This window comes from Calliopsis andreniformis, chromosome 6 (genome assembly GCF_051401765.1).
Source record: "Calliopsis andreniformis isolate RMS-2024a chromosome 6, iyCalAndr_principal, whole genome shotgun sequence".
NCBI lineage: Eukaryota > Metazoa > Arthropoda > Insecta > Hymenoptera > Andrenidae > Calliopsis > Calliopsis andreniformis.
The window spans coordinates 644,019-716,107 of record NC_135067.1 but is presented as its reverse complement, the minus strand read 5'-3'; the positions used below and the strand labels follow the sequence as shown (position 1 = coordinate 716,107).

The 72,089-nt window shown below is 34.3% G+C and overlaps 4 protein-coding genes and 1 long non-coding RNA gene across 7 annotated transcripts in view; 2 read left to right on the top strand and 3 right to left on the bottom strand.

The window, feature by feature from the left end:
* The window catches only part of Kermit (PDZ domain-containing protein GIPC-like protein kermit), a 24,075-nt gene extending 2,696 nt beyond the window's left edge, over nucleotides 1-21,379 (bottom strand). Inside the window, exons 1-2 of one of the 2 annotated variants that reach the window (XM_076380231.1) lie at nucleotides 21,084-21,379; nucleotides 19,610-19,959 (exon numbers count right to left, since the gene is read on the bottom strand). In XM_076380231.1, the coding sequence (XP_076236346.1) occupies nucleotides 19,610-19,936 (327 nt within the window). In that variant the 5' untranslated portion in view covers nucleotides 19,937-19,959; nucleotides 21,084-21,379. The remainder of the gene's footprint in view (nucleotides 1-19,609; nucleotides 19,960-21,083) is intronic. The other variant, XM_076380230.1, reaches the window with a different exon arrangement.
* Nucleotides 21,380-27,459: 6,080 nt separating this feature from the next.
* On the top strand, nucleotides 27,460-30,593 carry Plap (phospholipase A2 activator protein). 2 transcript variants are annotated; one of them, XM_076379906.1, is made up of 6 exons: nucleotides 27,460-27,832; nucleotides 27,975-28,841; nucleotides 28,913-29,243; nucleotides 29,318-29,549; nucleotides 29,619-30,037; nucleotides 30,112-30,593. In XM_076379906.1, the coding sequence occupies exons 1-6, from the start codon at nucleotides 27,792-27,794 to the stop codon at nucleotides 30,436-30,438; spliced, it is 2,217 nt and encodes a 738-aa protein (XP_076236021.1). In that variant the 5' UTR covers nucleotides 27,460-27,791; the 3' UTR covers nucleotides 30,439-30,593. The 2 variants fall into 2 exon arrangements, with proteins under 2 accessions (XP_076236021.1, XP_076236020.1); XM_076379905.1 differs by having other exon boundaries at nucleotides 27,460-27,849.
* Nucleotides 29,617-36,939, bottom strand: Mkp3 (Mitogen-activated protein kinase phosphatase 3). The gene is made up of 4 exons (XM_076379907.1): nucleotides 35,080-36,939; nucleotides 34,474-34,659; nucleotides 34,141-34,383; nucleotides 29,617-33,976 (listed from the first exon to the last, which is right to left on the bottom strand). Exons 1-4 carry the CDS (start codon nucleotides 35,471-35,473, stop codon nucleotides 33,600-33,602), a joined length of 1,200 nt encoding a protein of 399 aa, XP_076236022.1. The 5' UTR covers nucleotides 35,474-36,939; the 3' UTR covers nucleotides 29,617-33,599.
* Nucleotides 36,940-40,009: 3,070 nt separating this feature from the next.
* On the top strand, nucleotides 40,010-40,593 carry LOC143180418 (uncharacterized). The gene is made up of 2 exons (XR_013002124.1): nucleotides 40,010-40,146; nucleotides 40,233-40,593. It is a non-coding gene; the product is annotated as an uncharacterized LOC143180418 (long non-coding RNA).
* A 7,026-nt stretch (nucleotides 40,594-47,619) lies between these two features.
* Nucleotides 47,620-51,119, bottom strand: LOC143180465 (ATP-binding cassette sub-family G member 8). Its single transcript, XM_076380207.1, has 6 exons — nucleotides 51,007-51,119; nucleotides 50,112-50,620; nucleotides 49,745-50,027; nucleotides 49,117-49,622; nucleotides 48,565-49,031; nucleotides 47,620-48,496 (listed from the first exon to the last, which is right to left on the bottom strand). The coding sequence occupies exons 1-6, from the start codon at nucleotides 51,117-51,119 to the stop codon at nucleotides 47,900-47,902; spliced, it is 2,475 nt and encodes an 824-aa protein (XP_076236322.1). The 3' UTR covers nucleotides 47,620-47,899.
* Nucleotides 51,120-72,089: the final 20,970 nt, after the last annotated feature.

The window sequence follows — 72,089 nt, the reverse complement described above, 5'->3', positions numbered from 1 at the left end:
ATTTCCATAATAATCACGTATGGACGGAACAGAATCCTCATGCATTTATTCAAACAAATCACCAACACCGTTTCTCGTTAAATGTTTGGATGGGCATTGTGGGAGATCGCCTTATTGGCCCTGTAATACTCCCAAATCGACTTTCAGGTGCTGCTTACTTCAATTTCTTGGTGAATACATTACCCCAGTACTTGGATGATATGCCTTTGGCAGAAAGATTAATTATCGATGTGGTACATGCATGATGGGGCACCACCTCATTTTGTGCGTAATGTGAGAGACCACTTAAACATGGTGTTCAGTCAAAGGTGGATTGGACGTGGTGGACCAGTTGCATGGCCTCCTCGATTCCCCGATTTACACCCTTCGGACTTCTTTTTATGGGGATATTTAAAAAGCCTAGTGTATTCCTCGCCGATAAACGATTTAGAAGAATTATGTAACCGAATCCACCATGCTTGTCAAACAATTCGACAGAAATGTGGAATTTTCGAGAGTCAGTCAATTATGATAATAACAAACAAAAATGTTTATATCTCAGAAACGGTTGACCGATGTTTACTAAAGCTTTTTTACTCAGTACAATGTATCCTATATACCATATAAATATTGAATGGTTTTTTTTTAACACCCTGTATGTGAAAATGGGGGGGGATTATGTTACGTTACACTTTTTAACTTTCATTCCTTAAACTTTGTCAGTTTAGTTAATTATCACAACAAACAAAAACAAGACATAGTCAAATTGTAAAAAATCAGATTTATAGATCTGTTTCTTTTATTTTGCATTTGTATTAGAATGCTGTCTATTTTACTGGTTATCGAAGTGTAATATAAAATTTCTTATTTCTTACTAAAGAGAAAGTATATATAATTTGAAAACTTTTTCCATTTCTTTCATTTGCTTCTAAATTGATGTTCTCGTTGGATTTGAATGTATTACGTAATGTTACAAATATGTAACGGTTTAAGTCTTTTTAATAATGCTGCACAGCGTTCCAAAACGGATGTTCATTAACAATTACAGAATGTTTGATAACAGATACAACAAATTTTAAGGAATTCTACATGCTTAAATAAGATTGAAATTAAAATATTTCTATACAACTATGAATTACTAAGAGAGTGCTTAATCTATGTTTCTACGAAATTCTACTGATTTTGCTGTGTTTGACATAGCTAAAGCATGCTTGCAGTAGAGTAAGTTCCAAACCAAATACAATTTACGTGAATTTTATACATTTCTGCGTTAATTGATAACTTTTAAACGAAGCCGAAAACATAATTTTGTCATTTTTTATTTTCTTTCTATTTGACACATAGAATCAATCCTTACAATTTCTGACACCTGTTGTCTACACGCTGTATACAAATAAAATACAATGTACTTTCTTGTTCAAAACCCATGGAAGTAAAATTGTTCGATATTATCATTTATTTGCTTTACTGAATCATTATGTAACATCATTAAAGTCATTAAAGATTAGACACTGTGAAAAAGTGTTCGTATTTAAACAACTTTCGTAGACAAACAATATTTTAAAGGAGGATTCTCAAGAATTTGGGAACTTAGAAAACCAAGCATTAAATGATTTGAAATTTTGCTTTTCTTTGTGATCAGAAAACTATTTGAAGATTGTGCGCCACCAACTTTAATTGCAACTTTTGAGTAGCGCTTGTTCTGTTTCCGATTTCAATAATAGTTAACGTGGTGATTGATAACTGTGTCTGTGACGATATTTACAACCTTTTCATAGACGGCCAGTACGCGCGCAAGTACTCGAGTAAACGTATACGTCAGGTGGACATGAGGCCACGGTCCGTAACCGATGTTTCCTGTATCCGGAATATGCCTTTCTCATAGTGGGAACACACGCGTTAACGTGCCTACTGTTTCTCATAAACAATAATTCTTTACTCAAGAATATTGTAGCGCCAGTGGTGTCTGTCGGTCGTAATTTGTTTTCTGTCTGTTAGATTCGATTGCGTAGTTCTGAACGATACAGCGTGTATTAACATACGATGTAAAGTCGAAGTGAATAAATATATTTTGTTTATTGATCCACAAAATCACCATCAAGGTTATGGGCCCAGGCAATGATTCCACTGCGCAAAAATCAGGGCAAGTGAGTACGAAGACAAGAAAGATTACCCACGTGAAAAGGGCTATATAAGTAAGGTTATGTTCGTACAACCACGTGCTTGATAGACGAACGAGTGAAAGTAAAAACGCAATGGCTAATTCGAGTCAGATCGTGGATCGAATTGATAAATTAAACGGAAACAATTATCGTTCGTGGAAATACAACACAAAAATGGCTTTAGTTCAACGCGAATTGTGGCAACACGTAACCGGCGAAGCTGGTCAGCCGCCGGCAGACAATGCAGAGGCGAGAGAAAGATTTAACCGAAAAGAAGAGAAAGCTTTGGCCACGATAGCACTTAGCATCGAACCAGAACACCAGATTCATATTATGGACTGCGAAAAGCCATCTGAGGCTTGGCAAACTTTGGCGAAAGTCTTTGAGCCAAAATCCCGGCCAAGAATACTACAGCTTAAGAAACAAATGGTCTCAATAAAACTTGAGACAGATGAAACCATGACGTCATATCTATCAAGAATGAAAATATGCAGCGACAGCCTGAAGGAGGCTGGTTACGACATAAGTGATGACGATTTGGCATATTCGATGCTGTGCGGTTTGCCAGACAGTTATGAGGGAATTGTGATGGCATTGGCAAACCTTGATGACGAGAAATTCAAGTCATCAGAAGTAAAAGGAATGCTACTTAGCGAGTACGAGAGGAGGACAGCGAAGGAGTCTACGTATACAGAAAAACGGAAGGAAGCATACCACCAGGTTAAGGGAACGTCGCATAAGCAGATTGAACAGAAGAAGGACGAAAGGAAGTGCTTCGCCTGCGGAAAACAAGGACACATTGCTACCAACTGTAGGTTAAAAGATAAAAATAAAAGGGCGAATTGGAAAAGTGGTACGTCGAGTCAATGTAAGTACAAAGATGCGTTCTTGCTAGAATTAAATAATGTACAGCTTGATAATTCATGGTTAGTAGACAGTGGTGCGACACATCACATATGCAAAAACAAAAGCTGGTTTAGTAATTATAAACCTATAGTAGATGAAACCATTTACTCAGCGGATAGCAGTGCGCAAAATAGTTTAAAGGCAGTAGGTATTGGCGACATTGACATAGAAACCTACGTAGGCAATAAGACGTTCAGTATTACATTGTATAATGTGTATTATGTTCCTAATGTGAGAAGAAATTTGTTATCTGCGTCACAAATAGAGAGTAGGCAGAAAAGACTGATTATAGATAATCATAAGTTACAAATATTAAATAAAAGGACTAATATGATAGTGGGGGAGGCCATTTGCAAGAATGGGTTATACATAGTTAGAGCTAAGGTCATTAGAAATAGTTCAAATCCAGCTGAGACACATATTACTTGCAATAATAAATTGAATGATAGTGATAAATGGCATAGAAGGTTCTGTCATGTGAACGTGGGAAATATTAATGAGCTATCTAGTAAGGATTTAGTTAGAGGACTAGAAAAGGTAAAAATCAAGGATGTCCATTGTGATGGTTGTAGTGTAGGAAAATCTACAAAAGCACCTTGTAGAAACATAGGGATTAGACAGACGAAGAATGTATTAGAACTAATCCACTCAGACTTATGTGGACCTTTACCTGTAAAGTCAATAGGGGGCTCGAGGTACTTTCTCACAATCACGGATGATTACTCAAGAAAAATAACAGTCTATTGTTTAAAAACTAAAGATGAAGTAATGAGCTACATACAAAGATATATTGTTAGAGTAGAGAGAGAGACAGATAGAAAGGTAAAAAGAATAAGAACAGATAATGGTCTAGAATTCTGTAATAAAGATATGACTACATTTCTTGACAGTTTGGGAATAAAGCATGAGCGCTCGAACGCGTATACTCCACAGATGAATGGGGTAGCAGAACGAGTCAATAGGACGTTGCTTGATCTTGTGCGTGCAATGCTGAAAACAGCAAAATTACCTGATAAGTTCTGGGCGGAAGCTTTATTAACCGCATGCTATATTAAAAATAGAACAATACATGCAGCAATTGGCAATAATGTTCCAGAAGGCATATGGACTGGAAATAAACCAAGCGTAAAGCACATAAGGATTTTTGGATGTTTAGCGTATGTGCACCTTCCAAAGCATGGCAAACTCAACTCGAGGGCAAAAGAGTGCATATTTGTAGGCTATTCGAATCAGACTAGAGGATATAGATTATGGGATTCATCAAAAGATGATATTATACATTCAAAACATGTAGAGTTTGTGGAGGAGATATGTGGATTCGATTATATTTACAGGAAGAACACATATGAGGCAGTAATTGACGGGGAAACTATAGTTGATACAAGGAATGAAGCAGAGTTAGAAAAGGTAGAAGAAGATACAGAACCAGGTGAAGACAAAAATATGAGTAACTCGTTAACGAACGAAACTCAGGAAGTGGAATATAACAATGAAAAGACTGATGTTGATTACGATGCTAGTTTCCAAGAAGTACCCTATAAGGAAACACCTATTCGCACTGGGCGACGGGGAAAGGTAGTGAGAAATCCTTGGGGCTGTAAAGGTAAGCCTAAGAACGTAGAGATCAACCTAGCTGAGGTAACAGAACCATTAACGTTTGAACATGCGATGTCTTTACCTCAATGCGAGGAGTGGAAAGTAGCCATGGATGAGGAACTTCAAAGTTTAGAGAATAGGGATACTTGGGAAATTGTTGATAAAGTTGAACACATGCAATGTATTGGAAGCAAATGGGTTTATAAAGTTAAGACAGACCCGGCAGGAAACATCATTAGATATAAAGCGAGGTTAGTAGCACAGGGCTTCGGTCAGAAAAAGAACGTAGACTATTTTGAATCTTATGCCCCAGTCGCAAGTATTTCAACAATTAGATTGTTACTAGCAATGTCCATGTGTCAAGGTTGGAAAGTACACCATTTAGATGTTAAGTGCGCATACCTATACGGAGAGTTAACCGAAGAGATTTACATGAGATTGCCGCCAGGATATAATGGTTTAGATACCAAAGTGGCGAAATTGAAGAAACCAATTTATGGATTGAAACAATCGGGTCGGAATTGGAACAATGCAATCGATATGTTTCTAGTCGAAAATGGTTTCCAAAGATTAGTAAGTAATAATTGCGTATACACGTATTGTGATCTTATACTAACTATTTACGTAGATGACATTGTATTGTTTAGTAAAAATGCGAGTACGTTAGAAAAGGTGAAAGTACTATTAATGTCAAAGTATGAAATAAGAGATTTAGGTTTAGCATCTTATTTACTAGGAATAAGTATAAGTTACACTACTAACCAAACCATGAAATTATCGCAAGAGCTGTACATACAAAAACTGTTAGACGAGTATAATGTGATAGAATGTAAAACCACTAACACGCCAATTGAACTGGGTTTAAAATTATCAAAGTTTCATGGTCCTTCAAGCGAAGCAGAAAAGGACGAGATGAAAAATGTCCCGTATAGACAACTAGTCGGATCGTTGATGTATATAGCGTTAGCGACTCGGCCGGATATAATGTATGCGGCGTCGAAATTAGCGCAATTTGTGTCGAATCCCGGTAAGATACATTGGGTGCAAGCGAAAAGAGTGTTAAAATACTTGTATACTACTAAAACGAAAGCTTTAACGTATAGTCAGGGAAGTAATGATATAGAAATATACAGCGATGCAGATTGGGCAACTGATGTTGACGATAGGCATTCATATAGTGGCATGGTAGTATTTTTGGGAGGTAACCCAATTTCTTGGAAATCCAGTAAACAGAAATCCATATCCACTTCAACTATGGAAGCGGAATACGTTGCGTTAGAAAATGCTGTAAAAGAGGCAATATGGATGAACATGATGTTCAAAGAATTACGGTCATTGAAAAAATTAGATATTCCTCGTGAACCATACATTGTTAGGTGCGATAATAGATCAGCTATAGATTTTACCCATAATAGAGTAGAAAGATCAAGATCAAAACATATAGATATAGCGTATCACATAACCAGGGAAAAGTATGAGGAAGGGTTAATAAAACTAAAATATGTCGCGAGCAGTGATAATGTTGCGGATATACTTACAAAGGCATTGCCTCATAACATAGTATGTATTCATTCAAATAGATTAAGATTGTATGAGAGTTGTGCTTACGAGAGTTAAATGTGTGACAAAAGTGGGGGAATGATAGAGATTTGTCCCACATTTGAAATACGCGCGGTACTGGAGACGCACGAGGCGTGTGCAAGTGTAGCGCCAGTGGTGTCTGTCGGTCGTAATTTGTTTTCTGTCTGTTAGATTCGATTGCGTAGTTCTGAACGATACAGCGTGTATTAACATACGATGTAAAGTCGAAGTGAATAAATATATTTTGTTTATTGATCCACAAAATCACCATCAAATATGATGTGATATAAAAATTGTAAACAATTGAATAGATCTTAAAGAAGGACGTCTGTTACAAATTTTTTGACATGAGTTTTTCAATGAAACAAGGGTCAATGATATATACAGGGTGTTTCAGAAATACATATTAATACTTCAGAAGCTGAATCTATACACTAAAATAAGCAAAAAATATGTCCTATATACTTTACTATTCTAGTCATGAATGATTAAAGAAACTATTCGAAATGTCTGTACGCTCTGTACGCCTTACGATTAGCATAGTTTCTCAGTGGTTCGAAAATATCAGGCATTCCTCGAGTAGTTTCAAATCCATTTAGTATCTTTTGTTGCAGTTCGTGCACATTAATCACTTGAATTGAATATTTAATACATTTTAAATGGCATAAAAGGTAAAAACCTAGTGGGTGACGGATATTTTTGAACAGTTCCTTTAATCGTCCATAACTCGAAAAGCAAGGTATGTAGGACATGTAGATTCATGTAACATTTTTTATTTACTTTAGTTTGTAGATTTAGCACCTAAATTTACAATTACATCTATTGACATATATATTTGAAACATGCTGTATAGAAAATACTCTGGCAAAGTTTTTGATTTTATATAGTACAATTTATGACTTCTAAAGAACGCAAAAAATTTCATATGTATTATGTTACCTTCAATTTGATATTTTTCTCATTTTTATATCTAATTTTGTGTTTGTGGTAGTTTGTAGTTAATAAATCACAGAATAATAACATAAGGGCGTATGTTACATCAGCTTTTCCCTTAATTGCTAAAGTAAGCAATGAAATGTTTTCCTGCTTTCCTCTAAATTTTATGAAATGTAACATGCACCCATCTTTCAGAGATCTATTTAAACTGCGGTCACATGAGCGATTTTTTATTTTGAAAATAACAAAGACAGACATACAGTCGACTGTCCAAAAATAGCTCGTGTGATCCTAGCTTTAATTATACAACGAGTCCCATCAACTATCTATCCAAAATATCATGCTTATTTCAAATTATAAGTGAAAATATTTCTTGAAGAAAGATATAATATGATAACAATGGTTTCTTTACAGGTCAAACAGATCTGAAAGTTAATCTTAAGGGAAAAAAGAAATTAATCTCTCTAAAAAAACAAAATTGACTTTTGAATCTTTTCTATACCTCCATCTACGTATAAAGAAACTGTTGCTGTCATATTATACTTTTTCTTCTCCACCCTGCAAATTTTAGAAGTTACATCTTTAGGGTAATCTTTAGCTTAATGGCAAAGGTATTGTCTCCGACAAAGAACACTTTCGGAACTGATCATAATTTTCACTACAGACTTAGCGACAGGGGCATGCGACAATTACAAACCATGACGGACAGTGTTAAGTTTCTAAACTGCGTATTAACTTAGAAAGATCTTCGCAAAAAGAATAAATTTATCTACATATACTACTTCCCATACACAGTAGTTAATGAATAACTGCACTCAGTACGTGACCCATTGCATGTAAATATGTGTTACATGAACACTAATTTCGTAATTTCGGTCCCTTGGTCTGTCCAGGGTAAGAGAGAGAGGAAGTGCTCTAAAACACAGATAGCACGAGACCTTAGCAAACCAGAGTATATAAAATTCTACATTCTTTATCATATCTTGATACAAGATATTACAATACCTGTTGCAATACTATTATCAATTGATTTTTTATATTCTTCCGATAAAAATAAAACCAAACACACCACAGTTTGGATGATTTATACAGAAACTATGTGCAGAAAATGATTTGTACAATTTTAACCTAACTTCGTTAAAAATGATTCGATTTACGTAGAATTTGGTATCATTTTAATCGACAGAACTTGAGAAATTCATCAATTTCATAATGATAGCACGCATTGATATTTTGCTGCAAAATCATAAACCTTTAATTGCCGAATCGCAAACCTACGTGCGCTTGCTACCAACAGGCGAACGATCTCAAAGAGATTTCCTTGACACTGTTATTATTAGCGAAAATATTCATTACTACTTATTGAAAATTTCTAATTTTGGTCATATTTTTTTAAAGTAGTACATTTTTTAAGATAATATGAATGACACCCTAACATTCTTCCGATAAAAATAAAACCAAACACGACACAACTTGGATCACTCCCAATTATTTATATTATACCATCAAATGTTCGAGTGCAGTTAGACGTTACAGGTCACAGATTTCTATATTATACACTAGACTGTTAGCTTCTGTTTATAAGGCGTCGCAGCTTTTATATACGAATTTGGTATACAGACTAAAGCGTATGCGCGGTGAAAGGGTGCAAAAGAAGCGCTATAATTTGAACGTCCAATCAGGTATGTATTTATGCTAAAAATCAATTTTTTTATAACCTGGTCAAATATTGGATGAACATAACACTTATTATAAATAATATCATTTTTTATGGTAAAAGAAATAAATTGGTTTTTATTGGAATGCAAATGACAGTATATGTATACCCGGCGACAAAATCGGCTTCTCTCAGAAAATGACAACGTCGGAAGCCGGGCTTTCTAATGTCTGAGAATCACTGGCGGGATCCGTAGCTTACGCGAGGTAGGTGCACAAACTTTTATTTATTTGGCTGAAATAGAATTTTGCTGAACTAAACATTATACGTAAAAGCGATTTCGTTCACTGGGTAGCGATATAAAAATATGATGGACTCGATTCTTAATTTGGTTGTGATTTGCCCTTAAACATTTGGGCAAAAGAGTTATTAACTAAAATACATGAATTGTATTCGAATTCCTTTAACTATTTCGATATCTGCGTCCTGCGTCCGAGCATTGCTTTTTATCACGCTGCACATGTAGTGACCGTACATTTATTCTTGTATTATTACTAGATAAACCCTCCAATTTATTATTTCTGTTTGCCTTGCTACCTTTCCAAATATTTTTATGAAACAAAATCGAACAAATAAACAGATATTCGTTGAAATATTCTGAAGGAAAAAAAAATATGGATCAATTTTCTTATGGGAAACATAGGAAAATGATACGGAAAAATAACTTATTTTATATTTCGTATTAAAACGGCAAAACCAGATAAACGGTTTGCCATCGTATTGAATTTAATTTCCAAGTGGGTTATAAAGGAAATCCTGATTTTACATGTACCTAAATGCATTTATGGGCACGTAAAAGATCCGTCAAATCTTTAATACATAGGTAAGCTTCTCCTATAGGTCGAAAAGGTTTACGAAAATTGGGGAAGAGAGAAACAAACATCGCATGATCACTGTGTGTGTGCCGTAATAAAATGCATGCCGGTCGCAGGACTCTGATATTGAAATAACTAAAGAATGAGAATACAATTGCCGTATTTTCTCCTTATCGACGAGGTTGTGTGTCTGTGCGAGACATCCGTTGACCAAATGTTTAACGTTCAGAAGCTTTCCCCAACTGGCGTTTTTAACAACGACCAATTCCATATTTCATCGAAAGGACTTCAACGGTAAGTGCGACGCGACCCTCGCGGCCTTCGGTCTCGGGTACGGATGGCTCCTTCGAACTTGGACGGCAATACCTGTGATCATAAACGGCCACATCTGCAAGACACTCGTTACGGTCTCCTACACTAATTCAATATGCCTTTGCCTTTCCCCATGAATTTGCTTGCGACGTTTTCGATCCGAAAAAGAGACTACCACCTCCACTAAAAAAAGTAACCGAGGAAGATCCAACCTCGTTGGTGTCAACTAACAAATCAAATTCGAGTATTTCGACGAAGCTACACCCCGAGAAGTCACGCTGGAGGGATGCGAGGGCACGAGGAAAAAATCGTCAGTATCGATCGTAATTTCGCCGCCGAACTGTGTAACATCTTGTTTTTATTTACGGAATGCCACAGAACGTTTCAAAATATGTACATGTATACCTAACTGGAGTGCGGACCCCTGTAAGAAAAAGAAGGAGGGAGGGAGGTCAAAGCGAGAGATCCGAACGGGGGTGAATCTGTCCTTGTTCTTTCTATTATCCCTCTCTTGCCAATTGTTGTACTGGAGCGGGGGTACTGAAACGGCGACAACATACGTGTCTGCATGGTTAAACTGCGACAGCATCACCTCAGTTCTTGCCTGCCCTGGACGGCCGCCCCTCCGCAGTACGCACTCCAGTTAGGTATATAGCTCGATGCCCTGTATAGCTAATATGCATCATGGGTAGGTGAACGCACGAATTCGCCATGTCGGCTTCCCAGCAAGGGAAGGCGAGGGAAGGCGTTCTGCACGCGCCGACCCCTTCATAGGCCGCCGCCGCATAAGAGCCTCTCACTCGCGTATAAAGACCTGTCCTTATTTAGCGCCATCTCTGTCTACCGCATCACTGTGGCCGTATACTCTCTATTCCGCGCACAGAAATGACAGAGAGCATGCAATCACTGCCATGCGGCAGACAGGGATGGTGCTAATCACGGCACGCTCTCTGTCTTTCCTCTACCGGTAACTGGCGCGAAACTAGCGCAGAAACGAATGCGATACTCCTTTCTTCGCCTTTCTTCATGGCGAATTCGTGCGTTCACCTACCCACGATCCATATTAGCCATATCATAACCAAATTAAGAATCGAGTCCATCATATTTTTATATCGCTGCCCAGTGAACGAAATCGCTTTTACGTATAATGTTTAGTCTAGCAAAATTCGATTACAGCCAAATAAATAAAAGCTTGTGCACCTATCTCGCGTAAGCTACGGATCCCGCCAGTGATTCTCAGATATTAGGGAGCCCGGCTTCCGACGTTGCCGACAAGGCGAGTCACCTGACAGTTACACCTCAAATATCTTTGTTGTTTTTTAAAATACGTTAAATGTCTCAAGGAGAAAGTTCAATAGTTCAATGAAGCTCATATAATACCAAAAAAATTTTGTTTTTTTTTGTTATTTTTTTTAGAGATATCAAAATTAGCTCCATTTTTTAAAATGGAACTACTCCTTTTTAAACACCTACAGTGATAGTCCCTTTCATTAGGAATTCAATGACTATAATTATTCAAAGTCATAATAGTGTGTGAGATCGTCAATGAACTAATTACATCGACTGAATGCACTTCAGGTCTAAACTGATCGAGCAGACAGGTTTGATATTTTTTGACTGAAGCAGTTGCTGACTGATACCCAATTGAGCATGTGCATGGTTGCCAGCTGGACCCTATGCGTACAGATGAGTGAGTGACGTTACGCACTTTTACGCACGCGTAGGGCCCAGCTAGCAACCAAGATCGTGTGTACTAGCGTTCATCAGTAGTGGGCACTTGTTATTCCATGCATGCGGCTGTACCATTCGCAACTGGTGTCGTCCATGTGTGATCTCGTACGTGCAGTATAGACATTATACATATATATTACAATATCCCAGTACACATTCACTATTTATTTTTGTCAAAAAACAAGTAATGCTTCGGGCCCACTGCCACTGTTTCCTTTTCTAAAGATAACGTTGATGTAGTGAATTCGAACGAGTTTTAGTTGAGGTGATCGCGTCCCAAAAAATAGCGGATAACTCGATTTTATTTAACTTCAGTCAAAGCAAATTAAACGGTGTCTTAGACTACTTCGTAACTTCTTCAAGGCCCGTATAATATTGAATCGGTATCAGAATCCCTTAAATTGGTAAACGAATACGCAAGAAGTAATTAATTTAGTAAGAGGTGTTTTTCAGATGAAAAAATCTGCTTTTTATCGAGTCACTGAGAAAGACGTACTTGCTCCTACGGATAGAAGGAGAGATTGATCGGCACACAATTTGACAAAGTTGCTTGAAATACGCTGGGCCATGTACCGGCTGCTTAGCACGTTCAAAGTTCAACTTTGGAAAATTGCACTGTAGATGAGAAGTATACCAAGGAAATGAAGGATATCATTTGTGATCTTCTTGAAAGCAACAAAAATGAGGCGATAAAGCAGAACTTGTTAAACAACAGTTAGAGTCAGATACAACGCGTGTCCGAAAGTTACTAGAGGCTGAAGATATTGGCGATAGGACACCAACTTAATTTTGGAGACGTCTTCGGGAGTTGACAAGATTGATGGTCAGCGACAAATTTATAATGGAAATATGGAAGAATTGCCTGTTTGTTAAAACCCAACTTATCTTGGCAGCAACTTCCGACAAGGAAGAAGTAAAATTGATGTACGAAATTTCTATGGAGAAAGAAAGAATCACGTCTACTTTCCGAATGTAGACTCAAGACTCCGATTAGGACTGGACCGTCTTTTGTGAGAGGAAAAAACGGTCAAGTGAGGAGTTTTCTGTCAACCAACCAAAATCATAGTTTTTATCAGTTATCACTACATCAAAAAATTATTTGTTGATTTAATTATCTAATAAATGTATATTTTTAAACAAATGTTCACAATAGCATTATTATTTTTATATATTATAAAGGAACATCCCGAGGTGTGAATCTCTAATTTTTACGAAACTTGGCAATTACATATTTTTGAACAATAAATATAACTACGTAAAAAGTTTTTTTAAAATATCTATTTATTTAAATAATATATTGAAAATAGCATATTTTCGTTGTTTTTTCCAAATAAACGTTGATCGATTTTTTGTATAAACCGAAATATTAAATACGGATAAAATAGAACTTTGGATTTTTCCATTGTAACAAAATAAAAACAATATGTTCAGATTTTATGCGAAATTGAACAATGCAACGAGTAGCTTTGGAAAAATACATATAAATCTAAATAAAATAAAAGCTCAGGCTATTATGGTCAGAATTATGATCATCTCTCATTACGGTTACTGGTCGCTAAGAGGTTATAACCGGCCAAGAATTCCGGTCACAACTCCGGTCTCGACTCCCTGCTTCTACCCTCGTTTCATACCTAATGCCGCAAACTCGATGAAACACTTGAACGACCTTTTGGAGGGTTGAGAAAAGACGCAATATACCTGTACCTTGAACAACAGCGGCGGAAGAGACTTTTGTTAAAGTCTTAGGTGCACCCCTGAGTATCACTGTAAATGCATCCGATTATGCAATTGGTGCTGTTTTACAACAGTTAGATAATAACATTTGCCAACCATTGTCATTGCCAAAGCCCTTTCAGCTGCACAGCGCAAGTATAGCGCTTATGATCGCGAGTTATTAGTCATTTATATAGCTGTTAAAAGATTTCAGCATTCTGTAGAAGGACGAGATTTCGCGATTTATACTGACCATAAGTCGCTGACACTTGCATTCAAGCAACAGTTGGAGGAATGCTCTTCGCGTCAGTTTCGGTATTTAGATTATATCGGTCAATTTTCCATAAATATCCGATATATTAAGGATATTGAAAATAATACAACCGATGTTTTATCGCGAATCGAGTCTATTTTATTACCCCAAAGTACAAATATCAAACAGGTACAAAAAGATGGTGTAGAAGGAGATTTTGACCTCTAATTCAAGTATACTTTGGTTGAAAAGGATTAATTTTCCTAGTTTGAAGTATCATTTTCAGTCTGAAGTATCATGTGTCAATTGAAATAGACCTTTTGTACGTGGATCACTACGACGTGCAGTTTCTAAGTATTTACCATGGACTTTGTCATTCAGGAGTTCGTACAACACAAAGATTGATAACCAGCCGATTTGTTTGGCCGTCCATAAATACAGATTGTCGTGAATGGACGCGGTATTGTATTTTTTGCCAACGGATGTAGGTCACAAGGCACGTTACAACCCTAATTGCAAATTTTCAGAATCCCGGCAAATTTAAACATGTCCGTATTGATATTGTGAACCGCTGTCGATCTCTCAGGCTTGTAAATTTTGTTTCACGTGCATAGATCGTTATCATTTGTTGGCCAGAAGTTTCAATTGCAGAGATAGATGCAGAAACAGTAGCGAAAGCCTTTGTTAGTGTCTGGGTATCCTGTTTTGGGGTTTCATTAAGAATCACCATCAATCAGGGACGGCAACTTAAATCCCACTTATTTAGGGTGTTGCAACTTATAAACGCAACGCATTTAAAAATTACTACGTATCATCCACAGGCTAACAGAATGGTAAAACGATTTTATCATTAACTGAAAGCAGCAATAAAATGTCATGAGACCGAAGACTAAGTACAGATATTAACTGTTGTCTTGCTTGGTATCAGTCAGCCCTTAAAGATGATTTGAAAACGACAGCTGTAGAAATAGTTTATGGCTCGGGTATCTTTTATGTGAGGAGTTTTTCATGTCGAGGGTGTAAAGGGATTTTCCGATTTTGTGAAACAAATACGAAAGCACATTAAACATTTGAAGTTTTCAAAATATCGCGATCTCGTCATACGTATTTCTGCAATATGATGGGAGAGGTCCCTTGCAGCCAACCTATGATGGATCTTTCGAAGTGACAGAACGTGATGGTATAAATGGTAAAGCAGTCAAAGTTTCAATAGACAGGTTAAAACCTGCTTTTCTTTTGTCTGACGATAGTAACCATCATCCTATTAATGATACTGTAATAGTTATAAATAATAATAAGATGATGTTACAGAGTGATACGCAAACTCCTGAACACGATAAAGACGATTCAGAAACAGTGAGAAATCGTTTCAAAACTCACTCGGAAAGACATGTTTATTTCCATGATCGATTGCATGCAGGATTTTGATGCAATTATACATATATGCATATTATATCGTTTATTCGTTATTACTTGTCTTATAGGAACATAAATACTTGCATTATCTGTTTTAATAAATACTGTTTTTTGTATGAGAACCTTATTAATCATTAGATGTTATTATCCCTTTTGTTATGTATATATAAATATATAAATATATATATAATAAATCATTTTTCTTTCTAGTTGAGTTATCACTGGTAAAGAGGTAATGTAATGGCTTCGAACAAGTTTTAATCGAATGTCGTTTGCACCAACAATTCTGATAATGTAAACCAGATGTAAACGTAGACTGCAAGGTCCTGTGTAGCAACACGTCATTGTTGTCTTAAATGTTACAAAGGGAACTTTCTCGTTTTCCTTATAACGTTCAGGGAAAAACACGTGTTATTCTGTGAGAGAACCCTTTGTCGAGACGCACGAAGGAACTTCAGAAGTGTCCTGACCTTACTAGAGAACAGTTCTCTAGCTACGCGTCCGTTTTATATTCCATATACGATTCTAGGTCTTAGGTGTTATCTTTTCGAATGAAGTCTAACTGTGTTACACCAAATTGTATTTAATCGCGTATACTCACGTTTATCCTAAACTAGTGTAAGTAATTATGTAATATTCAACAAAAACTACTTTAATATCCAATAAGAAATAAATAAAAATTCTGGGAACTTTTTGATTAAACCTCGTAGATCTTACTACACGCCCTTTGAATTAGTTTACATCTCGAAGACTTAACATTGTCTTTTGTATATTCTTAAAAGGGTACCTAATTAATTTACGTAGGCATCTAATAATATTACCCATACTTCATAAGACAAAAGATTACGAACGTTCCATTTGTGTATGTAACTTTTGGTCTAACCAAATCATACATATGAGTAAAATTTTGTTATTATAGCAAGGACATAAAATATATCAAAATATTTAACAGAAAATTTTGTAAATGTTTTATAACTAATTCCGAATCAGTAACTAAAGTGTTTTGAAAATTCGACTGGTTAAAATAAACTGTATATTTAATTAAAAAACAGATATCAGAAGTTGATACAATTACATAATTTGTTGAAATCTCAAAAACTAAAAAAGACATTAACAAGACGAAATAAAAAGATACACTTGTTCAGTCGAACATGACGCTCTAAAATTGAGCGTTTGTATGTAAAATACCTCATCAATTAATATCATTTAAAAATTTAGATCATAAATTCTCAAAGATCGCGTTAATGTATCAGATTTATAAACTTATACTAATTAAATGTATTTAATACAAAATTGCAAAGTATTGGAACGATCATTTTTATTCAATATCCCTTTCTTGTAAAATATGCATTACAAGCAAGTGAGTTGCGAAAAATGATTATTTTCGAAAAGTTTGGAAAACTGATTTAGATTATACGAACAATATAAAACAAACAAGACACTTAAATATTTCTAAGAAGAATGAGAAGACCCACCTTAGATTTCGTTACAAATTTCTAATAAATTGTGCAAATTCTTTTAAGTAATTTTCATAATAATTAGGCCTGAATTCATTTAATGATTTTTTTAAAGATAATATCACTTTTTCTGAGTTTTTAAGCTACTTTTCAATAGACTATAAGAAACAATATTAAATGTGACTAGTGATGTTGAACATTAAGAATAAAAATTTAATATTATTTATAAATCGCATATTAAAAGTATATTACTTATACGATCACATAAATAAGAAAAGTATCTATAGTATTTTAAGAATATCCAAACTTGAACAGGGTGAATCTGTATCTCTAGATCAGTGAACATTTGCAAAAATACACGTACGCAAAATTGTTTATAACATTGAAAATTAATGTTAATTCTTTTTATTACGTAATCGTATTCAGATCGTTTAGTAGAGGAAATGTTTGAAAGGAACCATATGCCGCAAACGAACCGTTTAGTTAAAAAAAATTGTTAAAGATTTGGCATCGGTTTGACTGTGTAAAGTCACACATAGGAGCATGGGCCTACCGCTTCTCTGGTCGTGTCAATGTTTACCCTGATCGTAAGGCCCAGCATAGTGGTATGCGTACTTCAATACAGGAAGCCTAGCAAGGTGCATTGACCTATTAGGCCCATTTCGAATAACTTTTATTTCTTTTCAATACTTTCAATATAATATGGTAAAATGAACAATTGTGAACTATAAGATTATACATAGTGATAACATATTTACTTACCAATTTGATCTTTAAACCTATCTCCTTGTTGTTTCATCTTATTTTTTTAATTTAGTCTTAATTATTACAAATTCACTAATAATGAAACTACTTTTAATAACACTGATAGTTGACTTAATGATAGTTAACACTGATAGTTAACACTGACTAATAAGAAATATCACTGCTCCATTGTAATAGACTAAAAAATAGAAACTTCAAATAAGACACGAAGGAAATCAACGGTCGTTTAGCATGCTTTCGATGTCAGTGTTAAAACGATTCTAACCTGACCTGAGTTCTGTAAGACACATCCCACATCTAAATCTTTGTAAACGCAAATGTCTAGTTAAAGTCTAGTTAATATTTGACTATTAGTGTTATTTAAAGGGTTTTCATTATTAGCGAATTTGTAACAATTAAGACTAAATTTGTGCTGAATGGAACGTGTTCTAAGAAATAGGATAAAACAACAGGAGACAGAAGGTTTAAACATCGAATAGGTAAGTGAATATGGTGTCACTTACTATATTGAACTACTATATTGTAGTTCACGATTGTTAGTTTTGCCATATGATATTGAAAATATTGGAAAGAAAGAAAAGCTACTTGAATTGTACTTATTAGGTCAATGCACCTTGCTAGGCCTTCATTGTTGGGGTACGCACACCACTATGTTGGACCTCACGTTCAGAGTAAACGTTGTCGCGTAGCAGAACAATGGTAAGCCCATGTTCTTACACTCTTACGTGTGACTCTACAATACTTTACATCAATGCTGTCCAAGCGAGAGCTCGCAAGCTCTGTGTGATCTGAGATCTCTCACTCCCATTTCTCTCACTCCCTGTGAAGGCCGGCATGATATGTTAGTGTCCTTGTTTATAAGAAAGCTCAAATTACGAACAACATATGTGGTGGTGATGCAATAAAACGGTTGAAAAAAGAAGCAACTGAGTGAGGGGCCCCTACACTAGACAGCGCTGCTCTACACAGTCAAACCGATGCCGAATCTTTAACAGTTTTTCCTGACTAAACAGTTCGATTGCGGCATACGGTTCCTTTCAAATATTTTCTCTGCTAAACGATCTGAATACGATTATGTTAGAAAAGTCGAAGTTAACGTATACTCGAATGGGGCATGTGCTTTTCGTCAACGTGCTTTCTCTTTCGACGGTCAAGTGGGTACCTCTAGGGTTACCATAAACACCGGATAGGGCGATACTGACGAAGGCGTCCTCATGACTAAAAAGACGGTCGAAGGACCATTCTTGTACGAACAGTCGTCGTGACTGGTGAAACGCAGGAATAAACCTCGCACAGTTTTGCTATTAGCGTCAACGCCTACAAGGTGTCTTTATTTTGACCGCTCATTACGCCGATCCTGATTTTCCGTCTTACAATTATGTAATAAAAAAAATTAACGTTAATTTTCAATGTTATAAATAATTTTGCGGACGTGTTTTTTTTTCAAATGTCCACCCATCTAGTGGTATAGATTCACCTCCTTCAGTCGTGACCATTAATATTTGTACATCCTGTACTTACTTTGCTATCACTTTTCTAGAAAAATGGTAGATTTATCTGGGTTAATTTAAATACGGCTTTTGTGCTGTATCAATAAAATGTCCACAATATTTTACACTACAGTTTATAATGTAATTATACGCAAGAAAATATTCCGATTAATTTAAATAAATTGAAATGTTTTAAATTTCCAAAATAACCACAACAAATTGTGAAAATCACTACACTTCTTTACAACTATCACGCTTTACTATTGTTCTTGTTCTTCTTATTTTGTTCTTTTATCGTTGTTCTATTATATTACTCGAAAATTAGATTTATTGAATATATGTATTCATAATCGAGACTAGAAAGTAGATATGCTTCATTTAAAAACGCTTATATCGAATTTGTAAAACTTATTTCTAATAACATACACTATCAACCCAAAGTTTTGAATTATGTACTTGCTAATTTCTATCCAAATTACACTATACGTATGAATAGCAAAGTACATTTTGCTGAAAGTCATTATTTACAACAATAACTACAATATCCTTTGCATCAGAAGAATGTAATAAATTAATACAACTCACTTCTATTACAGGAATTGTGTATTAAAGACACTAATCTTTTTTTTCTCTAATTCAGAAAACAATTTCAAGCTTTTGGTCAGTAGTAGTATATCTAAACAGGTGTTTCTAGTTCGGGAACTCTGATTTTCGATTAGATCCGTTAAGAAAGACTTTGTAATAGAGAATGTTTATCTGTTATACAGAAATACAACTTACTTCTTCCGCTGATAGATCGTAGCATTCCGCTATTTTCTGGTAAAGCTCGCGAACGTTGCTGAACCCAGATATCAGGCCTGTAGGGCTTCCGTGCGCCAGTTGACAATGAAACACTAATGGTGGTTTCGAAATTCTTGACAATTGTCGTTCTTCCGTCTGAGTGGCGGTACCGTTTTTCTGACCGCGAGTACCATTGCTGTTATCCAAGACTTCCTGATTGCTATCGTTGCCATTTTGGTGATAGTTGCTGCTGCAGTGTACACCTCCATTTGAAACCTTTTCCGGCGTAGGCGATTTTTGTACAGCACGCGCTTTGAACAGCGGCATGCTTGATACTAAAGAAGACGAATCTAATATTTTTCTACTATTTATATTTTGAAATGATTTCACGAAAAAATAGAAGGAGAGAAAAACGAACGCGAAAAGTTAGTTACAAAATTCATATAATTTCTTTTAGTTTTTAATTTAAAAAACACTGATTAAAAGATATTTATGGTTTCAAGTGTAATCGTAGTAGAAATTTAATGCAAGTGTGAAACAAAGAAATATCGTAACTTTCGTAACGGTGAATTAGGCAATCACTGTGTTCACAATTTCGTAATTTGCACAGTGACGTGTTATTCCCAGTATTAAATCTTCGTTCTAGAGAATATACATGTATTTATGATTGTAAGGCGAAACAGTATACGTCACATGTTTTGTTATCGACAAATTGACGTGTATAGTTTTAAATGTGAACTCTGCATGTGTGAAATTATGTTCTATTCTATCCATAAATGATTCTATCAAATTCTCATTTTTTAACAGAAGAATTCCGTAAATTTAATCTTCTTTTCTTAAATTTTATCTTGTAAATTTCAACTAACAATAAGGCATAAACTGAAAATTCTTGAAAATGGATTTTACGTTGTTTTGCCTTATGTTTTATATGGTATGTGGCAAATGGAACATTGCGATAGTTCTAAAAGAGCGCGAAAACCACTGCAAGATGGTATTAGTATAACGAATTGTTCGTTTCTCGTTACAGTTCTCACAGTTATTAATTTCAAAACTCGCTCGATTGGCTGTTCATCTGCTGAGAATCAACAGGCGATGTCCCATGACATTTAAGCTTTGAGCATTTATTTTATTACGTATAAAAGCTATTGAATGACACGTCACCAGGGCACCCTCGATTGGGATGGTACACGCAAGGAAATTATTAATTTTCTCACCTTTTTTTGTAAATGACAAAGTAAAGAACAAAGTTACCACACGGATACCGAGGCAAAACAATGAATCTAATGATGCAGGCGAACAGTAACACAGGCAAAACCACAATGATATCTCATATCTGACCTGCTGCTTGCAATAATTTTTTCACTGCTCGACAATCTTTCCTAATCGTTCACTTATCACCGTCTGGCACAATTGTTATCGCAATGCTAATCCATTGCCCCTGTAAACGTACCTGATCTTCGATCCTGAATCTTACCTTTTCTCGCTTATGGTTGCATACGGATCGGAGATCGGTGAAAGAGTAATCGTTTCTATATTTTCGCTTAGACCGAAGTAGGTTAAACGTTCATTCAATTGCGGATAAGTAATCAAAGGACTATAAACTTATATCTCGTTAATTCATTTAACACAAAAGGCACTTCCCTTGATGTATTTTTGTCACAATGAATTTGCTTCGGAACACAATTTCACAAGTATGTGTGTACACTTCGATCATGATCGTAACCTGCAAGAGCGTATCTCCGCACTGCTCCGCACTACTTTACTGTTCCCTTACCGTGAGCCGTGAACTCTTCGAACGTTCGAACATAATATGCCCCTCTCTATGCTTCTCTCGACATTGGCCTATGTAAACTCTTACCTGTATGTATACAAAGTATGTTTTATCTGAACCCGGTGGAATATTTCAGAAAGGATTATACATATTAAAAAAATGCTATTAAATAAATTGTTTGATATGAAGGACATAATATAGTATAAATATTTTTTTATCGGTGAAGGAATGTTTGCGATTTCAAGATCAACTCTTTTTTTTAAATAGTGACTTTTATTTTTATTTTGGAATCCTATGCCCCACACAGTACAGAATATTTTCTACAAGATTGAGATTACAGGAAATGTTCTGGAGATGTAACTATTATGATTCTATATTCGCTTTTCCAAATATTCCAGGTTGTAGCAATACTTTTACAATATTTCGGGCAATTATGCTGAGATATCATGGAGACATTCAAGCACGATTTGAAACATACCTATACTGGATATATTTCAATGGAATGTAGTGGAAATTAATTTCACTATAAAAATAACAATTTAATATTTATAAATTTATCATTTATTACTTCATTGTAGATTATTTCTAGACATTGTAGACATTTCTATCTAAAAGAATAAACAAATAAGAATGAAATTGTATCACTTTAATAATATATTTTTTATTACTGAGCGTGTCAATACACTTAAAACTTCAAATAATTCAATTACTCTTTTATTGCTGTAAAATTAAGAAACTAATGTTTATAGTTTTTACATTTCTATCTAAAACAATAAACCATAAGAATAGAATTATATCACTTTTAAAAAGTATTTTTTACTCTGTATTAGTAAACTATTTTCCATTGCATGTTTGCGTTACATATTTTGTAAGTGAAATTTATTAAGGACAAAATATTTATATATACTTGTACCAAATAAGTAAGGAAAATTACATTTATTCATAAAAAATTAGTTAATAACATTAGAACTGTGTGTATCGTTTGGAAGTTTGAACTCCAGAGTCTATACTTTGGACCCGAACAATGCTGTTTGTGGGATCATATTACTAATATTAAGCTGTTTCTAAGTGAAAACAATTATTTATTACATGAATATAGAATATATAACGAAGATTTAGTTGCTTTAGATAATTTATTGCGATCAGACAAAATATTGATACTAACAGGAGCCCCAACGTTTCCTATCTGCCCACAATGAGGTAAACTTTCATTATTCGTAACTTACGTTAGAGAGTTAATAGATGCCATTATTTTATTTGTTTTTGGGAATACCTCATACCATATATATTATCTTTCCAAATAACCTTATTTATGTAATACAACATTAAAAATGCAAAATAATACACATAATTTTTCTGTTAGTCAACGTTACCTTCCTCAATCAGTTTAAATTATTGTACATTAAATAATTAATAAAAAAACATAGAGTAAGTACACAATTGTGCATATTGTGTAAAATTCTCGAAAATACCAGACGCATCATCGACCGACTTCATTTAGTCATAAACGTGCGATGTATTTTTAGCAATTCCCCGCAAAAATACGGCTGAACAATTAAAAGTAATTACAGGGCAGTAAGAAGCAATTAAAGAGCAATTGTTTAAGTCATTGCGTAATATGATAGAGTAAGTTTTTGAGTTTTCATGTAGACTGATGTACATGTAAACCAAAGAGGATTAGATAGAGGCGAAAGTGCTGTGGTTCACTCTTGCACCGCCATCTACTGTTTGAGAAACCGAAGTAAGTGTTCGAGTTTTATGAGTTGATTTCCCTTCTTGTATTTTTCTTGTGCATGCCAACGGAAACCCTCGCGTTCTCACGCCACTCGTAGTGCATGCCATTTGTGATCAAACTACTGTGAGCGGCTGATCATCGTGATATTTTTGTTCTTTTATACTTAAAAGTATACAAAAATGCCAAATATATGTATGTATGTATCTATACTGCGTTCACTGGGAGAACGCAGATGCCGGTTGACGAGTTTTCGTACCCTTTGCGCAGTTCACGCCTACGCTCATTAGTTATTGGCTCTGTCACTCCCGAACACATCCCTACCCATGAACCCCTTGTTGGGCCCTTGGAGGTCCTACCATTTCTAAAGAAAGTCACTTCTTCAAGTGTTAGCGCATAAACGGTGTGAAAGAAATTTTGAGCAAGCAAACGATATTCTTTTAGATTTTAGTTTTCTCCGAAAGTATTAATGCGGCTCTGTTAGCAAATAAAAATCTTCTTGAATATCGTCTCTGTCGACCGAAAACGTACTGGTACTAGTCAGAATTCTTACTGCGTTGCAATACCATAAACGACCCTAGATTTCCCGTGTCATAAACTACCTGGTCGCATCGAACATTTTGTAGGAAATCCAGGAAACAGTTCTACCGTTGCTGTTTCTTTATAATCAAATAAGCTGTGGATTCTTATACATTGATATCTCAATAAATATTGTTTCTTAATAGATAGAAACATTTGTTTCATTTGGACACTAGGTATACAGAGTAGAAAGAAGCAAGGCGTGTCCTTTCAGGCTCTTGAATCCTTCACCAATCTCAGTGGAAAAGTCAGTCAGGGCAATGGAAGCCATCTGCGTGAAACAACTGCGTTCTCTCAGTGAACGCAGTATAGAACTTTACAGTCAGATGAGGTACTGAGGATAGGACTGTTTTAGATGAATAGTTCGGTTTCCGAAATGTTAGGAGTTCTGCGAAATGAACCACACAGCCACACTTTTTAACATAGGGCTCTTATGGAACCTTTCGCTAATCCTCTTTGATGTAAAATTGTAAACGTATGATTTAATTTACTGGGGATCTGCGCATGCGCGCTTGGAAGTTACTAAATTTCTGTTTCATACTTTTATTTATTAAATCTGTTGTTTATTGACCTCATTGTTGCGCATTAAGGGTTGAGCAATTAATTTTAAGCAAAAAACAATTTTTGGTAGCCTCAGTAGATCGTTTTGTGCATTATTTTAGAAGTTTTGTGATATTGAATGTCCGTTGCTAACCTATAAAAGTCCCTAGATTCCCAAAAAAAGTTTTTTGGAAATTTCTCGAAAACTAAAAGTCAGCAATTAAAAGTAATTGATGAGCAATTATGGGCAATTAAAGAGTAATTTTTTGACCTATATTTTATTAAAATTGGTTACTATTGTGAGCTTATTTCACGTGGGTCCTAATCAGGAGACCCCTGATACCCAAATTTGGCATGTGAGTTTTAAGAATTCGCACTTGCACTTGGTAGTGTAAACATACGGATGTATGTTTACATCCGTATGAGCTGCATGTATCGTTAATAATCCCACAAGAAGCTCCGTGAAAAGTCATTTCGAGAGGTACTGTTGTGGTACCAACAGTAGGTAAGCTCGACGCTTCGGGCCGTTTCGAACAACTACGGAAAGAAACTTAAAATGTTTAGGCCCACATGCAGTTTTTTTAATATTCACGTTTTGATATTTTCACTTTCCGACTCGGAAGGAGATTCTTCAGTGAGATCTCTAAAACTTTTTATGGAATTTTGAGGGATGCGTCTAAGGATTAAACAATGACATTCTGTGGAATATGTCGTGCCACTGCATATTTTTTATGAAGAATTAAATTAAAATAAATTTACGTACAAGATGATACAACCGAGAAAAGACGATTCTACATGTAATAATAAACCGAAAATAAGGAATACAAACTTTTTATCAGATACTTAGTTCCTGAGAAAATTGAATTTAAAGATTTGTCTGGTATGTGTACGAAAAAATAAGCAGTGTCAATGTCATGATAAATACTGATAATACATTTATTAATAATTGTACTGCTTTACATTTACCATTTATGTTATAAAATGAATGATTGAAAGTGCCATCATTGTGGATATGTACAAATCCTTCTTCTTCGAATCAGAGAATCGTGTACTGATATTACGGTGCTCTGATGTTTTAATTTCGATAAAGCCTGTATTATTTCTTTTAACTGCAGAAGATTTAGAGTGCTTTCTCCATACACTAATTCTTTCGTATGACTCGATAGATAGCTTAGCATTCGAGAAAGTAAAGCATCATAATACGATAACATCATTCTATGACTCTATAATTCGAAGAACATGGATTTCTATACACCAACAAAGACGGCACTTTCAACAATTCATTCTGTAATGTAAATTTAAAACAATACAATTATTAATAAAAAGATAGTCAAATACACGCATACTAAACGAATCTTTAAATTTTCCCTAAAACCAAGCGTCTTATAAAAAAATGTTATTCTTTATTTTCGATTTACATATTTCTACAAGGTAGTAGAATTACCTCCTTCCCGATTGTATGTACCAAATGTACCACGCGTCTTCTCAAATTTCTATTCGTATTTTCAAATGGGAATTACGAATAAAACGAAATTATTCGAAAATAACGGATAATTTTTTATTCGAATAAAAGATTATTCAAATAGAAAATTTTCAAATTACTTTTCAAATAATTAATTAAAAATTTTGTAATGATATTTACATGTGCCAATACTGCTTCGTCCGGAAATTTATTCACCGCAAAGTTATAAACAATTAAAGTTCAAAAATTTATTCACGAATTACAAATAGTAGTTTTCGATAAAAACTTATTCGTTAGTTACGTAAAAATCTGAATAAATTTTATAAATTATTTCATCATTTTTTATCCTTTATTCTACATAAAATATACCTTGTAATAGTTAGAAGTTCATGATATTCTCAAGGAAGGTTGAATATCTGCGGATGATAATTATTTTCTAATAATGATAGATTCTAGGTTCGATACACAGTATTGACAAAATTCTTTTTATAATTTGAATTGCGTATAACATAATTTCACAAATACTATAATTTTTTATGTAAATTTTTATTTATAAACCCATATGTAACTGAGTATTTGAATTTTTACAAGCAACTTCAACTCGTTGTTACTTGTACTACTTGTTACACAGCTAAATTATTTTTTGTTGTTAATTTCAAACACCTATAAGTAACTTTAATTCTCCGCAAAACCTACATACACATGCATGTGTACAATAAATATAGTTCGGGCTGGAGTAGCGAAAAGGGGGTAGAACTAAAGGTGTGTTATGACATCTCCTTTTCGGAGGAATGAAGCCTGGGGGCCGGACCGCCGGTGCCTCCTCTCTGCCTACCCGTGAAATTATTAATCATTATTCTGAGCACGTGTATCGGTGAAATAATATTAATGCAAGGTAAAATTTGTTATATATATGTATATATATTTTTTTTGATTAAATATATTTTTTTAAACGAAACCTTTATTAGTGTATTTGTAAGGTTTTTCTGATTAGAATGATTAGAATGAAATTATTTCGTATTTGGTCTCATTTTCATCAGAAGAACCTCAAAAATATAATTGTAAAAGTTTTATTAAAAAATTATCGAAATTAAAGAAGTTTTATCATTGCATTAATATTATGTTAATGATATTTCCTTACGTCACTTTCACTATTTACCCTTTTTCTCTTTCACTCATTTCCCTTTTCCTTCTTGTTGTACTTCAGTAGGAAACTCGGGCCCTTGGCTCGAGTTCAATCAGGGGAAAGAATCTTTACCTCCTCTCGATAACTGTCTGCTACCGCTCCCTAATTTCAAACAGTTATCCAACTTTTATTATATCATGAACAGCACAAACGGGCATACGTAACCCATTCGTGGTACTTGTGGTTTTTGAGCCTATGTGGGAAGACAAGTGCTCAAAAACGTGCTCATGTAAGCTTGCGAACGGCTCCGCTCGTGAGCAGACGAATAATGCAGATGCACCATAAGAATACTCTATCCATACTTCTATAGTCACAGGGGACTATACCTGAACCTTCAGTTAACTTTAGTTGTGTTCCATTTTGACTGCGAATACTGCGAACACGACGTCATTACAGTAACTTGCCAATAGCTTCCTATTTTAACGAAACGCTATTGGCAAGTTACTTTAATGACGTCATATTCGCAGTATTCTCGCTCAAAATGAAACACGGCCTTTAACTGGAAGGTAACTGGTGGAGGTGAAAAAATCGACCGATAAACAATTGTCAGATGTAAAACAAAAATATAATATATTTAATAAGTTATCTTATTATCTCTAATCGATTGATGTTGTGCTATCTTTAGATCTTATATTCGGAAATGCGTGTAGTATTAAACAAACGCGAAAATAAGAAACGTAGTTACGCATGCTCGAACACATTTTAAATGTCAAAAACCAATTGCATTTGTCCTGCGTTTACGTGCATATTCCGGTTGGAAAGATTCGCATAGTAGTACATGAGTCGCACAATTTGTATTCTTTTCGCGTGCTTTGTCAAAGTAGAAGCGTATCATGGCTAAGCCGTGTTATAAACTTAGCACCTCTCTCTTTGGGCATACATCAGATGTAAGAGCTGTGGCAACATTTACAAATGGGACTATTGTGTCTACTTCTCGAGACAAAACTGCTTGTGTATGGAAACCATCTGGGTATTTAACCTATTAACCTGTTATTAGTACTACGATTTTGATGTGCATCAATTTAGTATTTAGTACAAATAATTCTATTACATTGCTTTTAAATGAAATGCGATGATTGTGGAAATATTTTACAGAAACGGTAAGGATTATGTACATGCTGCTACACTGAAGGGTCATTCTAACTTTGTCTGTTCTGTGTGCATTATAAATCCATCTGACGCCCATCCTACGGGTTTCATTATAACTGGTAGCAATGACAAAACTATATGCATTTATGTGCCAGAGCAAGTAGAACCTTTTAAAACTTTAAAAGCTCATCAAGATACAATATGTAAATTGAAAACTGGTACAATGGAAGGAACGTTTCTTTCGAGTTCATGGGACTTGAGTGCTAAACTATGGAACGTTGATGACTTAACTAAACCACAGTTGAATTTGATAGGTCACACAGCTGCTGTGTGGTGTGTAGCTGATTTAATGTGTGGAGTTATTATAACCGGATCTGCAGATAAATTAGTCATAGTATGGAAAAAGGATGGTTCCACATTACATAAATTAGATGGACATACTGATTGTGTTCGTGATATTTCTTCGTTAGATGGTACTGAATTTTTAACATGTGCCAACGATGCAACTGTGCGTCATTGGAATGCACTCCACGGAGTATGTTTAGGAACGTATTGTGCACATAACAATTATATTTATAGTGTTATAGCTAAAGAAAATGGAAGTTTATTTACTTCAGGCGAAGATCGAACTATTAGAGTTTGGCATAACAAACAAATAGATCAAACTATTACATTGCCAACTCAGTCTGTATGGTGTATTGCTGAATTTTGTAATGGTGACATAGTTGCTGGAAGTTCTGATGGTGTAGTTAGGATATTTTCATGTGATCCAGAAAAATATGCAGATGCAGAAACATTACAAAAGTTCGAGGAAGACGTAGCTAATACTAAGCTCAATGCTCAACAAGAGCTAGGTGGGATCAAAATTAAGGAGTAAGTAATGGATTAAAAGGAAAAAGTAAATTGAAAATAGGAGATTAGCATCTTAATCGATGCATTAACAGTTTACCAGATGCAAAAGCATTACAGCAGCCTGGTCAAAAAGATGGACAAACGAAGATTGTGAATGAAGGAGATGCAGTAAGAGCATATAGTTGGTCACAAAATGAGCAAAGGTGGATAAGGATTGGAGACGTGATGGGTGCAACTGGTGGAAGTGCAGCAACATCTGGAAAACAGCTTTATAATGGAATAGAATATGATTATGTGTTTTCAGTTGATATTCAAGATGGTGTTCCTCCTTTAAAACTACCATATAATAATGGTCAAGATCCTTGGCATGTTGCACAAAAGTTTCTTCAAGATAATGATCTTAGTCAATTATTCTTAGACCAGGTATATGAAACTTTAAATGTGTTTGCTACTTATTCTTAATAATACAATTTTATGATCATTCATTTTATGTACAGGTTGCAAATTTTATAGTAAAAAATTCTCAACCTGCACCAGTTTTGAACACTGATCCTCAGTACTGTGACCCTTTCACAGGCAGCAGTAGATATATTCCTCACTCTACAGATACACATGAACAGGATGTAAGATCAGCAGAGCACAATTCCTCTGACATTTCTCTAGCACCTTCTTATATTCCTCATACCCAGTATTTAAAATTAGAACAAGCTAATCTGTCTGCTATTTTAGGTATTGTACTTTGTTTACTTCTGTTCGTATTAATATAAAAACTGAATACTAATTTCATACTTTTTACAGACAAATTACATGAACTAAATTCTAAACAACCCGAAACATTTAAGGTACCAAACGATAAATTGAATACTTTAGTAAAACTTATGAAAGGTCAAATTTCTGAACAATTAAAGTGCGAAGCTTTAAATACCTTAAAGATACTTTTAAATTGGCCAGACAATGTATTATTTCCTGTACTCGATGTTACAAGACTCATTATACTTTTCAAAGACTTCAATGATATGCTTTGTACAGATGAATTATTACGAATTGTAAAAAGACATATCAAAACTGATGCGATTGCTTCTAATCAATTACTCACATTTCGTTTATTAGCAAACATGTTTTCCCATGAAACAGGAGAGAAGCTTTGTCTTAATTGTAAGGACGAAATATTACAGCTGTTATCAAATTTAGAATCTCTTGGAAGTAAAAATAATCAGGTACAACTAATTGTAGAAAGTAAGAACTCTATAAATAATTAGATTTTTTGAAACTAATTTAATCTATTTTGCAGGTCGCAATATCAACTTATATATTGAATTTAACAGTAGCTTTGAACAAGTACAATGATGCAATTGGTAGAACGCACTGTTTGAATGTAATGTTTTCCGTTTTACCTCGCCTAGACGAACCTGAAGCAGTGTTCAGAACTCTTGTAGGACTAGGAACACTTTTGTGTACAACACCAGATTCAAATGATCGCAGTGATTTGATCAAAGCAGTAAAACAATCTGAAGTTGCATTAAATATATTAAGAACTATGTCAGAAACGGAGATTTCAATGAATCATTCAAATAAGTTGGTAAACTGTTCAAAACAAATTATTAGTTTAATTATTTAAATATTATCAGAATATTTATAAAAATAGAACAGCGAATTCGAAACTCAAGTAAACCTACTTATTAAAATTGCGTTAAAAAAGCTTCCTGTATTTTTTGCAATTTGATGATTGAAATAATTATAATTCCTTACTAATAAAGGTACATTTTGCTATAATTGGAATGATTTTCATTAGTACCAAAGATCAACATTAGAATTTCAGAGAACATATGCTTTCTTGTTTCTTCCTAAAGAACAGTTACTTGTTCAGTTCAGGTAAGATGAATTGTATTTCTAATTGAAAATGAATTAAAATATATGTACAACGATGAATATAAAATAATAATTTATGTAATATACATAATATTTGATTAAATTTTTCGAGCATCATGCTCGATAAACATACAACAGACAACAGTGTAATAGTAGAATATTGTTATTACATTAACGTCAAATATATATATATATATTTATACGTATATACATGTACATATATATATATGTATATATATTTCCTTAGTCCTATATCAGTTTATTCTTGCACAATAATCAAGAATTCATTGCCCACAACTTTGTAGTTAATTACATGGAAAATAACATTCACTGTGTACACTCATATTAACTTCAATTATGCTCAATGAATAGTAGATATAGTACACGAGAAATAGTTACAGTATATCAGGTCATTGTGGCTCTTCATGGGAATGTGAATGTGATTCATTCTTCATTTTTACAAAAATAATTTTAAATATATATCTGAGATCTGTAAGACAATAGAAACAGTGCTGAATTTGTACAATTAAAAAATTTAGCGTTTTAAATTGCTGTACAGCATATAGTTACGATTTCATTCTTGTACCGACGCACAAGATCAAGACCGTCGAATGTAAAAAAATGTTATAAAAAATTTTGAAGAACAATCTTACATACCTACTAACATTTCTTGAATTTTGAATATTATCAGATTCAATATTAAAATTATCTGCTCCAAGAATTTTTAATTTGTTTGATTTAACCACAGATATTCTAAACTCTTCCATATCTACGACGACCCTGATTTTGTTTATTCCGGAAGCAGAAGACATTCGGAATGCTCCATATAAATGCAGTGCTAATTTACTTAATTGAGATATTCATTTGGGGAAACGTGCATACAACTTTGCATTTTGAAAATCAGAATGCATCGAGAATATCGTTTTTAAGATAAGTCACTTTTGTGTATTGAAAAACTATGTCAAAAATTACGCTTGACTTTCGAATTTTACTTTATACGTTACAATCTAATCTGCTGTGTACAAGACATTTGTTACAATTTTGTACCTTCAGAAATTTAATGTGTAAAGCAGTGATTTTTTATTTCAACTACTTGTGATTGCCTGATTGATGACTTACTCTCTTAAATTTTATTTTATTTTGAGTAAACATCTCCAATGAAAAAAAACACAGCCTCCTTAATTGAAGGGTTCAGGGAATAAGTATTAAAAATATAGTTTTTTTATCTTTTGAGATACAGTGTATGTACAAAATTGTATCCTAGAAATATATGAAGACAATATAGTACTGAATAACAAATCCAACTTATTTCAGACCCTATAATTTTATGCAAGAAATTCTGAATTTGGAAGCATAATTTTAAAATTTACAATTATAATTGTACTGTAAGAAAGTACAGATCCTATTTATAAAATACTTTCAATGTTTAACCCTCCTGCAACAACTTAGAGGGAGAAAAAAAAAATCATAGAACATTAGTAGTTTTACCTAATTTCATTTTCTAAATTGCAACCAGACTTCTACATTACAGTAATTTAACTTAGTACGGGAAGTTTAAAATTTAAAGTCACTGAATATTTGTCACCTTTTTGTCACTTTCCCTTTAAAATCAAATATTTTTTATTTCTCAAATGTTTCAACGTTCTAAGTAAGTCTTCGTAATTTAGTAATTGTTCAATCTATTTTATTTTTCAAGCTATAATAGAATTATATATGTAATAGCTATAATTCTATTATAGCTTGCGAATATACCTCATGAAAGAATTTATATAGAAAAATACTAGAAAGGCTCAAAGCCGACTGATAACTATTTCATCAGTTAATTTTTGACGCGATTTAATATTAGATTGTTCCATATGAAATGACCGATTTCAGAAACGTGAAAAACTTTTTAGGAATGATGCTTATAATGCATCAATTTAAAGCTTAAAGTTAGCTCCAAACAATGTCATATATGTTTTATTAACTATTTTATTATAACATAGCAGATTGTGAATAAAAACAAACCATGGACGGGTAGAAATAATATTATTTCTTTGCATGAATTCAAACTTAATTAACACTTGAGAGAGATGCCATAAGAGATAGAGGCAACGTAGGTGACATGAGAAAATATGTAGTTGATTTGAAAAATTTAGATCGGGAAACAGAAATCTCAAGAATTTTCAGAAGGAAACGATAACAACAGCAAGATAATTAGGGCTTTAATTGAGTCTGACATATGTTAAGAGTGCACAAGAAGTCGTTCAGGAATTGGCTGTGCATTATGCAATAGTTTTTTGGCATTTATGAAGTATAGGAAAAACGAAACAAGTTAAACGAATGAGTTTCGCGCGATTTAAGAGAAATGGAAGCCCAGGAACAATAATGAATAGAGGCATATAGTATCACAGTATCACAAATTATGTTTTGGATACTGCATCAACTATAGTATGAAGTTCTTTGTAAACTTCCTTATTCTTCTAACTTATCGTCTACAGACTATCACTTTTTTCAACCACATAGTTTTTTTAACTGAGAAAGTACTTTGAGCAGTTAATGTAAAAAATACATTCGATGAGTTTATTGGATTTTGTCCTTTCAGTTTTTTTTCTAGAAGACAATGAGCGCGTTAATATTACGATGAAAAAAGTGTATTGAAGTTGAAAGCTGTTTCGATTGATGAAGAACGTGTTAACTATACTAAATAAAACTTCAAAATAAAAATTCTAAAGCGACCATTTCATTTGTAATAACCTAATGCATAAACATATTTGATCATCTACTTACACATTGCATTTCGATCTTCAATAATTTTCTTAGCAGAATGTGAACTTCGTTTCCCATACCCTTCAATTAGGGTTTTTTTACTATGGCGTGTAACATACTAGGAGGGACCTAAAATTTATATTGGGTCCCTCCTTGCCCGTCTCATTCAGCTGGCGTGCTCGCCGCCCACCTATCAAATTCTATTCCTGAATCTGGACTTAGACCTAAATCAATAGGGCTAAGAAAACTGGGTGCTGGACAATTGCAAGGACCACCAGGTCGACACGCTCCAATACATCTCTGATCGTTCCCTCTATTTCGGTCACCCCGATCTCTTAATTCTTTTTCAAAACTATGCAATTGCTCCATAAAATGAAAATTTGGAGCAACATTAGATTTTCGACTACGTACTAAGTTAAAAGCATCATTTAAACTGAGGCTACACTTGTGCATAAGATAAGCTACAGTAATTGTGACGGACCGTGATACTCCAGCTAAACAGTGAACCAGCACTCCTTTGTCCGAGTTCCGAGCTTCCTCTGAAAATTAAAGAATAGTTTTTAATGTACTTATAATTCTTTAACCTCGATAAGTTCTTTCTCCGAATTGATAATCTTCACTTTAATAATTTTTTAATAGATAAAATATCAGATTCACATTTGAAAAATCTTTAATTGCATATTTAGTACACATTTGTACTCACCAATAAATTGAATTGCTTGTGGGAAAAAACTAGCTAAGTTCTGGCTCCAGTGATCACTTATGGGTATTTGCATGTATTTTATCGAACCAGCGTTTTCAAATACATTTGGCAAATCTGGAGTTACATTGAGAATATATTGTATCCTATGACGTGCCAAAGCTTCTCTATCTTCACTATTGGCTGCATTTCCAAGATATAAATGAGGCAAAATTTCTACTGGAAAATCTTTATCTTCCTCAGGTCCTGCAAAATATCAAAATAAGTTTATTATTCTCAATACACTGTAGAAAAAGAATACACTTTATGTGTTAATATGCATGTAAACATACTAACCAACAGAATCACAAGTACTATCACTGTCAGAATCTGAATAAGACCTTGTTGGCGGAGTAGATATTCGAAGGGATCGAAGACCCATTAATTCACCTTCATTAGAATCTTGACCAGGAGGACCTTCACCACTAGCTTGACTACCTTCACACCATTCAGGATATCTACTTCTGAATGCTCCAAAACCACCTAGAATAAGATATAAAGTACATGGAGTTTGTATATTAGAAAAGTCAATACAAACCACTATACTAGAATATGTGAATATAATATAAATAATTAAACATAAATATATCTCTCATTTAATGTGTATTAAGTTTATGAATATATTTATCAGGTTCAGTTTATTGCTAAAAATATTAATAAATAGGAACATGCTTTATACTGATCAATATTTCATTCATGGCTACTTTTTATGTTTGGATCAATGAAATGTTTTTAGATTTTTACTATAGTTGCTACAATAAGTTTTTTAATTAATTTTTTAAACCTTGAACTATCTCAAATAAAATATAAACATTTAAGATTTGAAACAAAATTTTAATATATATCTTTATATGGCCATCATATTCTTATTAATATATAAAAGTGATATATTGTTGCTCTTACCCATTAAAATAGCTACACTTCCTCCACTGCTTCTAAGTCTTCGACTTAAAACTTGAATTGTTTCACCCTGATGTCCTGCAGGGTCTGTAGAGTCACCAATCAATACGAATGTCCCTCTATTATTTTCATTGCCACATAAAAACACTTCGACTCTATTTCTTAAGTCTAAGCACCTTATTGTTGACAATAGATCAACTTTGCCTGCTGCCAACCGTCTTAGCATAATACTAGGTATAGCCAAAGGAACTGAACCTCTAATGTGAGCTTCAGAAAAATCAGAATGCATCCTACAATCTAAGATGAGAAGTTTACTTGGACCGTTTGGAGATCTAAGTTTTCTGAAAAGCCACTCTGGGCCAATGAGATCCTCCTCCATAACATTTCCACCTGGCATATTGTGAGCTTTGATTCCTGATACTTCTTTGGTCTTTAATTCTCTCGTGATACACTAGTTTCTCCATTCATGAATGTGATCTCTATGTCTCTAAAACGTTGACATTCTTTATCAAATTAGAATAACATAAAAAGAATTTTTCTGTTTGTATGTATGGCACTTTTGACATATTACTAACAATTCATACGAAATGGTCAAGGTACACGCACATGATATTCAAATCTCAGTTTGTAACCCACAGAATTTGAACTCTTACACGCTCACTAGTACAGACAGTGTAAACAAGTGTACATGTATGTATCTAACATTCATTGAATACAATGAAATGGCACTTGGAATTGTATGGTGGAGTATGACTTTCAGAGTCATTCGGACAAACGTCCCTGTTCTTGAGCGTTATTCACACGTGTTACCATCGCCTCCTGCGGTACTTTAACGTCGTTTCTACTCTACCACCACCACCTCCTCCTCCTCCTCCTTCTCCTTCTCCTTCTCTACCGGCAGCAGCTCGTCTCGATTATTGATCCTTTGGTAAATAAAGACGACAGGTCCAATTAACAGAGCCAAAGTCGCGAATTGTTTGAGCTTGCATGAGAAACACATGATCCATCGCGGTTCCACCGCGGTTCCACCGTAAATTTATCTCGATTGTGGCCTTCAGGGTACGAGTGAGCCCGCTCTGTTCTGACTCGTCGCCAGTAGCATATTATCCTCGAGAGTTCGAAGCGTTCCTCTTAGCTGGTTTGGTGCTGCGTGTTGTCGCGTACTTTGTGAATCGAATCTCCTTCGTTTCTTTCCGATCGAGAAAGGGATGCTGCGTGTGCACGCTGGACCGAGTCGAATCGGTCGCGAAGCGAACAAGCTACTCGGTCCGAGACCGTCGCCCTCACCTCACAAATCCTTCCAGCATCGCTCGACGCGTCTTCCTTCAGTTCCTGTACCGACTTCCTCTTCTTTTTTCTTTCCCCTTTTCTTTTCTTTCTTCTTTTTTCTCCCGACAATCTCACCGCACAACACCACTGACGGATACTCGTGTCTCACCTTCTATCTTCTTCTCGCTTTTTTCTTCCACTGGCTTTCTCTATCCTCCAGCTAACCTCGCTTTGTCTCTTTCGCCATCCTCTGTTTCCCCTCTGACTTTCTATCCTCCACTTCTCCTGTCTGTCTCTGTCGGTCCTCTATCACCCTGCCTCAGGCCACACCTTACCCCGAGCGTTCTTCCGTACAGAATGGGCAAATGGCGCTTGGATCCCCGAGCGTAGGGGAACTTGGTCTATGCGGTGATTGGCGACTGGTCACGTGGTTCCTGTTCGCTGGCCAATCCGTGAGCGGACTGACGTCAGTTCATTGACAAAAGATGTTTTCATTAACAAGGCGTGGATAGATGGGTTGGGGGTCGGTACTGACCGAACTGTCGTCAGAGGGAAAGACGCGAGAGGGGTAACGTACACCACACGCTCGCCGTCTCACGCGTGCGTGGGCGCATATTATTACGATTCACGCGAGAAAGACGACAGCGTCTACTAGATCTACTTCGTATCGATGTGCACGCACACTCGCGTGCACGTGCTTCCCCTTCCAGGCACGGCGTTATGCTCGGTATCGCCCCTATAAAACTCTAGGTATACGAAATAACAGTCGAAGAGTCGGTTCAACGAGGAAAGCAAATCTTTTTTGGTCTCTTGAAAAATCAACTCTAGAGATGTGCATTTTTTATTTGGAATAAGGATGACAAAGAAACAGACTTATATTGTCTACAAATAAAATATAAGTTTATTTGAAAATAATCTTATAATTTATAATAATGTACATGTTTATTACAAAAAAGACTGTTATTTGTTATTTTGTATTATTATTTGAAAATAACGAAATTATTTGTTTGTCAAATATTTTGTTGACCAAATAACATTATTTTAAATAAAGTGATAGACCAAATACTAATTAAAATAAAAATTTTATTTGAATAATATTTACCCAACCCTACTCTAAAGTAATATTTTTTAAAGTAGTAAACGTACGTTATACCTGTAAGTCAGACTATGTAATTAAGGGACTCGTAAAGAAACAAATCTTGACAAATTTATGATTTGTTTTATACAAATGCGTTATAATGGTCAGAAATGAGACTTACAGTATGTGTAGTAGAATTTATAGGATTCCGTTATGATGAATATTTTTTGTGTTAGAAAAAATATTAATCTAATGAACAATAATTATAGGTGCTAAAGTAGAGTCGGTAATATTTGGGGCTTTTGAAAGAAGACAAAGATTGACAAGGATCGGTTTTCATTGAATCTTCAATTTCAACTCATTTTTTGTTTGAATTGAATAATATACATCATCTTACTTTTTTTTTCTTTTTTTTTTTTAAGTATAGCAGGAATTTATTTGTATTACATTATGGATAATAACATAGTTTTTATCGTGTAAGCTACTTTCCGTATCATGTTAAAAGATGTGTGATTACTGTTGCTTTTCTACTTTATTGAAAATTAAGAGTAGAGAACTTGACTTGAAGTGTAGATGAAAACTTAAATTTAGGAGGTGTTAGTACAATTAACAACAAATTGAATTATATAGTATAATTTAAATATAGAAGTGTTCACAGCGGGTGTGCAAAAAGTGTCCTCGCACCGGGGCGGCCAATTCCAGAGACGATCGCAAACCACTCATTATATGTAAAATTTTTATTAACAGAAATAATAATCAAATATTTCTTTTGCATGATAACTATAGAAAAATACGAATGTATAAATATAAAAGTAAACACCACATATCAAATTCTTAATTGAATAATATTAAATTAATAACAACATCCCAGGAACGGCCCTGTTTAAATGTATAATTCAACAAAGATAATAACATATAAAAAAAGGATTCAAAAATAGAGAACAATTTCCTTACTGGGATTGTATCATTGAAAAATATGATTTACTGGATTTTTAGTACACAGTATTGAAGCGTCGACGAAGTCAAATTGAAATTTGAACGAAAGCTTAAATTGAAACTTTATTTCCGAAACCATCAAGTCGTAAAAACCATTAATTATGGGAAAATTACTACCTTCAGAACCGATTTCAAGGAACATGAAACTTCATTCAAAACTTCTCAAAGCAAATCATTTACACCTAAAAGCTAAATGAAATGCATCGCGCAAGGTGAAAAGACAATTTCCTTCGAAGACTAAATCCTCTCCACACAGAATGAAACATTATTCACCAATACGACAAGCCTTCAAAAATCTTTCAATATTAGCCAGACATTCAGGTCAATCTGCTTTAATCACCAAAGAAGCGCCCCCCTTAGAGTCGAATTAATCGGAACGCATGCTTTCATCTGTAGCATCCCTGCGCCCCCTGCGGCTAGCAAGAGAAAGCTTCTGTGTAAAACGCAAAAGATTCATCTCAGACCAGCTGAAGCACACTGGTGAATGTAAAATATGCAAGTGAATGAACGTTTTTGAACGAACAGTGGCCATTGAACGGTACGTTCCTGGACCGCTGTGTAGTGTACGTGAAGCCTCACCTCTAATCGAGCAGCCTATCACATGTTTCTCAGGCGTGGGCTGGCATTCCATTCATTTGGGCGGCCGTCGTTGAAGCGTACACGCGTCTGGCGCGCTCGCGTGCGCATGCGCGCGCACGCGCTTGTGTGTGTGTGTAAGGCAGAGAGAGAAAGAGAGAGCACAAACTAAGTATTGTTTCACATTCTGCCAAACATCATTAACTGCATTCCCTTAGTACTTTTCTCGTGCCGGCATATTGATTTTACAAGCTTCTTTCAGGAAAGCTTGTTTGCATCGAGCCAAGGATCGACTATAATTTGCCACCTTCATCCTACTTCCTTGCTGTCCCTCTCTCTCAGTCTTCATTCAGCAGGAATGTCGTCATTGCCCAATCATGAGCCATATAAAGCCTTCATCAAGCCTTCGTCCAACAACAATGCATGTTCAAACTTTCCACTTTTCGAATAATACTATAACTGTATCTGCGGCCCTAAGACGGCATACGTTCAATCACACAGAAAATGAAGTGGTTTACTATGCTCTCGCTCTGATACCTACACGTGTACGATGCGCAGAACTACACGCCGGGGTTGCATGCCTCTTACTGTTGACCTTGGACTTCCACTGTTCTTCACCTAACTCATTCCATTACTTCCGTTGCAAAGACAAGTGAACAATTTACTACTAATACTCGCGGGATAGTATGCTACTTAACGAATTTCATTCAAACGATTATCAGCCATGGCTTCATGGACTGGCGCGTAGCTGAAGGAGAGTCACGTCGGAAGGTGTACGTCGTACTATCATTATGACAGTCACACCGACCGGTCATGTGTACGCTAAGATGACGTAAGTGATAGCTGTTGCTGACCTTAACAGGTGTGCATGCTTTATACCATTGCTATTACGTATTTCGTGATGCAGTCGGAAGCCGTGGTCGTACGCGTTACTCAATCACGATTCCGTAGCGTGCAAAGACTCGGGGAACCGATGCGTTTTTCTCACGGCTCGATAACGAAGCGTCGATCGATGCGCAGTACAGCAGCGCAGTGGACCTTCTTTCATCCTTCCCTACTCGCGAAACCGCCAAACGATTTGTCAATCGGAAGCTGTTTTCTTTGTCGAAGATGCAGAAGAAGGATACTGCTTTTCCATCGAAACCAATCGTGTAGTTATTTCAGGCGATTAAATGAGTTGTGTATATGTATACACTCGTAAGAAGCTGAGTTATTAACGCTAACTTTTCTCATTCAGAGAACGACAGAGTAGCACCACGACAATACTGACCAGCCTTAACGCGTTCCTCCACGATACACGGCGTACATTATAAGCGTCTCGCAAGCGGGTCTCTGAACCTACAATCAATCGTTCGAAGAGAAACATCCGCAGGAAGTGTGTCGGTGCCACGATCATTTCGAAGCCACTCACTAATTCCTGTGTGATTCCTACGAATTCCAAACGACTCGCGCCGGATTACGTCATTTGCGCTTATATTGGCCGGCATACAGTGTGTGGCATATCTTATCTGAATCTACATACACAATTGTTATGACGGCTGGTGGAATATATATGTATGTACAATGTACAAAACTATTGAAATAAAACAATTTGGCAGCACATTAAAGTCAGATTATCAATTTTTTGTGCCTTTCTTTATCTGTGACATGTTAAAAATAATACTAAAAAACATCAGATTTTTCGAAGTTCTAGTTCAGACAATAAAGACAGTTGTGCTGAGGATTCTGTTCAAATTTGGTGTCTATCGAACAATTAAAACTTGAGATATCATGGCAACCATTTGTAATTTCATTACAACTAACTTCATTCATTTTGCAAATCTAGCAATATCAATTGGCAGAAATATTGTCGAGGGCATATACTCTTAGAAAATGAGATTAAAAAAATCGACTTTTTTAAGTTTCTACTAGAATACCCCCTCAATAGCTTTTTGATTATAACTTAAAAATATTAACTTTCTTGATCAATGTAATAAAGTAGATAAATAGTAAAAAATATTTCTAAATGTAAAATTAAGAATAAAGTATTTTGAATAATAAATTGTGTTTCTAGTAAGAGAATTTGACAAAATTTTCCGATAATTCTTTTGGTGCAGTACGTGAATTACCTCAACTAGAATTAGAAAAATACACATGTATACTCTGAAAAAATAGTAGTATACATGTTATGTAACTTTACACTATTTTAGTACATACGAGTTCCAACAATAGGTAGCATAAATATTAAATTGATTGAGATTAAAAATATTTAGGAAACGTGCAGTATTAAGAAAGTTCTTATTTTTCTGTTTCATCATTTTAATTTGGCAAAAGTATGAGTAATGCAAGTTATGCAATTGATTTTAATGTTTCTACAAAAATTTTATTAAAATTTTTATGAAAACTTTATCTATCTTTATTTACTGTATATTACCAGAGGAAAGGTCGGAGGCAAAGGACCTTGTAAACTAAGTAATTAATTATTCTCATTGTTTCTTACTTTCACAGCATACGAAATATTGAGCGTATCCCACTGGGAAGCTAAAACCGCTATAAATTTACATTCGAGATGCTAAAAGCTCCGATTATCGATTTCATTTTAATTACTCATTAAAACTAAATTCCGTCCAAAAATTTACTTTCTTTAAACAACTGTGAATCAGAGTACAACGTAATTCCTGCCAAGGTCTCGAGGACATGCATACATATATGGTAGGAAGAATAAAAACAGCATGAGATAATGAGCTTGTAGGTCGTGTGGGCGCGCGACATGACACACAAAGCTCTTTCGCTTTTTCCCTCCTAGTACCGTTCGCCTCTTCATTGATTATTTTACTTCGGCCCACCTACCGCCATGTGCCCACCATCCTGCATTACACACACGTTTCCATGCGCTAACGTATTCTTGGATCCCTTATGTTAGTCGGAAAATCTATTCTCTGACGATGATTAAATTCCCGTTCACGTTATCTTGTCGATCGATCCAATTCCGTCGAACAAATAAGAATATGTATACTCAAGTAAGCAACTTTCTTAGTATTAAAATACAATTCAAGGTAACTTGAACTTAAAAATTAAATAATCACAATTGCGATCATGATTATGGGTTAAAGGTGACTGAAATTATTTTTGTGATTCTCTCAATTTACTAGATTTCTACTTTTACTAGAATTTCGACTTTTCTGTCAGTTTTTTTCAAATTTTTAATATAATTTCAGTGAAAATTTGTATCACTTCACAATTTTTATCAAAATTTCAGTTATCTCACAATGCGTTTTAAAGTTTATCATAATCATAATGCCTGCTACCTGAGAATTTCAGAAAGAATTTTGATCATTCCATAATCACGAATATGTTATATTTTAATAGATCGTTCACTTCATCAGGCTACTGCAATGAAAGTCCTTTTTGATTATGACTATACAAACCCCTGAGGCAGCGATGCTTGTGTAAGTACATACTGTGCTTCGCTGACGAGATGAGCCCCGAAACCAATAGATCTATATTGTTGCCAGGGCTAATCTTGTCAGCGGAGCACTGTATGTACTTACATACTTCCGAGGCGAGCGCAAGCGGCCAAAAATTCCCGAAATCGCTCGCCTACTTACCTACTCTAAGCTCGTTTCGACGGCTGATGAAATCGAGCGGTTTTGGGATTTCGGAATGTCAGGTGTCTGTGGGTACTTTTCTCAAGCATCATTGCCCTAAACGCTCGTTCAGATTGCTCAAGTTAATTGAATTGAAGTAACTTATCTAATCTGAACGAGCTTAGACGAAATAGAAACTTGAAAGGATATTTCATATCAAGTGAGTAACACGTTCACATTGATCAAATTGTCTAAAATGATTTTCATTCAAGCCGCTTGAATTCCACCTTCTTTTTGTCTTGAAATATACACTGATTGATACGTATTACCATACTCGAATTCAAGTAACTTGAATTATATCAACACAAACTTGATATCAAACTGCTTGAATACAAGTGACTTGAATTCAAGTAACTTGATATCAAGTTTGCGTTTACACAAGTCAAGTTACTTGGATTCAACTTGTTCGAATTCAAATATAACTTGGATTCAAGTTGTTTGAATTCAAATGTAACTTGAATTCAAGTTGCCATGTAAAAATAATGAAAATGGTGTTGAAAGAGGTGATTGATGCTGGTTATTTGGCTATGTATTTTTCAAATGAGACACGTATTTTTGACAGCTTCTTTGATGTTCATATGTTTGTCGATTTATTTGAAATTTGCCTTGTATGACACAGTGTGCATTATGGTATACATCAATTAATGTATATTTCAAGACAAGGAAAAGTTGAAAGGATGTCAATTTCACTTGAAGCTTGAAAGAATATTTCAAGTCAAGTAATATAATTATGTTCACATTGATCCAATTGCCCAAATCACTTACATTCAAAGTGCTTGAATTCTAGTAACTTGATTAATCTCAACAAGGCTTTAAAAAGAATACAATCGTTTAAGTCATATTGCGGTCTACTTCACTTCAGACTGGCCAAAACAAAGGAAGCCTAAATGAGCCAACTGCTTCGTTCAATTGTAAGCCGAATGCGCTCGTTGAACCTGTCGTAGGATCCTGTGTCGAATGTCGCGTATCCAGTTGCAATGAGAACCCGGGTAAGAAAAGGGGGAACGAAATCTTATGGACAGTTTTACAGCCTTGTATCTAGCGAACGTGTAAAGACCTCGGAACGTGGACCTTATGCGTTCGGAGGAATGTGGGCGCACCAGTTTCGAGTCATTGAGAGAAGCAGCTGCTTATAGGTACAGTAGTGTCGCGCATCCTGACCGAAATTCTGTTCGTGCATCCTGACTATCCCTATCCCCACTAGTAGTTGCAATTTTTTTCGCTCAGTGGTTGTCTCGTGTCGGTTACATATTCGTTTCTCGCTCGCACTCAATATTTTTTCTTCTAACAATTCTTCCTCGAAAAGGCGACCGTGCCGGAGAAAAAAAAACACTCGACTCTTTCTAAATCTATACCGTTCTTACATCCTGACCATTTTCGATCCCATATCACGGTCATGATGCGCGACACTACTGTATTCAGATTTTTCTTCTTCTAGATACGCGAGAAAATGACAGGGTACATAACGATGTCGATCGATTGGTGCAGCGTCTGAAAGATCTTCGAGTGCATCGAACCTAGCTTGATTATGATAAGCTAGCGCTGCTTGATTTTGAACATGTACTTCCGATGTTTGTGTGCATTTCTCCGTTTCGCTATCTGCTATCGACCGCTGGCAGCATATGATTACACATTCGCACGTCAATGAATATCAGCCTGTTTAATTTATACAATTGTCGGCCTCCACTTTGTATATTTTCAAATATCCACGCCGATATTATTCCTAACACTATTTTGGGTCTATTAGAAGGCCAGATTTCCACGGTTCACGGTGAGGAAGTTATCAATGAAACGTTGTATCTATATATGTGCTAAGTTAATCCCCGCTCGATAACAGATGCTGCTTCGTCACGTTGCATGCGCAGAGAACGACTTGAATATTCTGAAATATAGGAAAGTTTGTAATTTTTGTCATTCTTTCTTTTTTTAATTTTCCTGACTGTTATAATATAATACAGGAAAAAGAATATTACTAACTGCCTTAATTTTTCAACGTACTGAGGTTCTCTGAATCCAAAAAACCGATGACTAAATTCTGCATGCATGGGTATGTGTGTGTATATACATATATCATACATCAATATGAATGAATATTGGCGTTTACTTTGCTTTATATCTTTGAGTTGGATTATCGGAATTTCATAAAATTTTTGTCTTGACTTCCGATTACGGGGCGGGGGGATTGAACACATTTTGATTCTTTTTATGGGTAAACAAATGTTCTGCGTTCTGATAATGTTACTCGTTCAGAATTGGGAATTTACCGCAACCTGATTGGCAACTTCTTAAAGATAATATTATGAGGATACAAACTCCTAGATGTTCTTAAATGATACGTAAGAGAGATCGCTTTTGAAACACGCTTGAGGCAGCTACTCACGCGGCGAAGAAAGCTGCCGGATACAGGAGAGGCGAGGGACATCATTATCTTATCTCGAACCATTTCCTGTCAACCTAGGGCCGCTTTTCGTGGTAATCATACGCACACGCCCATGCGCGCCTCTAGGCACACCAGGCTCTCACGTACACGCATCGCTCCACGGTGCGTGCACTAATGCCCGGCGAAGTGTTAGGGAGTATGTAATGCTTCCGGTGCGTGTTGTACACTCGTTCGTTTGTTTGCTACACGTTGAACTACGTTTACCATTGCTGCTACTTTCTCGACGTTACCGGTGACGAAAATCGATTTGGAGTAGTGTGAATATATTGGATCGGTTATGATCATGTATCTAGATTAAAGTTAACAGATTTAATCATGAGACACGTTTAAAGATTGTTTGGAAGTTCTACTGTGTGTATATAGAGTGTTAATTTCGATAACAGAAAAAAGATTGAAAAGTATGATTGGTCTCCAAGGGACAAATTCGGACAAAGTTAAAATATTTGAAAGAATAAACATGATAGAAAGAAAATTTCTACATGTGCATTTTTCTAGAAAGAAAATTTGAAGACTATTTGAAAGAACTTTTCAAGACTATCGATATCGATTTTTCTACATTTATTAAACATTGGAAATGTTTTATAATTTCTTATTTTAGCAGAAAAATATTAATTATCTGAAAGTTACAATATTTTGAGATTAAATTCTTAGAGTAGTGTATGAATTGTGTTTATCTTTTTATTTTTCTCAAAATTCTACTTCAAGGATAATATCTTTGAAATCTAGAAAAAATGACTTTTTGATGAATTTTCTTTTTGTTATTCTATTTGTTTCTTCAGATAGTTTAATTTTATTCTGAACAGATTTTTTCACATGTGTAAAATAGATAGGAATATATTTATATGATCTTGTACAAAATAACTTTGTATAATGATAAATAAAATTTTGTTATAAATTAAAAATGTTTCTTGAAGTTTCTAAGTTACTAATATATTTTTAAAGGTGATTACGTGTCTTATTATTATACTGTAGAAGGTAGAAAATTCAAATCATGTACAACACCCTAGCCTTCAAATGACCTTAAACAAGAAAAAGTAAACTTAAATATGAAACTTGTCATGTTGGTTTAACATTTACTATAATAACAACGATAATCTTGAAAATAGAAAAAATATGCACGTGTTTTAAATATTTTATCATGTTTGTAAAATTTGTTTACAGTTGCATACCTTAAAATCGATTATATTTCGGTGGCTATTATCTTTATTCATTTATCCCCCCCCCCCCCCCCCCCCCCCCCCCCCCGACTTATCCGCGCTGTTACTACAAATTTAAAAATTGTAGGACGATGCTTGCGTCTTTTTCCCTTTTTTTCTGGATAAGTTTGAGCTCCTCCAAAGTGTTCATTCGTTCACTGAATTAATATAAATTGACGATGGACAATCGTGGTAAATACCGACTTCCGCCGATGAAAGCAATTAAATTGTCGTGTAGATTGTATTTGCGCGCGTGTGTGTGCGCGACTGGACGCAGAGGATTCTTGGAAAAAGCACGAGCGTTTCTAACATCGTCTTACACCTCAATGAAATGATAGGCGTCTTGTGCTAAAGGTTGATTCATTGACGAGCCGACGCTCCTAAGCTTATGCAACATTAATTTCTCCGTCGCTACTATAATTAGGAATTGCAATGTGATCCATTGTAAAACAAACGTGAGTGTGCAACTTTAATCTTATCTTCGACTTGTAATACATATTTGATTCTTGTCAAGATTGTCAACCCACCGTAACAAAGGAGAGGGAAGAAAAAATGTTCGCGAGATCAATTCTGGAAAACGTCAATCGGTTGGTGATAACATCCAATAAATGTGGAATAACTATCAATTAAAATTGCTCGGGACTGTCTTGATTAGCAAGTGCGACTTGTCTATTTTTTATGACGAATACTCCTAAAATATACATTACACGGATATATTTATCCGATTCTATATCGATTTTAATCGCCTACGTGTCTCCTGTATTAATTAATAAATTAGGAAATCATTTTTAGTCAAGACTCAGGATTCGCTATGAAAAGCGACTAGTTATCGATTTTCAAAGAATTGGGGTAACTATTCAACATTCATTGAATCGGTGAATAACTTATGTAATAAATATTGTATTTTTTACAAATTGATGTTTTGAGCGTAACATTAATACCTTTTATTCTTCAGATTTTGCAAAAGATATACTTATCGATTGAACCTCAGACACAAGTACGCGATACGCGAATATCTTGTTTTACCAATATTTGTAATTTGCTAGAGGGCGCTCATAATCAAACTTTCACTTTGGAATCGACAGAGTTGCTAGCAACATTGCGAAACACGTTAATGAATAAATTTTTGTAATATTTTAATTTTGTTTTTATTTTATAAAAACATATTTTCGTCTGTTTGATTATAGCGTTACAAATACGAATGATTTACCACGTTTGTTTCTTTAAAATACATTATATATTCGTAGAAAGTTAAAAAATCTATCTAATGGATCGTCAAGTATCGGAACTTTGTATACGAGTCTACTTTGCAAGTTTTTGAAACCTCTTGTTTTAAAACAAATCTATTTTGCAAGTTTTTGAAGCTTCTTGTTTTAAAAAGTTACAATAATAATGTCAAGACTAAAGAGCATGACACAATATAAAAGGGTATGTTTAATAATGAATCAAACAAACATATTTCTATTAAATAATACCTATTATTGTCCTTATAAAATTGCAATGCCGAATAGATATTTTGCTCTTGTTTTTGTGAACGAAAAAGTAGCAATATCCCGGAAAATCTGAACACATTAAAAAATTGATAAGCTCCATTATTGTTAAGTATAAACGTACAACAAATTCATTTATTGATTATTGCACTTTATGGCTTATTAGGTGCACTTCTGAGTCTCTTAGGAGTGGTGTATCTAATACACAAGAATACAAATATGATTAATACACTGACAATAGCTATTCCAATTCCGAGCCATAATTCTCCTCTTACACTAAACTTGTCTAGAGCAATTTCATATAATGCCAGGGTACCGTCTGGTGGCTCACAAGTAGCTTGAACAATAATATCTTGTCTCTGAATTTGTTTCGGTTTACAATTGGTTAGTTTACTCATTACTTCAGGTTGGTGAAGCAGAGGCAGTAATAGAGATAGAGACCATTGCATTGGACTGATTTTCTGATACCAATTTGGTAAATTTTCTAAATGTAGAGATACTCCACCAGCCAAAGTCATCTCTCCAATCACAATCCCAGAAAATAATGAAGCTAGGTATACCCACTTACATGTATGAGCAAATAAGATACAAATTAGGTGTTGTAATATAAGATATAATAATCCAATACTAAGGTAATTCCATAAAGAAGTCAGATTTTCATCTGGCACAAGGTGTAGCCCTGACATAGCGTAACCTGGTGCTAGATAAATCACGTACACTATGCACCAAGATAACACTCCGCAAAAAAGCTGTAAATAAAAAGGAAATTATTATTGATTCCTGAATTTAAATAATTATTTATTCATATTAAACTTACCTCTGTCAAAATGTAGATAAATCTTCCATATAAACCATCTTTAATATCCCTTTCTACGTTTGATCTGCAGTCAGCTACCTCACATATCGCTATTATGCATAAAGGCCAAAAGAAAATACCCAAACTAGCGTAATGAAAACCAATTCTATCTCTTAAATACAAATTAGAGTCTCCAGCGACATCCCAAAATATTGCACCAAGTAAAATACTGAGCGAGGCAGAAATTATAATCTTCCGGAGAAGTCTAGTTAGTGTCCAGGGCTGGCTGTAGATTAGCGTTCTTAGAAGCAACGCGTAGACCTGCGTGAATATGTTTGGGGTAGCAATTGTGGGTGGTAGAGCACCTGGCGGCCCAGGATCGTTCAACACTGGTAATCTCGTCCTCGCTAATTCGGCTAGATGATCTATCCTCTGTGAAGATTCCAGCATTGCTTCTGCTGATAGATCATCTAGTGTTACTAAATCAACTGTAAGAAATTACACTGTTAGAATTGTCACATAGATATTGCTTAAAATCAAATACTTCTTTGAGGATAAAGAGAGTATACGTACGATAATAGTCCGAAGGATTTTTAAACGGTGGACAAGGAAATTCAGCGAGAGTAAAGTATGGCAACATGTCCCTTCTGGAACCAGAGTACATTATTCTCCCACCGGAAGTGAGTGTAACTCTCGAAACCATAGTCAGGATTTCATATGTAGGTGGGTGCAGTGTTAGGACGACGAGCCTTTGACCTCTGTTGGCCCACTGTCTCAAATATTCCACCAAAAAGAAAGCATCAAAGATGTCCAAACCATGTGTTGGCCTATCTAACGCCAGGATATGCGAGTCTTGCAATAGACAACAAGCCAGTGCCAATCTTTTAGCCTCAGAAGTCGTCAGTGTATTCACCAGACAGTGTTTCGTTGCTTCTAAACCAAGCTCTTGAAGAATTGCGTCGGCTTCTAATTTGGAAGTATTTGGACCGCCTCGCAACAACATGTAGAAACTGAGGGTTTGTTGCGCAGTTAAACCGGGACTCAGGCCACTCTCTGTTGACAAATATGCAACTCGAGACCTGGACAAAATTGCTTCATTTAAGGATGTTTCTTTTCTGATATGAGTATGATAAAAATTAGTAATGAAACTTTCTATATTCCAAACAGTAAAGTATTATGTTTGAATAATACAAAATTATACCGTAGCGAATGAGAGGATACTGATCTCCCATTGAGCAAGATATCTCCTCGCTTGATGCTTTTTCTGCCAGCAATTGTCTCCACGATTTGTTTTCCCTCTTTCTCTGTAGTAGCCATAATGGCTAGGACTTCTGTAGCTGCAGCCTCAAGAGTAATTCCACGAAGAAGAGGCAACCCATCAGATCCAGAAGCTTCTACTCCACGCAATTGCAAATGAGGATGTTGAAGACATGGAACAGGCCTTAATGGTAATGTGTAGCTTTCTGGACCCAAAATACCATGTCCTAAGAATTGATTTTTAGGTATTTGATAATTGGTTTCGGTATATTAGCAGTAATATTTAATTTCATTTAGTATCGAAAAGATACCTCTTCTTTCAGGATTATGAATTCCGTATCCAGGATCGATGGGCGCTATACTGTGTCGTCGGTTGGTTCTGACTCCACCCTGAAGGAGATTAGCTTCACTAACACTTCTCAGTCGCGAATTGTCTCTGGAAACTGTTAATTGTGAATGCGCGTGTTCTCTTGGCATGGCGCTGGCGTGGACGTGCCTGAAGTCGGGGTCGCTTCTAGCAGAGCGCATCGCAGAGGTGCCATGGCCAGAGATGCCAGCGTGGGACACTCGACGGCCCTCTTCGCTAGAGTCATAACCACTGGAGCCATCACGGTTCCGCGAGCTGGGTGGCAAAACTCGAGGGAGGCCGAATTTCAAATAGGTATACGAATTGCTGGCCAGAGGACTTTTTGGCCCATACCTAGGGTGCCTCAAAATGCTCTGTACAGTGGAATCACGAAGTTGGAAATTTCCATAGGGAAGAGGTGACTTTTCTGCTGATCCTAGCGCTGAATCCGTAAAGTCAGAGTTCAGGTTTTGCCTGAAAACAACCTGGTTATTGGAGAATAACGTCTAGCCTAATTAAATTATGTCGTTCTGGTTCAAAGACCTTAAGGATGCTTCATCTTTCGGTTAGATTCTTCATTAATAATAAGCAAAATTATCAACTCCGAAGCATCCACCACAACCAAGCAAGAAGAAGAACGAATAAGCCCTCATCTTTTACTAAAATTTTTCGAATAAGTACTGAAAACTTTAGTTGGCTGTTGTCGCTGTAAGGAATTTTGCTCTTGGCTGAATTATTATGAGATGGACTACACTAAATCCACTCTAATGACGCTCAATCCGTCAAGTAATAGCCTATCAAGTAATAATTTCGTTTTTGTGTTTAGTATATTATTAAAAGAAAAACTGAAGGTAAGTCACCTGTAAATGGACCAGGCGTGCAAATCTTCACTGGCTGGCGGCTCCAATCCTCTGGTGTCTAGGACACCAGGTACCGAATACCTTCGCTCTAGCTCCCACGCTTCCGAACCCATCATTTGCGGTATCTAAACAGTTTACATAGTTAACGTTTAGTATCTACGTACTACGTTACCAAAACCAGTTATATGCAATTGAACTATTTTGAATGAATACGGAATTCAGTGAGAGAAACATGACATCTGTGATGATTAAGTAATAGATTTCTTGAGAGTGTTGCTGAAATCATCATAGCATTCCAAGCACATAAATATTAACAATAAATAAACATCATGACCACTAAATATTTCTGCTTACTATAACAATAATGTACCACTGCTCAATGTATCGTTAACTTTTGAAGAGAAACATTATATTTTAAATACTTGTACTAAACTTAATTTATTAAATAATGCATATGATAGTGGATGATAAAGGTATAGAAACAATTGTAGATGTAAGGAAAATTGTAATTTCACAGTGGAAGGTTGGCACATCATACAGAGAAATTGATAAAATAATCGGCAGCAATTTTAATACCGTGAGAAATATTAAGAAATACTAAGTTGAAGGAACAGTAGAAAATAAAAATGGACGTGAGAGAAAGAAAATCCTAAATGCAGCAAAAGAACGTTTTATTACAAGATAAATAAAAAGAATTTAAAAGAAGTGATCCCAGAATGAATGCGATATTGGACAATTTTTCCGAAAAATCTGCTTCAAATGAAACAGTACGACGAGTGCTGAAAAGACATTCATATAATGGGCGCGCTGCTGAACGGAAACCACTAGTAAGTGCAATCAATAGAAAAAAGTGGTTAGATTTTGCAAAAAAATATGTATGAAAACCTCTCGAGTTCTGGTATAATGTCATTTTCTGTGACAAAAATAAATATAACATGGGGGGGCCAGATAATCAGTCAAAGATATGGAGAAAATTCAACGAAGAATCAAATCTAAAAAATCTTTAAGTGTGAAGCATGGAGACGGAAATATTATGGTGTTTTAGTTATTGCGACATGAGAAATTTAGATATTATTAAGCAAAAAATGAATAAAACAATGTATTTAGATATTTTGAGAACAACTGAAGTGCCGGAAAAATGAATATTTTAGACAAGTTCATGCTGTACAAAGACAGTGATCCAAAATACAAAACGTATACATATTGTAAAGGAATGGCTTTTGTATAATTGGCCAGGAGTTATCGATACACCCCTATAATCATCAGATCTCAATCCGGTTCAGATGATTTGGAATAAAATTGATATACAGATTGAAAAATATAACATAGCTAATAAAAATGCTTTAGAAACTAAACTGAAATCAGAATGAGATTCTATAAACAAATTATATAAAAAAGATGATCGAATCAATGCCAAAAAGTTGGCAGAAGTGATCGAGCAAAAAGGTTATCCCCCGAAATATTAAAAAGCGAATTTACTGTTAAATATTTTACTGTCATTGACTCTTATACGAAGTGTACCCATTTTGTTGTGAGCTTAGAAAAGCATATATTTCCTTACCAATTGTTATTTTTATTTGCTAACAATACATATTGTTCTATTAATTTCGAGTATAAAATATATGCTACAACTAAAAAAGTATTAAAAATATTTTTACAAACTATTTATTTGATGCATTCTTTTGTAAGTATATGTCAGAAAAATTTAAGAAGACCATCCTATCGAGGTTCTGGGGTAAGTGCCGTGCTGTTCCTCACGGTCCTCTTACCAGAATGCATCCCTGCCTTCTTCACTCCGTGGCCAGCTCTTCCAGGAACGAAAACCTATTCCTATCCTTTATCGCTATCCTTGCTTTCGAAGCTTGAGCCTTCAAACAATCATTTACACGATAACGATGATTTAATGACTCCGAGTCATTAACCATCGTCTGTTGACCAAATATCTCATTCTCATGAACACTTTCTCTGATCAAACGAAGTCGGGCTAGCCGCCCTCGTCGACCCTTGAAAAATATGTTACCACCAACATATACATATACGTATACCAATAATTTTGAGACTCACTATATATATGTATCAGTATTTAATAAGGTCGAATAACAAATATAACCGTTATCGAATAAATCTATTTCGAATAACGCTAGATATTTATTCACGACTAACAAGTTATTTTTCAACGAATATAATCGCTATATGTTATTCACGAATAAATGCTAGGTCTTTATTCGTTATTTGAAATAAAATTTTCCCAATACTACATAAGAATAAATAATATTACAATCAAAATGCCGCTCCTATAGGCCTGTGTAGACATGTGTAACATACATTGCAAAACACACTTGAAACGACCGAAAAGGGTTAATTTTTATGAGATGGGTTGCACACAAGGATCTCGTGCAATACCAAACTGCACATGCGAATACTAGGCGCTCAGCGCGTCCGACACGACGGATCCAAATCCAGAGAAAGGTCTATTCGTGTTTCTCCACTGCATGCTACTTAAGCGCTCCCCAGGCGGTTATCAGCATTATATTTTTAATACTACATGTACTTACATTTTTGCTATTTGTTAGTGAATAATACCAAATAATACCGAGCCTGGAAAATATCAGAAAGAATCCATATTCTCTATTATGCATATTAAACATGAATTGATATCTACAATGTGGAGCACGTAACTGGAACTATTTCGATATCGCTGTAAGTAATGATTTTAGTGAAAAATGTTTGACGTAAAAGTTGAATGGCTACACGAGAGACGTAGTTTGACATAATTAATTTTTATATAAATAGATAAATAAAAGACTATGAAGGTCAAGGTAATTTTATTAAATGGAATCACATATTTTTCGTGACATTTCTTTATGCAACACGTAATTGTCTATAAAAAAAGTAGTAATCTATTTATGTCAAAAGCCATTAATTTAGAACATATTTTGACTTTACGTATGCGAATTGACGTGATTGGAAGCTATGCAACCACTCTGAAAGTAATCAGTAATAAATAAAGTGAAAATTGCTCCATATGAAATCTGTGTGATTCCAAGCAGAGCAGATAATAAAACATACGATTTATTCTTAACACTTGTATTCTTCGAAAGTGCTGGAAACTTTATGGTCACTTTCAACTTTTTAATTCAAAGTAAGCGCGGTAAGGGTGCCTTAAGGCGTACGGCTTCTTTGTTTTAATCAATGTTTCACAGACGTAACATGAAACATTATCAGTAGCGGATGCAATGTCTAGGGATTATTTACTTCTAAATTGTAGCCATAAAAATATTTCATACGTCGTTATCAAGGTTACCACAAAATTTTTAGCTTAGCGGGAAAAGATTAAATCCCTCGCACGTTTCACCCTCCTTCCCGTTCCGTCATTCACCTACGGTAGACGGTTTCCAAGGATTCTTATTTGTCTTTTCTTTCATTTCGTGTTCATAGCATTTGCAATAGCAATTATACAAAATGAATTATAGTGAATTTGAAAAGATATTCCACGCTAAATTTATATTGCAAAACAGCAGCATTATTAAGAATAAAAAAACCGTTGGAAGTACGTTACGAATGAAAAATGAAGCATGGGAACCTTGGGACAATTTGAAGAAAAAATAAGTAGTAAACGTCAATGTACAATATTATATACTTGATAAAACGAAACTGTATGTCTTCATGCATCATTAGATGTTGAAAAATGTACATAGTCATGTAATCGTTTAGCACTGCACATGGAGACATTTTCTATAATTCTGGACACCGTTGACTGACTAATGCCACCAATATCACCATGAACAATCTAAAAATATGTATGTACATACATTGTTTATATGCACACATATAAACGCCTTGTTTTTTAGTTATATGCTATTTTATATTGCATAAAATGCTGGTCCATTTCTTGCGTGTACATTGTGTTATCCCCTTTAACCTTCTGCTAAGCCCAGAAATATTTCGGCTGCTTAAATGAGTAGCACACAATCATAGACTTTAAAGTATCACAATATGCGCCATATAAAGTATGATTTTGTATTCATTATACGCACTTGAAAACTGTTTGTTGCATAAAATCTCAAAGTTGTCAACAATTGTAAAAGTGGTGTTATAGGTAATCCATTATTATTTTCTTTCCTAAACTTTACAGTTACTCTAGGTAACAGGACATGAATGACAGTATTTTTATTGAATCTATAACGACGTTTAAACTCCATGTTTTCATATAATTCCATGTCATTTTCAAAGTCCCATATATTCCGTTTTCTCAGACGCGATATCTCTTCTTCCTTGTCGCTGATATTTCTTTCATTTTCATCAAATTCATTCATGATTTTTAACAATTTGTAATTTTTTGAAATTTATACTTTTGCTTTTGTTTTTATATTTTTTCGTTTTCGCTTAGTTTAGTAATGATGAAATCTCGTTTGAAAATCCTTCCAAAACATGTCCGAAATGATAACTAATTAGGGATCGATTTAAGACTAGAGGTGTTTCAAAGGTATGGTAGTCACGTGACTTTTCGAGATTGACAGGAACTGTATTATCATCGACGAAGTGTACGAGTAGACCTTACATGTCTGAAGTTTCGTGTCCATAGTCAAACTGCAGTACCGACTTAGAAATTCGAAGTAAAGTCTCTCAAGGCAGAGTCCGGTTATCAGCGGGTCACCTTTTGATTAGTCACTGCCATTTCCAGGCAAAGCTGGTTATTTCTAGTTACGTTGGTATTATTACAGTGTGTTATGATAAGAGCGTTGATGCTGTTGGGTTGTCTACCATGTTCAATGAAGTTCCAGATTTAATTAAACTATAAAACCATCATGTTACAATTGCGCAAAATGTAATCTAATTACTGATTACGTTTTGTTGTTGTTAACGAACGCAAAAATAAAAATTTCATTAAAGAATTATAAATTTTAGAAGTTGTTATGATATTGTACAGAAAATAGATTAATAATTACTCACACGATTGTTAGAAATTGTTACAATCGTGGTCTAACTCGTGGGCGTTCGTTACAATAATTACTGGCTAACAGCGAACAGTATAAATGTGCGCGTATAACTGCTGTCGATGCTCGAGCTAGAAGGAAGGTCCTATGCGTGGGATCCTACCCTGTACGCATCTTCGGCTACGTTGCCGAGGTGCGTTGCCTCCCTGGGTTTTTCCCCGGGGTTACCGCTTGTCTTCTCGGGGTTGCATTTCCGCCTTGGTGGTTGCTTCCGGAGAGCGCCACTCAGGCCGTTTAGGCGGCATTTTTAAAATTTCCTTACACGATAAAAAACACTTGTACTGTAATCCGCCTGACGTTTAGATATTTATGTATATTAATTATTGAAGGAAAATAGGTCATCGCGATTGAAACTTTCATTATGCAATAAAAAGAATGGTTACTGAAAAATATTACAAAATGTATTCACTAATGATCACATAAAGGCACTGGAAGTAAATTATAATCGATGATAGAGATGGTTTCTTGTTACATTAAAGAAAGCATTGCAATTTATTGCATTGCAATATTCATTGTTTCTGCATAAGCTTGCCTGTAAAAGCATAAATCTGACCATTTCCGTTAGGGTACAGTTTGTCCTCACTATTTTGTTGCGATGTAAACTCTACTGTTAATTTTCTAGACATTCTGTAGCTCCTCAAGAAACTATAAAATCCATTTGAAAAATATTCTGTAGACTAGTCTCATTTCATTGTGCAACTTTATTTTAGAAAGTACTTATGTATTGTGTCATTTTTCAGCCGACCCTCGGATTCGTACATTTTCCTCTTTATTTCACGCTCAGCAGAATCGATGCCTGAGCTTTTTACGGCTTGGATATTGTTCCATTTCTGTACGACCATTCGTTGTAGATTACGATGCTTTTCATTTGTAATTTCCATGTTATTTAATTTATTTTATCCAAATTCACAATGCGTTGCGAAATTAACGTAACCGTCTTGATTATTCTTTTCTTACTTACTCTTAACACTCTTTACATGTAACCATGCGGTGATCCTTAAAATAAACGCGACATATAAACGCGAAACATCTCAATAGACACATCGATATACGTCCTATGTTTAACATTTAGTTAAAACAATATTAACGTATTTTATTTGAAATACTTCAAAATATTTAATTTTACATATACATATAGATCTGTTTTTACATTCTCTCTCTTGTTTTTTTCATTTTACTCGACACAGTAAATTTTCTTGTATGTGTTTATTAAATAAAATGTTATTAACGAATCTATTTTTATAATCAAAATTGTTTTGTGTATAGTTTAACATAAATTTTAAACTTTGTTGCAAATTAATTCTTACACTGCTTTTTTTATGGTACGAATCCACCGTGTAAAAAAAGAGCCAGCATTACAGCGTTCAAATTTAACTACTTTGTTATTCTTTACATTCGTTTTCGCTAACTTTTTTCCATGTAATCTGTGTTCTTCATAAATCATTCAAATTATATCGTATTTCATATCATTTTCAATTTTGAATCATTTTCATATTTAATATCAAATAAGGAATGTAGAATTTCATACTTTCGATTATTGAGGCCTAGTACTATCTTCGGCTTAGGGGTATTCCTTTTCTCGAACATAGAAATCCTTGAACAGGTCAAAGGACTGCATACGAAATTAGATCCATGATCCATGCTTATTTAGCTACTCTGAGCAAGTCTCATGCTTTTTATTTTTATCAAGATTAAAACATAAAGCGCCGGCACGCTACCTGAACAGAAAGCACAGCAAAATCAGGTTCGCACTTAACATGTTAACCCTTCCGATTCGACATCGGCACAGCATAGGAAGTGTTAACTTAAGCTCGTTAAGTATACCTAAAATTTAATTTTTCTTATTTTACATGTATCCGTTATTTGTAAATCCATTTAAAGTATTAATGTTTTATCGTGATTTTCTAACTAACGTGTTGTAGAGTACACTGTACAAACATGGCAACTACTTTTGATTTCAGTACCTTCTTCCAGTCAAACAGATTAATGTTTTCTGACGGTTTCGTAATTACCCAGATTTAAAGCACCCTTATAAATTTAACTACTTTTAATTTCAGTACTTTTTACGAATCAGATGGTAATAAACATTTCTTGGGCTGTTTCTTTATTACATTTTATTTGAAGTTTAATATTTTTTGGATTTTATTTCTGTGGACAAATATTTTTTGTAGGTACTTTTGGGAGAATTATTAATATTTTTGGGATGCTTTTTTGGGCGAATTAATTTTTTTGGGAGATTTATTGTGGCTTAATTTTCTAGAAATTTTTTCTGAAAATAAAATATGTTCCGATTGTTTAAATAATTAGAAAAAAGTTATAAATTAAAGTGGCAATAATTTGTTTTAGAACTAATTTTTTCACGGGAAATGTTAGTCGGTGGTTCAGGTGATTATTTAGCAGCGTAATCTATTTTTTAAATACAAATACAATTATTATAGTGTGCACTGTGTTCCTAAATACAATCAAGTAACGTGTTGATACCTTTGTACGATACGTATGCTGAATCAGAAAATACATAGTATGCAACATATAGCAATAAAATAAGATAGCTTATACACTTGCGCTCTTACTTACACAATAGGCATTTATACAAAGTAGAAATAAAGTAACGGATGAAAATTGTTATCAAGTTAATATTACATATGACAGTAGAAGTATTCAGTAGGCGATTCAAGTATAGTCGGACATCTGAAAACACTTACATATGTAATATGAATATTATGACTTATTCTTCATGATGATGAAACTTATTACAAAAGTGCCTAAAACATAGAAATTTGTTACACCACGCATATCGTATAATAGCATGATTGCCGCATATAGAACAACGTGGCAAATGTATGAAATCTTGTAAAAAAGCGAAATCTGCTAGATTTTCAAATTGATTTGGTTTTTCATCAATATATTCACTTTTATACCACGCTTAAGCAAATAGATCATGATATGTACTTTGGAGATGAAAGCTGATTGTGAATTAAAGCTTGTAGTTTAATAACATTATTTCGCATGAGCTAGTTAACGTCATAACTAAATAAAACCACTACATCGGTGAATTTTCGTATAAAGTTCTTTCACATGCGGAAACCATGTACGTCAAGAGATAGTTCCAAGAATTTTTTTCGTATTGTGAATATCTCCACATGTTGATTCGGTGGTATATTGTTTTGTAATGTGGATGGACAGGAGTCCAATAACAAAACGCCTCGTGATCCCGCATTTGGCAAACATACCCTTATTAACCATTCATTATAGTTATTTTGTTAACTTTCCAAATGTGAATACTATTGTATCCACATTCCTTGGCCGAAACAAAGATTGTTGTATGTACTTCAAAGTAATAAATAGTGGAGAAAGTAGTTTCTCAGAATCTGATATTATAGGCAATATAGTATAGCTGTTAGTACTGGCAGATATAAATTGTACAGCTACTGCAACAGTTTTTGTTCTTAATACAGCTAAAGTACGGCCGGAATGTAACTCTAGATTAAAACCACTTTCATTAGCATTGAATGTACTATCCTTTCTGATGTCTCTAATATGAGGTTCTACATTATCAACAAAAGTCAAAACAATTTCGTTTGGCTGCACGGAATCGGTGCCGCATGATCGAGTAATAAATTTGTTTATTTTTCTTGAAACTATTCTATAAGTGTTCTTAAAATTTCAGATTCAATGTCGGAATGCTTTAAAATCTTCCAAACCTATCTCTTCATTAACTTCTAAAGCCCATCGTCGAAGATCCAAATCATGAATAATGACATAAGCTTCAATCCCGTCCACAAACTTATCGTAAAATATTCAGAAATTAATAGATTTTCTCGTCGCGGCCCGCCTCTGTTCACTGTTTCTTCCCATCTAATATAAATAAGGCAATTTTACATAAGCTTGAAACAAAAACATTATTCTCATACCTATCTGTAGCGAATATTTCTACAAACTCATTCTTTTCTAAGCACAACTGAAAAAATAGAATCTACATAATAGAGATCTTTTCACCCTCCAAAAATAATGTTATAAAGCAAAGTTTTCATAGCCTGTATATTTTTAGTAATTATGTTTACTCTATACTTTCTTGCACATTTAAATTCCTTTTAAATGCATAAACATCCGTAATTTAATTATTAATATCAATGGCCATCACTATTGTAATAACTTTTTGAATTTTCTATTTAATTAAAAGTGGTAATTCAACTGCTGTTATCTTTCTTTATTAAATTTTTACAACGGTGCGGCGGCGCGGTGACACTAATTCAAATTTTGATTCTATCAGTACTGAAATAAGGTGGAACAAATTACAATTTCCAGATACTATAAAAGATTGGAAACCAAATTCAAGAGTAGGTATTATTTAAAATTTATATTTTTTCAATGTGCTTTGTAGACACCTTTTAAAATAACAATAATAAAAAAAATCAGTTTAAAGTAGGTACCCATAATTTTAAACTAATAGAGGGTAAAACTGAAAGTTTCTTTTAAAACAAATTCTGACTATCCATATATAAACTGTATAAATATTTAAGTGTTCAACATTACTAAGGCGTTATACATGCGTATATGTATATAGATACGCTTTCCCACAGAATCAGAAAAGCAAAAGATTTGTAATAGATTATTCTTTGATATTTTTCATGTTTTGTATTAGTAATAGTATAATCTAGTTTAGGTGAAGCGTAAAGAATTAGACAGATAAAAAACATTGAAATGACAATTGTATACCAAAGAAGTATTTGCGGTATAACTGTTCTTTTACTGATCCATACAAATATCTCCACGTTGGATGACATTTTTCTTCGCGTTTTAGTTTCCCGTTAGACGTTGACTCAAGGACCACAGTGTTTGTACGAAACTAAGAATTCTTTATCATTTCTGTTAAGAAACTTGTAGTTTAACTGTTTTGGGGTTTATATTTCTTTAAACTGTTAACCAAGAAAAATAAGTTTAACTAGCCATTTCAAATTGGGCATTGCGAAAATTTTATATTAATACTATCTAATAATTTCAGATATAAAACTACGAATGCGAATGATACCCATCTGTGCTGGATAAAAATGACGATAGAGAAATAAAGACATAAGAGGATATAGTACTAACGCATATATGTACACTGCTGTGCATACGTATTTGGACACTCATATAATTGGAAATGCATAAAATACACTTCTTTATTTATGTTGACCGATATCAAATATGTACTACTTTTATCCGTATTTGTAAACCTTATATATACAATAGTTATCTGAGATAAGATCTGTAGTCTGTAATCAAAATTATACTTGAAGTGTACTTTGTACATTTGCAATAATGTGAAAGTGCCTAATTACATGTGCACAGTAGTGTATATCTACTATATTGTAGTAGAAAAAACAAAAAAGAAATAGATGCTGTATAGGGTGTAAAAAAATTAATGATTGTGGCTTTCAGGGATGAATCTACACCTCTGGATCAATGGAAATTTGTAAAAAAAGCCTTAATTTTTTTCATTACGTAATTGCATTCAGATCGCTTAATAAAAAAAATGTTTGAAAGGAACCATATATCGTAAACGAACTGTTTAGTCAAGAAAAATAGTTAAAGATTTGATATCGGTTTGACTGCGTAAAGTCACACATAGAAGCATGAGCCTACCGCTATTCTGGTACATGTCTACCCTGAACGTGAGGCCTAGCATAGTGGTGTCGTATCTTAATACAGGAGGCCTAGCAAAGTGCATTGACCTAATAGGCCCAATTCGAGTAACTTTTCTTTCTTCCCTATACTTTTAATATAATATGGCAAAATTAACAATCATGAATTATAGGATTATATATAATAACATATTTACTTACCAAATTGATGTTTAAACCTTCTATCTCTTTATTGTTTCATCTTATTTTTCAGAACACGTTCTATTCAGTACTAACGTAATCTGAATTGTTACAAATTTACTAATAATGAAAATACTCTAAATAACACTGATAGTCAAACATTAACGATCAAGCACTGAAACACTAATAAGAAGTACCACTGCTCCACTGCAGTAGACTAAAGAATACAAACTTCAAATAAGACATGAAGGAAATCAGCGATCACTTAGACGCGCTTTCGATGTCGGTGTTAAAATGATTCTGTCCTGACCTGAGTCTTGTGAGGCAGATGTCCAGTTAATGTCAGGGTTACTTTCTCTATTGGTAAATGGTTACTATCAACTCTGAGTTTGAAATTTTCGGAAAATTGTAAGAAGTGCTCCGAAAGGTCAGAGATATTTGAACAACGATACCAAAAACATGTCTAAGCGACCGTTGTTTTCCTCGCCGTCTTATTTAAAGTTTTTAGTTTATTGTCTATTAAATTAGTTTAAATCTATTTTATTAGTATTACACGTATATATAGAGTATATATGTAGCATAATATAACAATTATTATTATTTAAAGTGTTATTAAAAGTGGTGCAGTGCTATTTGTTTATTAGTGCTTGATTGTTAATGTTTGACTATCAATGTTATTTTCATTATTAGTAAATTTGTGACAATTAAGACTAAATGAAATAGTACTGAATGGAATGTGTACCAAGAAATAAAATGAAGCAACAAAGAGATAGAAGGTTTAAACATCAATTTGGTAAGTAAATATATTATCATTATATATAATCTTATAGTTCACGATTATTAATTTTACCATATTATATTGAAAGTATAGGGAAGAAAGAAAAGTTACTCGAATTGGGCCCATTAGGTCAACGCACCTTGCTAGGCCTCCTGTATTAGGGTACGACACCACTATGCTGAGCCTCACGTTCGGGTAGATGTTGCCGTGTACCAGAGTAGTGGTAGGCTCATGCTCCTATGTGTAACTTTACGCAGTTAAACAGGTATCAATTCTTTAATTACTTTTCCTTACTAACCATCGTTTACGATATATGGTTCCTTACAAACATTTTCTTTACTAACCGATCTGAATGCAATTACGTAATGAAAAAAAGTAAGGATTTTTTTGCAAATTTCCACTGATCCAGTGGTGTATATTCACCCCTGACAGCCATGACCATTAACACTAGATTGCCTAAGCAAGTCATTTTGACTGCTTTTGAATTTCAATTAAGAAAATAATGATTTAAATAATGACACAGCTTCTTATAATTTTGTGACTTTTTCTACAACATATAAATGGGTTAATTAATCATTGTTGTTGCCCCCCCCCCGTCCTTCACTTTCGGAATATATATGTGTTATACCTATATTGCCGAAAAGCAGTCATTTTGACTGCTTGGAAAAGACCAGTTCGATAACATATAAGTTCATGATAAATTGTCGATTTCGACATATTCTTGATAAGTTGCAGTTGTTCAATAACTAAAGTTATTGTTATTGTTATTGTTATTGTTATTCGTACTTGTTATTCGAATCTTTATGCCAGGCCTGGCCACGCGCTTTGTTTCCTTTGAACGCGCTGTAACGTCATTCAGATGGGAAGGAGGATCTCTGAGTGTGAAATACATTTTTTTTATTGTTAATACTTATTAATAACTTGTTATATGACTGTAAGTGATATAAAATATATTAAAAATTACTGTTAAACAAATTTCTTTGCGCATTAGTTATTTTTTCACAATGCAGTCATTTTGACTGCTTTCAGGCAATATAGGTATATACTAAGCTCCCGTCTTTCTAGTGTTAATTCTTTTTCCCCCTATACAAATTTTTATTTTAGAGGAAATTTGTAATTCGAAATCTAGAAACGTTTTTTTTATGTTGCATTTCTTTGGTTGGATATGTATCCTTTTACGTAATAAACATTGATATTTGAAAATTATTTAATTTATAGTTGATTTATAACATGTTCACAAATTTGTTTCTTTCGTGCAGATTATCCGAAAAGTCGCTTATTCGAACGGACTTCGCTTTCAATTAGTTCGGATAATTGATACTGTACTGTAGGTTTTAATAGATTTTAGTTTAGTTGATCTTCGAGATAAAGAGTAATGGGGTTGGATAATTAGAATTTCTGTCTAACTACTCTACTACTACTTTCAGTATGCACTACTATATTATTTTACAAAAATAACGGGGATATTTTCGATCAAAAGTTAACACAGTTAAAAACTTGAAATAATTAAGCTTGCCATTTCATCAACTAGAAAATAAGGAACCCATCCACGTAACTTTCTTTTTCTAGTAGCCTGTAACCGCAACGTATGTCGCCCTCCGTCATTAAATCTCCGACGTTCATTATTCCGTGATGAATTGTTCGTTTTCGTGGAACCGTTGGATACGCGTCTAACATCAGCTGATATTTTTACTTGTCATAGGGTAACGGTATACACGATCATCACTTCGAGGCTAGCCATGATTTTGCGTTGTATGCACCACTAATAATCATCGCGCTCAACAGCGATCACAGCTATTTAGTTCTACCGTTTGAAATCACTTTGAAAAATTTTGTTGAATCCCATTTTTAATACGTTGATGTATCGTTACTTTAAAATAACGAATATCAGACAGCAGTAAATATACTTTACTTAATTGTAAAATGATACATTGTTAAAATTAATAAAGTATTAAAATGTGCGTTAACTGTTACAAGTAAAATAATCGAACTTGAAATTCCTGAATTTAATGAAACGTTGTGTAGATATAGAGCACAATAAAGGTTTCTTGACAAGGACAGAATTGGACTTTAAAATTATTTCGCCTTTTCATGTTGTTTGATACTATTATACTAATATTGAGTTGTTTGGAAAGGTATTTCAAATTTGTAAAATAATAATCCCAATAAAAAAACTTCAAAAGAGTACAAAATTTAAGCTAGATGCACGAAAAATTCTAAAACGATAGTATAATTTAAATGAAAATTTAAACGTAGTTTTAATCGTTTTTAAGGTATTTATATACATATAGAAAGATTAATATGTTAAAATCATGTCTTCATAATATCGTTGTTACATCAATCGCTATGTTTGCTATACAATCTATTCATATTGCGAACATTTTAGTATGAAGTTTATATAGATGTAACATCTAAAGATTTGCTTCGATGTCCGCCGCCTGGAAGTTAAATACTTTGCTTGGTCAGGCCGGCCAAGTAAAAGCAAGGTGTCGATGAATGATTTTAATTATTCAAAGACACAAAATAATGAAATTGTTTTCATATTGTCAAAGATTCAAATTTACAAATTATCTGACAAACGTAGAGGCAAGGTATGGGTATTGATAAATGATCTTAGAATACCTTGACTGGCTACATCAAATATTTAACTTCCAAGCGGCTCATGTACTTGGTATCAAAACGCTGCTGCGTCTCTTGATTCATAATTTATACCTATGCCTTTCAGGTATTCATTAAAGAAAATCATAACTTATTATTATTCGAACTTTTTATTTATTATTTTCAAGGAAAAGACAAATAATTGCAGTTTGTTTCTATAATTTGAAAACTACTAATATTCATAAGTATGTACATACTTACATGTTCTTATTTCTGTGCCCGTACTTATTTATGTTTCTAAATTTAAAAAAAGAATTTTTATTAAAATTGTAACACTTTTTTTTTAATCTTACATATTAATAAGTAAACTTGAATAAAACAAATAATTCCTCAATTTATGTATGAAAATTCTGTTTTTATAAATTGTTTTAAATTGAAGGCACAGAAATATGAATGTAAAAACTCTGAACTCTGTATGTAAAATAGTGTCGGATTAACGGTTCATAGGTCGAGACCGGAATTGGACCATTATTAAGGGTGGTCCTAGTTCTAGGAATATGCAAATGTTTTTTTCTCGGACTCGCTTTCAGCAGGGCGGGTTTGAAGTTAGAGTAAGAAATACTGAGTGCAAGTGAGACACAAATACTCAACAGGGAGTAGCGAGATCATTGAGGCCCGTTATGGGCTAGGGGAGACTGAGATCAAAAGTAACACGGGGCAATTATAACATGTTAAATAATTTTAAATCTATCATACTAATTATTATCGCAAATTTTGGATATATGACGCAAAACTATAATTTAAGTATACACATCCATATCCTAACGAAACAAATACTCAGTAAACAAATATATTGAACGAAATGACTTTTCGACATCTCAAAGTATCATTTTCTTAATATGTTAAAATTGTGACAGAATTATTCCCTATAGAGGTAAGTGCTTTTTTCTTTTTTTAATCTTGAATCTGAACTTGATAAAGAAAATACTGATCGTTAATTAAAACTTTTAAGCATTTTGTTATTGAAAATGTGTAATATGAGTCCAAAGGCGATGTCTGAGACAATTGTAACACCATCTGTAAGGGTTGAAAGACAACCTAGACTAATGTAGACTACGTAATGGATGCAAACTGCGAAAGCGAATAAATCATACCTACATAATAAATCCTATTTTTCAAAATATGATTTATCCTATTTTTTTCAAAAAATGATTTATATTTAATTTTTGATTTTTATTCATGTAATATTATAATTTAATTAATAAATAACTTCATCTCTTAAAGATAAGACTTTGTTACCATTGACTCCATACCATATTACAATTTCCCTAGGACAGTTGGAACATTTTCTCCACTTCAAATTTTTGATTAATAACTTGCGTATTATTTGGTATAAAGTAAAGTAACTGTGAATAAATAATCTCAGATATTTAGATAACATTTTCGTACAAAACTTATTGTTTTAAGTGTAATACTTTTTGAGTTATTGTATTCTAAAAGTCAAAATGTTACAGTTGTAATAAAGTATATTGAACAAAATGTGAAATATTAAATTACACATTAGTTTGACATCATTAAAATGATATCATTTTAATCATGTCAAACACGACATGATTCCGATTATTTTTAACAAAGATACATAAAACTTGGTTTGTAGAACGAAAGGTCATGCTCATCGCGTTATGTAAACAGACCCGGGCACGGCTCTCGTCCGTGAGTGGTAGTCGATTCGACGAGCGCGGCTCTCGTCGTAGGGCTAACTCCCTATTATTCCCTCATATTTTTGTGTTTAATTATTTAATGACTGAAATTATTAAGAAAAAGAAAGCGTAACACAAAAAGTATATAAGTTCCGTTTTAAATGTTTAGAAATTTTTATTTTTATATTTTCAATATCTTCTTTCCGACATCGATTAAATATAATATACATAAATTCTGTTAGCCAAATCTTCATTTACTGTCATTTTTAGCTCGTAAAGAACTGATGGAAAAGTAACTTTGACGATACTCCGCAACCGTCGCAGGGTTCCAACCTTTATTATTTAAATATGTTTATTATAAATATTTGGAATCATGTCGTATTTGATATAATTTTTATTGGGAGAGCACAAGAAATCGATTGGTGTTACTTGCGTGAAAATCTGTTTGCAAATAAAGAACTTTAATTTTTTCTATTTAAATCCCTAATGCTATCCTTGTCTTCTATGACGTCATTGATTTCGGACATCGAGCTCGAGCATTGACGGTCGAGCGAGATCCTTTTTTTTGCTTCTACTGTCATATACCTCATCTCCGCGACCGAGAACAAAGAAAGCCGAATCGACTACCAGTCACGAGTCACGATAAAGGCTCGTGCCCAGACTCGAGTTGCGGCTCTCGATCGGACAACTATTGTAGTTGGGCAAAGATTGAAGGTTATGTATCTATGAGACAATACTAATGCAATGACAAAAATTTCTTATTTTTGTTTTTTTTGCTCTCGATTTTTTGATCATATTCGCAACATTTTTCTACTTACTATGATACCAAACACGATATAATTTGGGTTATATTTACTTATACAGTAATGTTACACTCTTTCCTTTGATGTTTGCTGCGCAGTGGTAAGATTTTGGAAACCTTCGTGCTCGAGCTCCAATTCCGAGGCAAGGAGGCCATAAAAGCCAAGGATAATATTAGGGATTAAGAATAAGAAAACATCAAGTTTTTTGACTGCCCGAAAAAATAAATTTGTAATTTTACAGTTGGACACAACTTTCTCTTGTTTATTCCTTGTTTATTAATAACTGCAAGATAATACTGTAATACCGTATAAGAAGAAACAAGTAGCATTGTTTTTGTGGAAGTAATTATAAAATATAATCTAAAAATATCTTTGGTCTTCAATTGTTTGACGGTAGTGAATATTTGTGACTGTAAAGCAAGTCGACCTATGTCACGTATTCAAACAATTTGAACTGAGACCTTAATTGAGATCAACAGTATAACATTTATATTTTCAACAAAAAAAAGGAAGGGCATTACAAGAACTTTCTCACTTAAAAATAAGGATTCGAGCAAACACAAGACCATAACGACGCAATTCCACTGAGGCAACACTAGGTGACTTGTAGTATGCCACATGTCGTCTAATATTGCCTGTGCAAAAGACAATGAAAATTGTCTCATTAGAAAGCTTGTATATTTTAAGTTAAATGGTATATATATATATATACATTTTACAATGATTGAAAAATTACTTAGATTATTTAAGACAGATTGAAGTTTAAAACTTTAAACGCTTATATCTTGAAAACAAAAATATATGAACTACATGAATATATGAAAGAATCATTTTGCTTTACAACCAAGGTAGAATGGCATTTCGGGCGCAACACGTATAAATGTAATTTGTTTGTTTATTATCGCGTTAATCGGTAGGTTGGATTTCATTGTTGTACGTCACTATATGAAAACATCCAATTGGGACACAGAGTAATAGTGGTAACCAACGAACTAGTAATACAGTCTACTACATGTCTTGTCAAATAGTGCTGTAGTATCATTTCAACTTCTTAATAAAATTCCGAAACCTAAGAAATGAGTTAATAATCATTTAATAATCGAAATATAAAAATTACGATAACTTCTTCATAGTTCTATATCTAAATATTATAAGAACCGTCTGTTTTTTAAACATATTCAAACATCCAATCATTTATGTAATATTGTCAATATCGAAAAGTATTGACAATAAGTATAATCGATCGTAACCGTCATCTGCGGTTGATATATTGAAGGAATGAAGATTAAATAATTATGAAATTTTGATTTTTGTAATCCAAGCGTCAATACTGGTAAAGGTGGCAATATTGAAAAGAACATTAACCGTATACGGTTGAAGATCAATATTTGAAATCAATAGTCACAGTATGCATTTTGTTGTTTTTCTTGTTTAATTAGACTAATCGATAGTCGCATGATTCATATAGACTGTAGACTGTAGACGTTCAATCCTCTGATTTACTTTTCCTGTTCTGTCACTTTCCACATAGCGTTGCGCGGCATGTTGAAGATAACTGACAAAACTTGTAATTAATGTATGTATAGATGTATTGTCAATAATATTGAAAAAGATTGAAACGGATTAATAATACCCATTATTGCTAAACTGAATTCACAAAAATATTGATTGTATGTGAACTTCTTAAAGATGTGTTAGATGCAACGATCTCAGAATAATGTCAACTTTTCGGCAAACATTCTACGTTTCCACAGCTTCTTGTGTGTAGTTCGTGAACACAAGTGGTATCCAGGTCAGCGATTTATTAAGACACGCCGCGTCGCTGTCACGTATACGCGATCAAGAGAAGCGCGTAGAAATAGGTGCGTGGGATTGTCTCACACGACATGGCGGAAGAGATTTCGAAATCGAAGCGTTCCCCGTAAACAAGTAACCGTGTCAGCCCATAAATCAGATACTTGTGGATTCCGAGCAAAAAATACCCATGAATTCACATGCTGACCTGTTAGTACACAACTGTTGCTTTCCGAACGAGACAGACGAGACTATGAAAAGTGAACTTGCATGCCAGCAAGGCGTGTACTTCGAATAGGCGACGATGAACATCACCGGACAGTTAACAAACAGAAATTAATTAAATATCACTTCCACGAACTTTCACACATCTTCCAGCGAGCAGGAGCCGCGTTAAGAAGCCGTTTACATGTAGGGGGAGAGTACATAACCTGCGCTTCGTGGTTGGTAAAAGTCGGAACCGAATGAACAAAAAGGAATGACCGCGACTGCATAATCGGTCTGCCTCGAAATCGACTGGAGCTGATACAACTGTTGCAGAAACGGGATATGCAAATGAACAGTTAACTTGTATAGTTACCAGATAGCCAGGAAAAACTGAAGTGTTACGTAAATTCGAGGAACATTATGCTCGATTATCGTAATTTTCAGCGTCATTAGTTCATTGTTGTAGACAGAGGAAGAGACAGGGAATTACAATTCCCAGACAAGACAGAGAATTATTACAGGGAAAATTACAATTCCCTGTCTTACAAGACAGAATTTCTTTTTTTATCAATGCAGCAATAACGTTCGAGATGTAATAATGAGAATAAATTAACTCTCACGTTTATTGTATGCAGATACAGTACTATAGGGTTACGAGATGTTGGCTCACTACTTACAAACAAAAACAGCTGGTAAGAAACGAAAATTGTTCACTTGAATTCCAGAGAAAAATCTGCGACCTATCGATTTTGACATATTGACGAAGCTGGTCACATGGAAGAAGTCTTCTAGCAAATACATAAAAATCAGTGAGTTGCAGTTGTTTCTCTGCAATGCGAGTGAACGATTTGCCTTTCCCCCGGTCGTTTCAGTTTATAATAGCTAGTGGGCTAACTTCTCGTAACCCTACAGTATGTACTTGTTTATCGCGTTTTTCTTGTTTTTTAGTAGTCTAAAAGGCCATTTTTTAGATCAGAACAAGTTGAACGAGAAAGGATCTTTTGGGAAAATAACAAAAGTATCCTTTTTTTATTATAGTATATAATTATGAATTATAATAGTAGATACTATAGTAATGATAATAATTTAATAATTATTAATTATATTACAGATATACCTATATGTAGTATCGCAAAAGAATAATAGGTAGACTGCGGATCTTTATCTACTTAAAGACAATTTCAATGTACAAAAAATACTGAATATGTAGAAACGTTCAGAAAAATACGTAAAAATATATTTTATACCTACCCCGAAAGAGACATTTAAAATGTTAAAACACCAAGTAGTTGATGTACAGGCTCTAATACCTTACCCCTCTTCTCTCCTCCAAAAAAGCACCCAACAAATATTAGACCTACAAAAAGTATCCTTAAAAACATGAGTTGAGTTGAAGGAAGCACTGAAATCAAAGGTAATTGACCTGTTTATTCAGGGTACTTCAAAACTTGCGGAATACAAAGTACAAGCAAGCAGCACATTTCATTGTTGACTAAGTGGATTCCTCCGTTACTAAAATATCGAGGCTTCAAAATAGTTTTCAAGTGAAATGTGCTCACAGTTTAGATACATGTGTACTAACTCAACACCCTACAGCCAGCGATGTCTGTTTACTGGTGAGTTTACTTGAGTATGAAATACTTGGTAGTAATACATAGGGTGTAAACAAACAATTAATTTCATTTCAGTATTTCAATACATAACTGAAATATTTATCACATTCACTTCGACGTATATTGAGATAGCTTAACCTAGTAGGAAAGTAACTGAATTTCTGTTTCATTTATTGATTTAACCTGTTGACGTGTCTTTTTTTATTCTACGTATATTACAACAAGAAATTATATGAAAAAAAGATTTGTAAAATTTTAAACTAACTTCGTTAAAAATTATGTGATTTACATAATATTTGGTGTCATTTTAAGCAGGAGAAAACGATACAATGTATAATAACAAAGTTGATATTTTGTGACGAAATCATAAATCTTTGCCTGCCAGGCCCTAAACCTATCTGGCAGCCCTACTGCTCGATATCGACGGGCAAGGAATCTCGAAGCATCCTAGGTCCTGGGGTCATTACTGTACCTATTCACTACTACTTATTGAAAACCGCTAATGTTTGTTAAATGTACCATAATCATGCAGGAAAAGGGTCATCTCACCAATTTCAATAACTTATTGAATATACTGTCAAGAACATAGTTTCGAGCAATGTTTTCCTATACATAATACCGCCACTCAGCTTTATTTTCCAAAATATATGTAAAAAATCTTATTTATAAATGTAGGTGAGGTTTGTTGTAAATACTTCAGAGACTAAGGTCGAACGGCGGTTTCATGGACAGAAAAATTGTTCAGAAGGTTGAGTTGAGTTCTACAGCATATTCCAATTTCATAAACTT

Bases quoted from the DNA above. Each gene is read 5' to 3' on its own strand.
- Plap (XM_076379905.1), top strand. From the start codon at position 27,713: ATGGCTAAGCCGTGTTATAAACTTAGCACCTCTCTCTTTGGGCATACA. The intron at 27,850-27,974 runs GTATTTAACCTA...AATATTTTACAG, and splicing joins TGTGTATGGAAACCATCTGG to AAACGGTAAGGATTATGTAC. The intron at 29,550-29,618 runs GTATTGTACTTT...TACTTTTTACAG, and splicing joins TAATCTGTCTGCTATTTTAG to ACAAATTACATGAACTAAAT.
- Mkp3 (XM_076379907.1), bottom strand. From the start codon at position 35,473: ATGCCAGGTGGAAATGTTATGGAGGAGGATCTCATTGGCCCAGAGTGG. The intron at 34,660-35,079 runs GTAAGAGCAACA...ATCTTATTCTAG, and splicing joins AAGTGTAGCTATTTTAATGG to GTGGTTTTGGAGCATTCAGA. The intron at 34,384-34,473 runs GTTAGTATGTTT...GATATTTTGCAG, and splicing joins TAGTACTTGTGATTCTGTTG to GACCTGAGGAAGATAAAGAT.
- LOC143180465 (XM_076380207.1), bottom strand. From the start codon at position 51,119: ATGGGTTCGGAAGCGTGGGAGCTAGAGCGAAGGTATTCGGTACCTGGT. The intron at 50,621-51,006 runs GTGACTTACCTT...GGTTGTTTTCAG, and splicing joins CACGCCTGGTCCATTTACAG to GCAAAACCTGAACTCTGACT. The intron at 49,032-49,116 runs GTACGTATACTC...AATTTCTTACAG, and splicing joins AAATCCTTCGGACTATTATC to TTGATTTAGTAACACTAGAT.